Source organism: Odocoileus virginianus, chromosome 30 (genome assembly GCF_023699985.2).
Source record: "Odocoileus virginianus isolate 20LAN1187 ecotype Illinois chromosome 30, Ovbor_1.2, whole genome shotgun sequence".
Taxonomy (NCBI): domain Eukaryota; kingdom Metazoa; phylum Chordata; class Mammalia; order Artiodactyla; family Cervidae; genus Odocoileus; species Odocoileus virginianus.
In genome coordinates this window covers 38890400-38943386 of record NC_069703.1, presented here as the reverse complement: position 1 = coordinate 38943386, position 52987 = coordinate 38890400, and the positions used below count along the sequence as shown (strand labels likewise).

The window sequence follows — 52987 nt, the reverse complement described above, 5'->3', positions numbered from 1 at the left end:
TATTGAATTTTTCCTTAAATGTACACATTACTATGCCTTAAAAATAACAACAAAATAAGATTTTTGTAAAAGAAAAAGTTAGGATCTCAGAAGGGGATGACAGAGGATGAGATGATTGGATGGCATCACCGACTCAATGGATATGAGTTTGAGTAAGCTCCAGGAGTTGGTGATGGACAGCGAGCCTGGCCTGCTGCAGTCTATGGGTCGCAAAGAGTTGGACACGACTGAGCGACTGAACTGAACTGAACTGAAGATCTCAGAAAGTTTTGGGGACCACTGAAAACCAGTTCCACCTAACAGTTTAAACTTCCCACCGGGCGGAATGACTTCACCTTAGTTTCAGATCCTGAGATCTTTTCTTTCACATACTGTGAAAGGCTCCCCAAACCTGGTAGTCCTTTATGGGCTGAGAACCAAGTCCAATTAGTTGGCAAAGAATTTACTGGGCCAATCAGAGAACAATATGCGAATAAATGAAGACTCTAAAACTTCCTCACCCTTGCTTTGGACATTGCAGAATTGAGGCTGTGGATGTTGCTTCCCCCTGCCGGCCACATCTCGCAACAGCAGGTTCATGGAAATAACTCACAGGATCCCACTTCAATTAAGACCTCGGTGAGGCTCTGGATTAGAGAAATGGGACTAAAAATAAATTTTACTCTTTGCTGGTCAGACCACTATTATGCCACAAACATAAGCTGGTAATTATTGTTGTTCAGTCACTAAATCTTGTCCGACTTTTTGCGACCCACTGGCATGCCAGGCTTCCTTGTCCTTTTTCACTGTCTCCCAGAGTTTTCTAAAACTCATGTCCATTGAGTTGGTGATGCCATCCAATTGTCTCATCCTCTGTTGTCCCATTCTCCTGCTTCCCTCAATCTTTCAAAGTATCAGGGTCTTTTCCAATGAGTCAGCTCTTCTCATCAGGTGGCCAAATTTATAGGAGCTTCAGCTTCAGCATCAGTCCTTCCAATGAATATTCAGGGTTGATTTCCTTTAGGACTGACTGGTTTGATCTCCCTACTGTCCATTATATCTACTACTGTGGGCAAGAATCCATTAGAAGAAATGGAGTAGCCCTCATAGTCAACAAAAGCATCTGAAATGTAGTACTTGGGTGCAATCTCAAAGATGACAGAATGATCTCGGTTCGTTTCCAAGGCAAACCATTCAATATCTCAGTAACCGAAGTCTATGCCCCAATCACTAATGTTGAAGAAGTTGAAGTTGAAAGATTCTATGAAGACCTACAAGATCCTTAGGAACTAACACCAAAAATAAAGATGTCCTTTTCATCACAGGGGACTGGAATGCAAAAATAGGAAGTTAAGAGCTACCTGGAGTAACAGGCAAGTTTGACCTTGGAGTACAAAATGAAGCAGGGCAAAGACTAACAAGAGTTTTGCCAAGAGAATGCACTGGTCATAGAAAACACTCTCTTCCAACAACACAAGAGACGACTCTACATATGGACATCCCCAGATGGTCAATACCAAAATCAGATTGATTATATTCTTTGCAGCCAAAGAGAGAGAAGCTCTATACAATCAGCAAAAACAAGACCAGGAGCTGACTGTGGCTCAGATCATAAACTCCTTATTGCCATATCAGACTTATATTGAAGAAAGTAGGGAAAACAACTAGACCATTCAGGTATGACCTAAATCAAATCCCTTATGATTATACAGTGGGAGTGAGAAATAGATTCAAGGGATTAGATCTGATAGACATAGTACCTGAAGAACTCTGGAGGTTTGTAACATTGTTCAGGAGGTGGTGATCAAAACCATCCCCAAAGAAAAGAAATGCAAAAGGCAAAAGGGTTGTCTGAGGAGGCCTTAAAATAGCTGAGAAAAGAAGACAAGCTAAAGGTAAAGGAAAAAAGGAAAGATATACCCATCTGAGTGCAGAGTTCCAAAGAATAGCAAGGAGAGATGAGAAAGCCTTCCTCAGTGATTAATGCAAAGAAATAGAGGAAAACAACAGAATGGGCAAGACTAGAGATCTCTTCAAGAAAATCAGAGATACCAAGGGAACATTTCATGCAAAGATAGGCACAATAAAGGACAGAAATGGTATGGACCTAACAGAAGCAGAAGATCTTAAGAAGAGGTGGCAAGAATACACAGAAGAACTATACAAAAAAGATCTTCATGACCCAGATAACAATGATGGTGTTATTGTTATTGTCACCTAGAGCCAGAAATCTGAATTCTTGGAGTGTGAAGTCAAATGGGCCTTAGCAAGCATAACTGCAAGCAAAGCTAGGGGAGGTGATGGAGTTCCAGCTGAGCTATTTCAAATCCCAAGCGATGATGCTGTTAAAGTGCTGCACTCAATATGCCAGCAAATTTGAAAAACTCAGCAGTGGCCGCAGGACTGGAAAATGTCAGTTTTCATTCCAATCCCAAAGAATGTTGAAACTGTCACACAGTTGCACTCATTTCACATGCTAAGTAATGCTCAAAATTCTCAAAGCTGGGCTTCAACATTATGTGAACTGAGAACTTCCAGATGTTCAACCTGGATTTAGAAAAAGCAGAGGAACCAGAGATCAAATTGCTAACATCTGTTGGATCATTGAGAAAGCAAGAGAATTCCAGAAAAACATCTACTTCTTTTTTATTGACTACACTAACATCTTTGACTGTGTGAATCACAACAAACTGTGGAAAATTCTTAAAGAGATGGGAATACCAGACCACCTGATCTGCCTCCTGAGAAACCTGTATGCAGGTCAGGAAGCAGCAGTTAGAACTGGATGTGGAACAACAGGTTGGTTCAAAATTGGGAAAGGAGTACGTCAAGGCTGTATATTGTCACCTTGCTTATTTAACTTAGATTCGGAGTACCTCATGTGAAATGCCAGGCTGTATGAAGCACAGGCTGGAATCAAGATTGCTAGGAGAAGTATCAATAACCTCAGATATGCAGATGATACCACTCTTATGGCAGAAAGTGAAGAGGAACTAAGGAGCCTCTTGATGAAAGTGAAAGAGGAGAGTGAAAAAGCTGGCTTAAAACTCAGCAGTCAAAGAACGAAGATCATGGCATCCATTCACATCACTTTGTGGCAAATAGATTGGAGAACAATGGAAACAGTGAGAGACTTTCTTTTCTTGGGCTCCAAAATCACTGTAGATGGTGACTGCAGCCATGAAATTAAAAGACGCTTGCTCCTTGGAAGAAAAGCTATGACCAACCTAAACAGTATTAAAAAGTGGAGACATTTCTTTGCCGACAAAGGTCCATCTAGTCAGAACTATCATTTTTCCAGTAGTCATGTATGGATGTGAGAGTTGAACCATAAAGAAGGCTGAGCATCGAAGAATTGATGCTTTTGAACTGTGGTGTTGGAGAAGACTCTTGAGAGTCCTTTGGACAGCAAGGAGATCAAACCTGTCAATCTAAAGGAAATCAACCCTGAATATTCATTGGAAGGACTGATGCTGAAACTGAAGCTCCAATACTTTGGCCACCTGATGCAAAGAGCCGCCTCATGAGAAAAGACCCTGATGCTGGGAAAGATTGAAGGCGGGAGGAGAAGGGGATGACAGAGGATGAGATGGTTGGATGGCATCACTGACTCAATGGACATGAGATTGAGCAAGCTCTGGGAAATGGTGGAGGACAGGGAAGCCTGGCGTGCTGCAGACCATGGGACTGCAAAGAGTCGGACACGACTGGGCAACTGAACAACAACAACAAAGCACAATGCCTGGCACATAGCACGCAGATCTGTTAGGCAGATCTTCAGGCTTCCCACATGGTATTAGTGGTAAAGAACATGCCCGCCAATGCACAAGACACCAGAAACCAGGGTTCGATCCCTTGGTCAGGAAGATCCTGTGGAGGAGGGCATGGCGAGCCCACTCCAGTATGCTTGCCTGGAGAACCCCATTGACAGAGGAGCCTGGCAGGTACAGTCCAGGGATCACAGAGAGTCAGACATGACTGAAGCATCCAAGCACACATGCAGGCCAGCCTTCGGAAGCCTCTCCTGTTCTAAACTGACAAATCATCTTGGACACACAGCAGTGCAGGGAAAAGACTTCTAACACTTGGCTCCGCCGCTTATGATCTTGAGCAAAAGTATCTTAACCTCTCTGAACTCTTATTGATCTCACAGGTGGTTTCGGATGTTACATGACATCATCTATGCAAAGCACCAACCACAGTGCCTGGCATGCAGTGAACACTTAATAAACAGAGTGGTAATTAACACAGGAAGAGTTACCAAGTACAGCCGAAGGTTGAACAGCTCTTGTTGCAAACAGGCAGATCACAGGCAGTCACTATCCTGTATATATTTGGGGCTGGCCCTCAGTGTTTTACAATTTTTAAGTTACTTGCCAGCATTAGAGACAGAAATTTCACATATAAGTCCAGATTCTTCTATTTTTTAATGTGAAGCTCTGACTAGGTGTCACACCAGATCTATAAGGAAGATGGCATGTAGCAGTTGTTGTTTGGTCGTTCAGTCATGTTCGACTCTTTGCGACCCCATGGACTGCAGCGCACCAGTCTTCTCTGTCCTTCAGCATCTCCATATAGCATATAGCAGAGAAACCTAATTTCTTGCAAAGGAGCCAAGTCATCCCTGAAGCAAGTGTTAGTTGCTCAGCTTTGTCTGACTCTCTGCGACCCCATGGACTGTAGCCCACCAGGCTCCTCTGTCCATGGAAACCCTGAAGAAGTGATGTTCAAGCTGAGACATGAAAGTTGAGTAGGGGTTAACCTGATAAAGAGGGTGGAGATGATGTTCCCAGCAAAGGCACTGGCAGGTCTAAAGACCCTGATTCAGGGACACTAGTGCCCCCAGGACACTTCAGGGAAGCCTAGCTGAAGCACAGAGGAGGGGAAGGTGGGAAGATGAGACTCCAGTTGACACCTTATGGATTTTGGACTTTATTCTGGGGTTGAGTGTAGTTCAAGGCTGGAAGCTGGCCGGTAGATAACTGGTGTAACAAATTGATGGGGCTAGACAGGGTCAGAATGGATTAGGGTCAAGGGTCAAGACTGAGCAGATGAGAAAGCAGAGCAGTATGAGGAGCCCCATCTAGAAACTCTGGGCAGACACAGGATAGCCTGTCAGTGCGGTCTTGCAAAGGGCAGACTTTACAGGGATCAAGCTAAGCTGGACACCAGGGGAAATTTATGTTCATTTTCAAAGTGAAAAAAATGAGGAAAATAAAGATTTGGACAAGGACATATATAACAAACGAGATATAGAACTAGATACACAACACCCGCCTTTAACTTGCTGCTTATCCCGCTGTATTAATTTTCTCAAGGTGGATAATCTCAGTACCAATACTGTGTTGTTGATAATAATATAGGTCCTTTATCAAGAGCTTGCTAAATGGTAGGCTCTGTGTTTATGTGCATTATCATTCTCATTATTTCATTTAGTTAACAGCTATAGTCCACCCAAAATAGTATGTACCAGGGGAATGTTGGGCACTGGAGACACAGGAATGAGTGAGACAGACACATCCCTATCCTGTGGGAGTTCACCATCCGGAAAGGAGGTGAGTAGTTGAGGTCATTACAAAGGGTAATTGGCAGGCATTGTAGGGAGAGTGTAACAGTGAACCCGTTCTACCACTGGCAGCTGGGAAGGCTTTCTGGAAAAAGTGACAGGTGAGCTGAAAAGGCAGGAGTGAAACTCAGAGGAAGATTGTTCCAGGAAAAGAGAACAGCACATGGAAGTCACTATTCTCACCATAACCTGATGAGACAAGTGCTGTGGTTATCCCCTTTTCACAGATGAAGAAGCTGTGGTTAGAACTGAGGTTCTAAGAGAGATGAAGTAACTGACCCACTAGATGGTGCTGGAGCCAGGGTATAAGCCTGGATCTGCCTGGACCAAGACTCATTCTCTTCGCTGCTGAACTGGATAATTCTCTTAGTCGGTCTGTTCCTTCTAAGGGTCATGTGAGTGACGTGGAATATTAACTGAGGTGCCTGCGATGCAAGAAGTTGAAATCATGGCTTACAAACTATGCAAGCATGTCTGTGTCAGGGTTGGCTGTCTGTTTGGGAATGACAGCTATTCCGTGACACAGCTCCTGTGCTAACATCTGAATGGATGTTCAGTTCAGCTGAATATGATTCAACAGTCATTTATTGAGTGCCGACTGTGTGCTAGGCAGGGTGCCAGGCATTGTCAGAGTTGCAGAGATGATGAGAAAAGTGCCCAGGTACTAGGCTAAAGATCATGTTTGATGGTTAGTTGCTAAGTCATGTCCTACTCTTTTTTTTTTTTTTTCATATGCACGGTTAGTGTTTTATTCTCTGAAGAATGGTTCTGAAACATCACACTAAACCAGGTTGGAAGGAAAAGTTTAAATAGTTTTATAAGAATATAACATATGTACTGACTGTTCACTCTACAAAATCTTGATCATAGAGCTTATGATACACCTAGTTAGCAGTAGCACCCAGGTTTTCCAGATAGTCATTATTTTTCTCTTTTTTTGCATAGACTTCTTCTCATTGGCTGCCTTCTGCTTTTGTTGCATGATCTCAGAGTCCTGCTGCTTCCTCTGAGAGGTAGTCAGGCTATCCTCTTTTCTTTTCCCTTACTAATTTCCTGGGATTTCTTCATGTTTTTCTGGCGGGCAAGTTCTCGTTGATTTCCATGGGCCATGATAACGACCGGACCGAGCCTGGAGGAGAGCGACTCGGAAAAGCAACGACCACCTGGCACGCTCAGCCGCGGTCCCCACGCGTTGATCTGGAAGACTGAGCTCCCGCTGGCCCCCGCCGGGAAACGCTTGTGCTCTCGTGTCCTACTCTTTTATGATCCCATGTTAATCACTAACAAATTTAAAAAGTTAAACAACAAAGCCATAAATAACCCTGGCAGTTAGAAACCATAGATAACATCATAATAGCTACCAAGTTTTGAGACCTTAATGAAAATAAAACTGATCATGAAAATCATAGCTAAAAACTAAAAGCCCATTCTGTGAGATTAGGTTGAGGGGTGTGCATGTATTATCTCCTTTAATCCATGTTCATTCTATAAAGCTAATATCATAGTGTCAATGGTACTAATATGGCCCATTTTATAGATGAAGAAACTGAGCTTCAGAGGTTTTTGCCTGAGATTGCAGGGCTTCCCAGATGGTGCACTGATAAAGACTCTGCCTGCTAATGCAAGAGACACAAGAGATAAGAGTTCAACCCCTGGGTCAGGAAGATCCCCTGGAGAAGGAAATGACAACCCACGCCAGTAATCTTGCCTGGAAAATTACATGAACAGAGGAGCATGGCAGACTACAGTCCATGGTGTTACAAAGAGCTAGTAAATAGAAGAACTATAATTCAAACCCAGGTCTGCCTGACTCCAAAACTTGGACTCTAGATCATTGCACCACACCATCTTTGCAGGAAGAGTCAGGTTGTGAAAACCCAGGGGAATGTATGATCTGCATTTAGCCAGGCACACATCCAGACAGAAGAAATAAATATCAGTACTTTAAAAACCCTCCAGGGGAGTAAAGAAATGGGGGGAAAAAATAAAACAAGATGTCTAATCATTTAAACACTAGTTAATCCCTAAATGGAGAAGGCAATGGCAACCCACTCCAGTATTCTTGCCTGGAGAATCCCAGGGACGTAGGAGCCTGGTGGGCTGCAGTCTCTGGGGTAGCAAAGAGTCAGACACGACTGAAGCGACTTAGTAGCAGCAGCAGTAATCTCCATATGGAGAGCCCACCTCAAATATTTATACTATTCTTTTTATCACTTAATTCTACTTAAACTGGCCTTTAGAAGTAGCTTTCAATTTAATTAGTAGCTAAAGCTTAGAATTTTTGGTATCAAGATATACCTCTTTGAATTTTTTTAAAAATTAATTATTTAATTAATTAATTTGTCTCTGCCTGGTCATAGTTGTGGCTCTCAAGATCTTCTATCTTCTTTGTCGCATGAGGAGTCTAGTTCCCTAACCGAATCAGGGATCAAACCCAGGCCCCTTGCACTGGGAGCTTGGAGTCTCAGCCAATGGACCACTAGGGAAGTCCCACCTCCTTTAATTCTTGTTTCACATCTATATGGGAAAGAAAAGAAACTATTTCCTAAAAATCAGTATCAAGCAAATAAGAGAACCTTATTAATGGCGAGCTGGATGACTCAGAATCTGGAATCAAGATTGCCAGGAGAAATGTCAACAACCTCAGATATGCAGATAATAACTCCTAATGGCAGAAAGTGAAGAGGGACTGAAGAGCCTCTTGATGAAGAGTGAGTGTTAATCACTCAGGCATGTCCAACTCTTTTGAGTCCCCATGGATTGTAGCCCACCAGGCTCCTCTGTCCATGGAATTCTCCAGGCAAGAATTCCGGAGTGGATTGCCATTCCCTTCTCCAGCAGATCTTCCTGACCCATGGATCAAACCTGTCTCTCCTGCATTGCAGGCAGATTCTTTGCTGTCTGAGCTGAAGAGGAAAAGAGGTGAATGCAAAAGATGGCTTAAAACTCAACATTGAAAAAATGAAGATCATGGCATTCAGTTCCATCACTTCATGGCAAATAGGGAAACAATGGAAACAGTGACAGATTTTATTTTCTTGGGCTCCAAAATCACTGTGAACAGTGAATTCAGCTACAAAATTAGAAGATGCTTGCTCCTTGAAAGAAAAGCTCTAACAAATCTAGACAGCGTATTAAAAAGCAAAGACATCACTTTGCCAACAAAGGTCCATCTATTCAAAGCTATGGTTTTTCCAGTAGTCATGTACAGATGTGAAAGTTGGACCGTAAAGAAGGCTGAGCACCAAAGAATTGATGCTTTCAAACTGTGGTGCCTGAGAAGACTCTTGAGAGTCTCTTAAACCAGTCAATCCTAAAGGAAATCAACCCTGAATATTCATTGGAAGGACTGATGCTAAAGCTGAAGATCCAATACTTTGGCCACCTGGTATGAAGGGCTGACTCATTGGAAAAGACCCCGATGCTGGGAAAGATTGAAGGCAGGAGGAGAAGGGGCCAACAGAGGATGAGATGGATGGATGGCATCATCAATTCAATGGGCATGAGTTTGAGCAAACTCCAGGAGATGGTGAAGGACAGGGAAGCCTGGCATGCTGCAGTCCGTGATATTGCAGGGTTGTACATGACTGAACAACGACAACAGTGGTTAAGGATGTAGGTACAAACTGTGCTATGCTTTGCAAACTAGGGAAAGAATATCCCTTGCAGTAGGCAGCCATCAGCCGTGGGACATGCACATCCTGTCTCTGTGATTATTTGTGGCTGTGGACAGGGAGGTATGCAGCCTCATTCCAGATGTTCAGATACAGCCAGAAGTGAAATCTATGTAGCTAGGGAAGTGCCCCTAATTGCCTCTGTGACACATGGATCAGGAAGATCATTGTTGTGTTCAAACATATGGATGCTTGCATTTCCATCTGCTTATTTACCCTTTGTCCTGACATAAAAAATGCGTGAAATAAAACTAATGCTTACTTTATACCACTTTGAATATGCTATGTTATTGTCTCTTAACAAGTTCATTTGATACTGTAAAGTGAGTTCAAAGAGGTAGAACACACAACAGCTTCTATCACAGCAACTGTAACAAGTTACTTATTACAACTATCGTATTAGTAGAAAAGTATAATGATAGCTTCCATTTATGGAGTGCACGCTATGTGCCAGTCTCTGTAGAGAGCCCTTCTCATACATTATTATCTTTTCTCAAGCATAAAGTGTTTTTATTTGATTTTATATATTAGTTGAAGTATAGCTGATTTACAATGTTGTGTTCGTTTCTGCTGTACATCAAAGTGAATCATATATATATATTTATATCAACACTTTTTTTAGATTCTTTCCCCATATATAGATAGGTCATTATAGAGTATCAAATAGAGTTCCCTGTGCTATACAGTAGGTCCTTATTTGTTATCTGTTTTATATATAGTAGTATGTATATGTCATTCCCAATTTCCCAGCTTATCCCTCCCCTTCCCTTACCCTCTGGTATCTATAAGCTTTTTTACATCTGCAACTATTTCTGTTTTGTATTTAAGTTCATTTGTACCCTCTTTTAGATTTCATGTATAAGTGGTATTATATGGTATTTGTCTTTCTCTGACTTAACTTCACTCAGTCTGAGAATTTCTAAGTTCATCCATGTTGCTGCAAATGGCATTATTTTGTTCTTTTTTATGGCTAAGTAATATTCCATTGTATATTTTATCCATTGTCTTCTTTATCCATTCATCTGTCAATGGACATTTAGGTTGCTTCCATGTCTTGGCTATTGTAAATAGTGCTGCTATGAACACTGGGGTGCTAGTATCTTTTCCAGTTATGGTTTTCTCTGGATATATGTTCAGGATTGGGATTGCTGGATCATTGTGTGTGTGTGTGTGTGTGTGTGTGTGTTAGTCACTCAATCATGACCAACTCTTTGCAGCTCCCTGGACTGTAACCCACCAGGCTCCTCTATCCATGGAATTCTCCAGGCAAGAATACTGGAGCATGTAGTCATTTCTTCTCCAGGAGATCTTCCCCACCCAGGGATAGAACCTGAGTTTCCCGCATTGAGGGCAGATTCTTTACTGTCTGAGCCACCAGGGAAACCCTTGCTGGATCATATTGTAGCTCTGTTTTTAGTTTTTTAAGGAACCTCCATACTGTTCTCCATAGTGGGTGCATCAATTTACATTCCCAGCAGAAGTGTAAGAGTTCTCTTTTCTCCATACCCTCTCCAGCATTTATTGTTTGTAGATATTTTTATAATGGACATTTACACCAGTGTGAGGTGATACTTCATTGTAGTTTTGATTTCCATTTCTCTAAAAATTAGTGAAGCTATGACAGACCTAGACAGTGTATTAAAAAGCAGAGACATTACTTTGCTAATGAAGGTCCATCTAGTCAAAGCTATGGTTTTTCCAATAGTCATCTATGGATGTGAGAGTTGGACCATAAAGAAAGCTGAGTGTTGAAGAATTGATGCTTTTGAACTGTGGTGTTGGAGAAGACTCTTGAGAGTCCCTTGGACTGCAAGGAGATCAAACCTGTCAATCCTAAAGGAAATCAACCCTGAATATTCATTGGCAGGACCGATGCTGAAGTTGAAACTCCAATACTTTGGCTACCTGATACGAAGAGCCAATTTATTGGAAAAGATCCGGATGCTGGGAAAAACTGACGGCAGGAGGAGAAGGGGATGACAGAGGATGAGATGGTTGGATGGCGTCACTGACTCAATGGACATGAGTTTGAGCCAGCTCTGGGAGATGATGAAGGACAGGGAAGCCTGGCATGCTGCGAACCACTGGGTTCTCAGAGTCAGAAATGATTGAGTGACTGAACAACAGTAATTAGTGATGTTGAGCATCTTTTCATGTGTCTCTTGGCCATCTGTATGTCTTCTTTGGAAAAATATATATTTAGATCAATTGCCCGTTTTTTTGATTGGGTTGTTTGCTTTTGTAATTTTGAGTTGCATGAAATGTTTGTATATTTGTGTATTTTGGAGATTAACCAATCCCTAGCTGGTTGCTTTTTTTGCAAATGTTTTATCCCATTCTGAGAGCTGTCTTTTTGTTTTGCTTATGGTTTCTTTGCTATGCAAAAGCTTTTAAGTTTAATTAGGCCCCAGTTATTTATTTTTGTTCTTATTTTCATTACTTTATGAGGTGGATCAAAAAAGATCTTGTTGCCATTTATGTCAAAGAATGTTCTGCCTATGTTTTCCTCTAAGAGTTTTATAATATCTGGCCTTACATTTAGGTCTTTGATCTCATACATTATTTCATGTGATCTTCAGAACAACCCTATGGGCTAAGGACTATCACCTATTTCACAGAAAAAGAAACAGACATTGAGGAAGTTAAGCAGTTTCCCAAGGTCACACAGAGAACAAGTAGCATCTGAGGCAGATGTCCTCAAGGCTCTCTGAGAGCCTAACACCAAGTATAGACATCAGGCTTGTCTTCCCCAGGCAAGTTTTTCTCTTTTTCCTCAGCGATACAGACACCTGATTCCCCTCCCCAGTTGTGGTTGCTGTTCAGTCATTAAGTCCTGTCTGACTCTTTGAGACCCCATGGACTGCAGCAAGCCAGGCTTCCCTGTCTCACTCTCTCCTGGAGCTTGCTCAAACTCATGTCCATTGAATCGATGATGCCATCCAACCATCTCATCCTCTGTCACCCCCTTCTTCTCCTGCCCTCAATCCTTCCCAGCATTAGGGTCTTTTCCAGTGAGTCGGCTCTTCGCATCAGGTGGCCAAAGTATTGGAGCTTCAGCTTCAGCATCAGTCCTTCCAGTGAACATTCAGGGTTGATTTCCTTTAAGACTGACAGGTTTGATCTCCTGGCTGTCCAAGCAGTAAGAGAAGTACCTCATAACAATTGAGCCTTGAGAGGATATGTCTGCAGTCAGGCAGCCTAGGCTAAAATCCATTTCTACCTCTCACAGCTGTGACCTTGGCTGTATTTCTCCGTGAGCCCCAGTTTCCTTATCAGTAAAGCAAGGATAATAATGTCTATCTCAGAAGATTGTTGAAGTGTTTAAGATGTGACAGTTTTTTATTTTTTACTTTTTAAAAAATATTTTTAAAATTTATTTCTGTATTTATTTTTAAATATTTTGGGCTGTTCTGAGACTTCATTGCTGCCCACAAGCTTTCTCTAGCTGTTGTGCAAAGGGGCTACTCTCTAGTTGCAGCGTTTGGGCTTCCCATTGTGCTGACTTCTCTTGTCACAGAGGGAAGGCTCAGTAGTTGTGGCCCATGGGCTTGGTTGCTCTGCGGCATATGGAATCTTCACGGATCAGAGATGGAGCCGGTGTTCCCTGCATTGCAAGGCAGACTCCTAACCACTGGAGACTACCAGGGAAGCCCCTTTCAAAAATATTTATTTATTTGGCTGCATTAGGTCTTAGTTGTCTTATGTGGGATCTTTCATTGCTATGCACAGATTCTCTAATTGCTGGCTTATTTGCTTTGTGGTATGTGGGATCTTAGTTCCCTAGCCAGTGATAGAACCTGAGTTTCTTGCATTGCAAGGCAGATTCTTAACCACTGGATAACCAAGGAAGTCCTCTGTAGGTTTTTAGTACAGAGATCAGAACATAGTAATTGCTTAAAAAACAGTAACTCTGATTATTACCTGTCAGCCACCAACCTTATCAGGTACATCTAATAAGGACTGAATTTCAGGAGTGGACCCAACTTAAGGTCAGACTGGGGCCCAAAACAATATTATGCCTGATTCTTTAAAAACATAGCACACCTTATGTGTACAAAAGAATATTGTTAACTTCAAGTTGTCATCACCTTGGGGGCAGTGCATTTATTCCAGGGACACTTCCACTCTCCAAAACATTTTGGGGGTACCCAATTCAGAAATGGCTTTAGGATCTATGACACGTTCTTTTGAATATCCTTATCAATAGCAAATCTTTACCCTCTGTAAAGATAGATTCAATGTTTGAAATAATCAAAAGTTGGTGAATAAGTAGGGTACAGGGGAAGATGAAGTGAGACTAATTTTCTAATATGACTTTTACATGGATTTTGTCTTTTTATTTTATTTTTGGTCATGTGACTTGATGAGTCTTAGCTTTCCCACCAGAGACTGAACCCAAACCCTCAGCAGTGGAAATACAGAGTCCTAACCACTGGACCACCAAGGAATTCCCAAGGATTTTATCCATTTAAAATAAACTAGTTTTTCTTGTCCTTCAATTAAAAAATAATTAAAAAATAAAAAATAAGATAAACTAGTTTTTCAAAGATAAAAGCAAATGAAGACCAATTAAATTAAAACAAGAAAGAAAATCACCCATAGCTTACAACACATGCATGTTAAGTCCATTCAGTTGTGTCCAACTCTTTGCGACCCCACAGACTGTAGTCCACCAGGCTCCTCTGTTCATGGGATTCTCCAGGCAAGAATACTGGAGTGGGTTGCCATGCCCTCCTCCAGGGGATCTTCCTGACCCAGGACTGAACCCACATCTCTTAAGTCTCCTGCACTGGCAGGCAGATTCTTCACCACGAGTGCCACCTACCGCTGCTATCCTTTTGGTGCATTTTCCTTATCTTTCCTTAATACACAATTTAAAAAATAGAAATAATAGTGTATATACAATTTATAAAATGCTAACCTGATTTAAATTATGTCATAAGCATATTTTCATGTTGCTCTAGTCTTCATAATATTTTTAATGGCTGCATAATATTTCATCAAATAGATATGGCAGAATTTACTTAACCACTTCTCTTTTGTTGAACATTTAGGTTGTTTCAAATGTTTTATTATGAAATATATGTAACTTTCCCCCAATTTTTTCTTTCTTTTTTTTTTCGATTTTGATTTTTTTTTTCATTTATTTTTATTAGTTGGAGGCTAATTTCTTTACAATATTGTAGTGGGTTTTGTCATACATTGACATGAATCAGCCATGGATTTACATGTATTCCCCATCCCGGTCCCCCCTCCCACCTCCCTCTCCATCCGATCCCTCTGGGTCTTCCCAGTGCACCAGGCCCGAGCACTTGTCTCATGCATCCAACCTAGGCTGGTTATCTGTTTCACCCTAGATAATATACATGTCTCGATGCTGTTCTCTTGAAACAACCCACCCTCGCCTTCTCCCACAGAGTCCAAAAGTCTGTTCTGTACATCTGTGTCTCTTTTTCTGTTTTGCAATTTTTTCTTATTTCTTCAGCTTAGATTACTGGAAGAGGGATGTTGGATCAAAGGGTATGAGAATTTAATGATTCTTTTGTTTTTTTATTTATTTTTAATTGAAGGATAATTGCTTTACAATACTGTGTTGGTTTTTGCCATATATCAACATGAATCAGCCATAGGTATATATATGTCCCCTTCCTCTTGGCCTTCCCTCCCACCTCCCACCCCATGCCACCACTCTAAGCTGTCACAGAGCACCCATTTGAGTTCCCTGAGTCATAGAGCAAATTCCCCCGGGCTATCTGTTTTACATATGATGGTGTATATGTTTCCCGGTGGTTCTTGATATTTACTTCCAAATTGTTTTCCAGTAGGTTTTCACTGGGGCTTCCTCGGTGGCTCAGCCATAAAGAATCTGCCTGCAATGCAAGAGACATGGGTTTGATCCCTGGGTCAGGAAGAACCCCTGGAGGAGGGCATGGCAACCCACTCCAGTGTTCTTTCCTGAAGAATCCCATGGACAGAGGAGCCTGGTGGGCCTCACACAGTCCACAGGTTCACAAAGAGTTGGATGCTACTGAGCACACATACACATGGGTTTTCACTGATTTATAATGCCACTGGAAATATTAGAATGTCCATTTCACTGCATCTAAAACAAGCACTTGGTATCACAATTTTAGTAAATTAGGAACTAGAAAAATATTTCCTTGGGAACTAATTTTAAAGTTTAAATTTTAAATTGGGGGGCTTCCCTGGCAATCTAGCAGTTAAGACTCTCCACTCTCAATGCAGGGAGCATGGATTCGACCCCTGGTCAGGTAACTAAGTTCTCCTCATATGCTGCATGGTGTGGCCAAATAAATAAATAAAGTCAAATTGGTTTGACTTCTCTCCCTCCCCCCGAATCAAAAAATATATATATTTGAAAAAAATGTACAAAAACATGTAAATAAGTGTGGAGTTACTAAAAAATTAGTACTTTGAAAGGAATCACATATTTAGATGTTTGTCTTGATATTTTTGTTTTTTCAAAAAATTAATCTCATCACTTCACACTCACATCTCCAAAGAAAAACACAAGAGCAATTATAGTCAACTTGACAAAAACACCAGTATGATGACTCATATCCTGTCCACCTTGAGTTTGGTGCTGGTGCTATCCTGTTGGGCCCCACGCTGCTGGGAACCTGCCGTTGCCTAAAGGCTTCTGGGGGTGGGATCGTCTCTCCTTTGAAAGAGGAGGGATCACCTTTTAAAGTGAGTGGAGAAGACTGACTCCTTTACCCTCTTATACCAAACACATCAGCTAAAAGGGGCACAGACAGAGTGGAAAATTCCAGATACCTGTTACTCCCCTACTAAAGCAATGATCTTTTTTTTTGTTGTTTTTTAAAAATTATTATAACTTTTCAGTTACATAAGAAACCTACATTCATTGTAAATATATAAATAAGACAGGCAAAAACAATAAAAAGTGCAGCGTATTTCCCAATACCAAGCAAAAACCATGAAGATTTTGAAGGATTTACTCTCACACCATTTTCTCTATAGTACACATTTTATAAAAAATAAAACATGTGACTCTGTGCTCAGTCCCTCAGTCGAGTCCGACTCTTTGTGACCTCATGGACTGTAGCCTGCCAGTTTCCTCTGTCCATGGAATTTTCCAGGCAAGAATATTTGAGCAGGTTGCCATTTCCTTCTCCAGGGGATCTTCCCGACCCAGAGATCAAACCTGTGGCTCTTGCATCTCTTGCATTGGCAGGCAGGTTCTTTTTTTTTTTTTTTTTTTTTATTTTTTTATTTTTATTTTTTTAATTATTTTTTTTTCCATTTATTTTTATTAGTTGGAGGCTAATTACTTTACAACATTGCAGTGGTTTTTGTCATACATTGAAATGAATTAGCCATGGATTTACATGTATTCCCCATCCCGATCCCCCCTCCCACCTCCCTCTCCACCCGATCCCTCTGGGTCTTCCCAGTGCACCAGGCCCGAGCACTTGTCTCATGCATCCAACCTGGGCTGGTGATCTGTTTCACCCTAGATAATATACATGTTTCGCTGCTGTTCTCTTGAAACATCCCACCCTTGCCTTCTCCCACAGAGTCCAAAAGTCTGTTCTATACATCTGAGTCTCTTTTTCTGTTTTGCATATAGGGTTATCGTTACCATCTTTCTAAATTTCATATATATGTGTTAGTATACTGTAATGGTCTTTATCTTTCTGGCTTACTTCGCTCTGTATAATGGGCTCCAGTTTCATCCATCTCATTAGAACTGATTCAAGTGAATTCTTTTTAATGGCTGAGTAATATTCCATGGTGTATATGTACCACAGCTTCCTCATCCATTTGTCTGCTGATGGGCATCTAGGTTGCTTCCATGTCCTGGCTATTATAAACAGTGCTGCGATGAACATTGGGGTGCACGTGTCTCTTTCAGATCTGGTTTCCTCGGTGTGTATGCCCAGGAGTGGGATTGCTGGGTCATATGGTAGTTCTATTTCCAGCTTTTTAAGAAATCTCCACACTGTTTTCCATAGTGGCTGTACTAGTTTCCATTCCCACCAACAGTGTAAGAGGGTTCCCTTTTCTCCACACCCTCTCCAGCATTTATTGCTTGTAGACTTTTGGATAGCAGCCATCCTGACTGGCATCTAATGGTAACTCATTGTGGTTTTGATTTGCATTTCTCTGATAATGAGTGATGTTGAGCATCTTTTCATGTGTTTTTTTGCCATCTGTATGTCTTCCTTGGAGAAATGTCTGTTTAGTTCTTTGGCCCATTTTTTGATTGGGTCATTTATTTTTCTGGAGTTGAGCTGGAGGAGTTGCTTGTATATTTTTGAGATTAATCCTTTGTCTGTTGCTTCGTTTGCTATTATTTTCTCCCAATCTGAGGGCTGTCTTTTCACCTTGCTTATAGTTTCCTTTGTTGTGCAAAAGCTTTTAAGTTTCATTAGGTCCTATTTGTTTATTTTTGCTTTTGTTTCTAAAATTCTGGGATGTGGGTCATAGAGGATCCTGCTGTGATTTATGTCAGAGAGTGTTTTGCCTATGTTCTCCTCTAGGAGTTTTATAGTTTCTTGTCTTACATTTAGATTTTAATCCATTTTGAGTTTATTTTTGTGTATGGTGTTAGAAAGTGTTCTAGTTTCATTCTTTTACAGGTGGTTGACCAGTTTTCCCAGCACCACTTGTTAAAGAGGTTGTCTTTTTTCCATTGTATATCCTTGCCTCCTTTGTTGAAGATAAGGTGACCATAGGTTCGTGGATTTATCTCTGGGCTTTCTATTCTGTTCCATTGATCTATATTTCTGTCTTTGTGCCAGTACCATACTGTCTTGATGACTGTGGCTTTGTAGTATAGTCTGAAGTCAGGCAGGTTGATTCCTCCAGTTCCATTCTTCTTTCTCAAGGTTACTTTGGCTATTTGAGGTTTTTTTGTATTTCCATACAAATTGTGAAATTATTTGTTCTAGTTCTGTGAAAAATACCATTGGTAGTTTGATAGGGATTGCATTGAATCTATAGATTGCTTTGGGTAGTATAGGGCAGGCAGGTTCTTTATCTCTGAGCCACCTGGAAACTCAAGGAGACTGAGGCAGAGAAGTAATTTGCCTAAGGTCACAAAGTTTATAAGTTAACTAACTGGAATATTTTTTCCATGTTGTTAAGTTCATTTCCACACAATTTTTTGAATGGCTGCACTGTATCTCACTCTGTGGATGAAGTATTTAATTGCTCCACTTCCTTTTATGAGACATCTAGATCACTTCCATATTTCAGTGTTACACACATCACTAAGATACTTACTACGTGACCTTTGTGCACATCCTTGATTATTTCCTTTTAGGCTAAATGCCCTCAAGAAGAGTTGTGTTGATTTTTATTTCTCTCAAAGAGATGCTCCTTTCTCTGTCTTTAATGATCTTAAATGTTGTGAATTTTACCACTTTTGCCTACAGCAATATTTTAAAATTCATTTTACCAGTTCTGAGAAATGAATTCCAGTGCTAAAGGGTGAGTCATTTCTCTAAAGTAAAAGAGCCGGGGCCTCATATCGCCCTCCTTTCCATGCTCTCTTGCTTTTTACAAGTGCTGAACTTCATGGCTTATCCACTTGTTCATCGGAGAGGAATGAGGAGTGTTAACCTGGGACAAACCAATTTATGCAGGCAGGATTCTTTTGGTCTATGAGTCAGCATTCACTAATTCACTCATTCATTCATTCAATAAATATTTGAATGGTTACTTTATGAGTAGTAAGTAAAGGTTATGGGGTTCACAGAAAAAAATATTTAGAACATGCTAAACAAAATATTTAGCACATGACCTGGCACACAATAATTGCTCAAGAAATCAGTATTTATGCCAGGCACTGTGCCAATTGCCCAAGGAGTGTATTTTCTTCTTTAATTCCTACATCAACCTGAAGAATTGGGGTCTTTTTTTAAATATTTATTTTTATTTATTTATTTGGCTGCACGGGGTCTCAGTTGTGGCATGTGGGATTTAGTTCCCTGACTGGGGCTGAACCTGTGCCCCTTGCATTGGAAGTCATTCTTAACCACCGGACAGCCAGGAAAGTCCTGGAGGTCTTTTATTATTCTCATTTTGCAGATAAGGAAACTGAGGCCTAGAGAGGTTTACTCAGATTGAGCAACATATATGTGGTGTTCAGATTTGAACTGAAGACTCCAGAGTCTGTGCTGTTAACTTTGCAGTACGATGTACTACAAAACACAATTTCTCCTCTTAAGACACATGCAGTCTTAACAATGCTAAAACTGAAAACAGCTAACTTACGAACCAAGCACTCTGCTAGGCCTTTATGCATACCTATCATTTAATTGATATGACAACTGTATGAAATAGATACTATTGTAATTATACTTGTTTTATAGATGCGAAAATAGACATTCTGAGAGTTTAAAGAACTTGCATTTAAACTCTACAAATAACTACTAAATGGTAGCACTAGAAGCCAAGATGGACAAAAGAATTACTAGGGCTTCCTTAGTGGCTCAGTGGTAAAGAATCAGCCTGCTAATACAGGAGACACAGGTTCGATTCCTGGTCTAGGAGGATCCCATATGCTGTGGAGCAACTAAACCTGTGCACCACAACTATTGAGCCTGTGCTCTAGAGCCCAGGAACCACAAGAGTAGCCACCACATTGAAGAGTAACTAAAGCCCTGCTAACCAGAAAGCCCCTGCAGCAACAAAGACCCAGCACAGCCCCCCCCCCCCCAAAACCAACCCAGAGAATTACTGTATAGGGAATGTGATGAAATGTAAAACAGGTGATGCTACTGAGCTGTCATCAAATGTCAGAAGTCACAGGAAGGAAACTTCATGACCTTCTTGTGTTCCAGGAATGATCACAGAACGACAGAAAGGGAAAATCCTGGCTGCTTGTGAGGCCTGGTGTTGAAAGCCTTCACTCAGGTTATTTCATTATATCCTCTACGTGATGAAGATGTCAAATTTCCTCACTTTGACAGATGGGGAAATGGATTCTCTAGAAAGTGATGCAATATGTCCAAGGTCACACAGCTGGTAAATGGCAGGGCTAGAACTGGAACCTATTTTGTCTCTCAAGCCTGAGCCCTTAACCACTATGTTACCTGCTTTCTATTATTTGATCTTGCTTTTTGGTTGTGTGGGAGTCAGATAGCCAGAGATGAATGGAAAAGTCAAAGGTAAATGGATATTAAGGAAGATAATGTATAAGCAAGAGTATTCAAGTACATTCAAGCAAAAGGAAGCAGGTCTGCTTGGTCAGTGCTAAAGATTCACTTGTTTTGGGAAGGAGCCCCTTGTATGCATACCTTTGATGACTACATGAACTGTACAAATGTCTGTTTCTGCCATTGTAATGGGAGCTATCAAAGACAGGAACTGTATCTTAGACACTAAGCCAGTGTCTAGCATTGTTGTTGCTTATTTGCTAAGTCCTGTTCGACTCTTTTGTGACCTGATGGAATGTAGCCCACCAGGCTCCTCTGTCCATGGGACATGCCAGGCAAGAGTACTGGAGTGGGTTGCCATTTCCTTCTAAAGGGGATTTTCCCAGCCCAGGGATCAAACCCACGTCTCCGGTGTCTCCTGCATTGGCAGGCAGATTTGTTAGCACTGTGCCACCCGGGAAGCCCGCTGGAATGGCAGGCAAACTTCCCTTGCCACAAGGCAAAGCCTAAGGAGTTTATCAAGAAAAACACTAAGCGCTATTCAAGGACATAAGAAGACTTGGTTCAATGTCATGATCCGGATAACCTCAGTTGTGTAAAGATTTCATTCATTTAGCAAATATTCAGAGAGACTATCACAGGCCAGGCATTGTTCTGGGTCCTAGGGGTACAGCAGAGAACAAAACAGAGCACCTAGCCTCATGAATCTTACATTTTTAGTAGAGAAGCAGTGATTAGATAATCTGAAGTTGGATAGTAATAAATGCTATGGAAACGATTAAATAAAAGAAAGAAAGGGTAATGGGTAGTGAGTGTGCTACTTAATTTAGGATGGTTGGGGGTGCTTATCAACATTTTAGCAGAGACCTGAAAGAGATGAAGGAAGTCTGCCACATTGAATCTGCCGAGGGAGCACTCCATGCAAATGTCAGTTCTGCATGAGAGAGAAAAATGTCTATGAAAGCTAAGTCTATTTTCAGAGGGAAATAAAAGTAGGGAGACCTGCCCTACTGGTAGAACCTGCTCTACCATGAAGCCACAGCAATAAAAATATTGTGTTGACACTGAAGCAGAGAAAATGATCAATGGAATGGAATGGAGAGCCTAGAAATGGGAACTTAACATGTGATAAAAGTGACATCATGAAACACCTGAATGATTGTTTTTCCCTTGGTAGAAAAATGAATTCACTGTGTAGATAAAAAAGCTGAATTTTTCCCTAAGTGTGAAAGTTAAAACTATAAAGCAGACAGTACAGGAAAATCTCTGTTACCCACGTATAAATAAAGACTTCCAAAATAAGACTACAAATTCTAAGGTCAAAATTTAGGACATCTACTAAATTAATGACATAACACATTTGCATGAAGGTTGCAGACTGGGAGAAGGCATCTGCAGTGTTTAAACAAGGAGGGACTTCCCTGGTGGTCCAGTGGTTAAGACACCACCCTCTTGATGCAGGGGACCCAGGTTCAGTCCCTGGTCAGAGAACTAGATCCTGCATGTGGCTGCAAAGATCGAAAATCCAGTGTGAGGCAGCTAAGACCCAGAGCAGCCAATTAAATAAATAAATGTTAATAAACAAGGAATAATGTCTAGAATATACAATTGCGACAAATCAACAAGACAAGAAGTCAAATAGAAAAACAAGCAAAGGATATATGAATACCTTAGTTTCACATACTAAGCATACAGAAAAATGCAAGTGTCAACTTTAATTATAATCAGAGAAATGCAAATCAAAACAACTGAGAATTCCCGCTTTACCGCTACCAGACTAGCAAAAATCAATAGCATTTGTGGTTTTTTTTTGTTGTTGTTTAATCTGTGGACAAAGACAGGTGAGAAAAGAAATCCTCTTTTGCAGCCCAGAACTCATTGTTTAGTATGAGTTTTGAGACAGATAAGAAGGATCATGATACCTGAAAGAGATTCAAGTGGTGGAGGTATTGATAAACACAAAGGTTGCTTCCAGGACTATAGATTTGATCATTTAAAAGCTTAAGATATGAAGGAAATTACCAACTACATTGCTTTAGTACTCTAATTTTAATGTTGACACGAAACGAAGATGGCTTCCTTTTTTAGGCTTATATTTTGAGGGTCTGAACTTTAAAAATGAATTACCATATCCCAATGATCTAAGAGTTGACTCATTGGAAAAGACCCTGATGCTGGGAGGGATTGGGGGCAGGAGGAGAAGGGGATGACAGAGGATGAGATGGCTGGATGGCATCACCGACTCGATGGACATGAGTTTGAGTAAACTCCGGGAGTTAGTGATGGACAGGGAGGCCTGGCGTGCTGCGATTCATGGGGTCGCAAAGAGTCAGACACGACAGAGCGACTGAACTAAACTGAACTGAACTGAATGATCTGTACTATTCTTATTTTTTTAATAGCTTTTTTTTTTTTAAAGAACTTTATTTATTTATTTATTTTTGGCTGTGCTGGGTCTTTAGTTGTGGAGAAAGGGGTTACTCGCTAGTTTCGGTGCCCGAGCATCTCATTGCAGTGGCTTCTCTTGTTGCAGAGTACAAGCTCTAGGGCTCCAGGGCTTCAGTAGTTGCGGCCCCCCGGCTCTAGGGCACAGGCTTAATAGTTGAGGCACATGGGCTTAGTTGCTCTGTGGCATGTGGGATCTTCCTGGATCAGGGATTGACCTTGTGTATCCTGCATTGGCAGGCAGATTCTTTACCACTGAGCCATCAAGGAAGCCCCACCTGTACTGTTCTGAGGTGTGATAGTTTAAGAGTAAATCTGGCTTGAACTTGATACATGTTTAGAGGATGTCTAAAATTCAGAGCCAGGCAGATCCATCTCCTCTGACCCTAAACATAGTCCAAAGCTAATTGCTTGAAGAAACTGAATCCCTAAGACCACAGCTGGGGAATTTTGAAGTGTGTCCCTATTCCACTAAATATCAAAGAAGCCCAACTGAAAAACTGTGGACTGAGCAAAAATTATTTTTGAAAGTGTTGAACAGTATGACTCAAATGGAGGAATTAAGGAGATTGGCAGTGAAAAGGCATCAGAATGTGAAATTACTTAAAAATTTATTGACAAATAATTTTGCTTTTACATATTAAAAAAGTCTTTACACTTAGATAAAATACTGGAAAAATTATAAAAATGGTAACACTGAAGATTAATGAGGATGTGGTTATTAAGGTTTCTTGTGTACTGTGATAGTAATGTAAATAGCACAGCTATTCTCAAGAGCAACCTGTTAATTTTTGGCAAAATTGAGCATTCCCAATTACATAGTGTAGGGGAATTATTCATGTCAATATACAAACTTGCTTAGTTTTGCAATTTTAATAGTAACAGAGTGTTGATGGCAATTTAGGTGTCTATCATCAAAAGAGTAAATGAGTACAAACATGGTAGATGGACAGTACTTATGTGCCTGGATTCTGAAGCTAGACTGTTCAAGTTCAAATGCAGGCTCCAACACTTACAGTGGAAGTAAAAATTTGAGTTATCTGTGCCTCATTCTTATCTACAAAATGGGAGTAAAAATGTCATAGGGTTGCTGGGAGAAGTATATGATTTAAAACAATTAAAGCACCTGAAAGAGAGTTAAGCATTGTTGTTGTTCATACGCTAAGTCATGTTAAACTCTACAACCCTGTGGACTGCAGCATGCCAGGCTTCCCTGTCCTTCACTGTCTCCCAGTTTGCTCAGATTCATGTCCATTGAGTCAGTGATGCTATCTAACCATCTCATCCTCTGATCCCCTTCTCCTCCTGCCTTCAATCTTTCCCAGCATCAGGGTCTTTTCCAATGAGTTGGCTCTTCGCATCAGGTGGCCAAAATGTTGGAAACTTCAGCTTCATCATCAATCCTTCCAGTGAATATCCAGGGTTGATTTCCTTTAAGATTGACTGGTTTGATCTCCTTGCAGTCCAAGGGACTCTCAAAGAGTCTTCTCCAGCACCAGAATTTGAAGGCATCAATGCTTCAGTGCTCAACCTTCTTTATGGTCCAACTCTCACATGCATACATGACTACTAGAAAAACCATAGCTTTGACTATATGGACCTTTGTTGGCAAAGTTAAGCATTATTTAAGTACTAATATTACTGGTAATATGAAAGCCTATGCAAGTTCAAAGTTGTAAGTTGTAGGTTTACATTTAGCAACAAGAGAATATCACAAAAGCAATAATAACTTTAAAAAGAAGAACATTTATTGCACATCACTTATGCAAATATGCTTACATAACTCTACATAGTTTATAAGACAAGCATCAGAGACATACATTGAACATATATATGGGTGCCTATAATAAAGAGTCGAAAAAAAAAAAAAAAAGAGTCGAGTTTAGGAATAAAGTGGAAGACTACAAAATAAGAAAGGGGCCTGTTTGAATTATCTTGCTAATATGTTATGAAAGGAGGAGCAAGATTTACTCATGCAACTGAAGCAACAGTTAGAACCGGACATGGAACACGGACTGGTTTCAAATGGGGAAAAGGGTACATCAAGGCTGTATATTGTCACCCTGCTTATTTAACTTATGGAACTTCCCCGGTGGCTCAGAGGTTAAAGTGTACTGCCTGCAATGCAGAACTCAGGAGACCTGAGTTCGATCCTTGGGTCGGGAAGATCCCCTGGAGAAGGAAATGGCAACCCACTCCAGTATTCTTGCCTGGAGAATCCCATGGATGGAGGAGCCTGGTGGGCTACAGTTCATGGGACTGCAAAGAGTCGGACACGACTGAGTGACTTCACTTATTTAACTTATATGCAGAGTACATCATGTGGAATGCCAGGCTGGATGAAGCACAAGCTGGAATCAAGATTGCCGGGAAAAACATCAACAACCTCAGATATGCAGATGACACCACTCCATGGCAGAAAGTGAAGAGGAACTGAAGAGCCTCTTGATGAAAGTGAAAGAGGAGAGTGATAAAGTTGGCTTAAAACTCAACATTCAGAAAACTGAGACCATGACATCGGGTCCCATCACTTCATGGCAGATAGATGGACAAACAATGGAAACAGTGAGACTTTCTTGTTTTGAGCTCCAAAATCACTGCAGATGGTGACTGCAGCCATGAAATTACAAGATGCTTGCTCCTTGGAAGAAAAGCTATGACAAACCTAGACAGCATATTAAAAAGGAGAGACATTACTTTGCCAACAAAGGTCCGTCCAGTCAAACCTATGGTTTTTCCAGTAGTCATGTATGCATGTGAGAGTTGGACCATAAAGAAAGCTGAGGGCCAAAGAGTTGATGCTTTTAAACTGTGGCTTTGGAGAAGACTCTTTAGAGTCCCTTGGACTGCAAGGAGATCAAACCAGTCAATCCTAAAGGAAATCAGTTCTGAATACTCATTGGAAGGACTGATGCTGAAGCTGAAGCTCCAATACTTTGGCCACCTGATGGAAAGAACTGACTCATTAGAAAAGACCCTGATGCTGGGAAAGATTGAAAGCAGGAGGAGAAGGGGACAACAGGGGATGAGATAGTTGGATGGCATCACCGGCTTGATGAACATGAGTTTGAGAAAGCTCCGGGAGTTGGTGAAGGACAGGAAAGCTTGGTGTGCTGCAGTCCCTGGGGTCGCAAAGAGTCAGACACAACTGAGCAACTAAAGCCAGTAAAAGCTATGCTGAAAATATGCAAGGTTAAGTCAAGAAAAGGATCCCAGAACCAGAGAAATAACCACCTAACCAACTTGGAAGCTATCCTATCCTTGATTTTACCCTTAATCTGGTAATATCATCCTTACCATTTAAGTCAACTTTGGATAGGTTTTCTTAACAGAGTATTCGTATAATCTTGTGAGTGGCAAACTGTGGTCCAACGAGAATTATCATTTGTCAAATGTTGGTCAACTGGGGTGTTAGATAACAAGTGGAAGGTTCCAGAAGAAAATGAAAATTTTGAGTGACCTACAATTTTTAGCAAGCCAAACTGTCTCCAGTGTATTAAAAACTCTACAGGTATTAAAATGACCCACATTTATCTCACTCAGAACTGTTTTAAAAAATTCATTAAGTCAAATGACAAATGGGAAATTATATAAAAGCTCTTTACAAATAAAGATAAGATGAACAATGAAGAAAAAGAAATTCATGTAAGGAAAAAAATGTCCAATAAACATAAAAATTTAAATATCACTGATCATGTTTGTTTTTTTTTAAATTAAAACCAGTCACCATTTATCATCAAATGGGAAAAATGTGTTATCATGGTCACACCCAGTTTTGGCAACTGTGTTGGAAACCTCATTTACAATTGGTAGGAGTGAAAACTGGAACATTTCTGGAAGGCATTTGGCAATACATGGCAGAAGACTTAAAATAGTGCATACTTTCTGACTCAGCAGTTACCTAGAATTTATCCTAAACAATGATCACACATGACAAAAAATATCTAATTAAAAGTTCTAGCAAAAAATAAAAAAAAAGTACTAGCAACACCAGATAGTTTATAAAAGCAAAAATATGGGATCTAACTAAAAATCCCAAAGTAGAGTAAATAATTAAATTTTGGAAAACCCTAATGATAGGATACAAATAATAATTATCAATATTTAACTATAAGCTCTGCTCATTTGTAGCTGTATCGCTCAGGGAAAGCTAATTACTGTCTCTGCACCTCAGTTTCCCTGTAAAATATGGGTCTGTTGTGAGGGTTAAATTAATAAACCTACCTAAAGCACTTAGGATAACACTGACACATAATAAGAACTCAATAAAAACTTTTTTTTTAAGCAGAACCTTGTAGCCTAATATCCTGGAAAAATGTTACTGATTAAAAAAATTGATTACAAACCAGTATGTACAAAATGTTTTTCTAAAATGTATCTCATATACATACATTTCTAAAAATAAAACCTAGAAGGATATAAAACAAAATAGAAACTATACATCTCAGGACTTCCCTGGTAGTCCAGTGGTTAAGAAACTGCTTCCACTACAGGGGGCATGGGTTTGATCTCCGGTTGGGGAACTAAGTTCCTGCATGCCACGCATGAGGCACACCAAAAAAAAAAAAAAAAAAACACCAAAACCAGCACATCTCTTTAAATAATAGGATTATACGTTATTTTTCTTTTTTTATCTTTCTTACTTTTGTATTTAATTTTTTTCAACAACAAACACGTGCTACTCGTACAAAAGGTAAAAGCTATCTATCATCTACCAAATTTAAACAAAACACTGTCATATATTTGCTCCAGTTGGTAATAAGTCCACCCCAAATTAGTAGGGTAGTACGGTAAAAAATCAGAATGATAGGCATTTCTCCTTACAGCTTTTATTACTGCACAATACAAACTTGGTCTCTATTTTACAAACCTTATACACAAAAAGTTTTCTTCCCGAAAACTACTTTATTCCAGTTTCCCCTCTTCCTGCAGAAGGATGATCTAGATTCTCTATGTTATTCTTAGCGTTTAAGTTCGAAAGGCTGTCACAAAAGTGAACTGGCCATATGAGGAAACCAGAGCAAAGAACGAACTGAGTTCTCACTGTCTTCCATCCTGAGGGAAGAATACATAGCTGGCAGTGGTAAAATGGGGCAATTATAACATCTTTTCTTGTAACAGCTGAGAACCAGCCCCAGTGGTGGACAGACTGTCTCAGTCACATGAGCCTTTTGGGGTCTATTTTCTCTAGGTGAACCAGAGGTTTCAGCTGCTCCGCAAAGTTCCTCATGTCATCAGAGACCACGTCCTGCCCAGCTGGTGCAACAACACTTAGTTCCACGAGATAGGACAGGGACAAGGCCTCAGTGTTTTCCGTGTTGCCTGGCACCAGGATGCGGAAGACCTTGTACACCACGATCTTCATGATGCCTTTCCGGAACAAGTGTCCCCTGGCAACAAACTCGTGGTCCATGCGAAAGCCCATCTCCATGAGGAAGTCAGTGAGGTTCTCAGATGTTGCAATGTCCACGCAGTTACGCACCAGGGCATGGCGGTTCTTGTCTCCCATCTCTGGCTGCCCCAGGTAGCGAAGATGCCAGGGTGCCCCTGTCCTATCCAGAGAGCGTCGGGCCCTTAGAACAAATGGACTGGCCTGCTGGCCCTTAAGGAGGAATACCATCTCGTGGTCAACAAAAGTCTCGGGTTCCATGTTGTCACATAAACCACGAAGGCGGTGGATGAGGCTTTCCAAGCTGTGATCTAAAACACTTCCTGAAGAAGGAAAAAAGCACTATTGAATTCCATCTTTCATTTTGCGTAATGGAATTAGTGAAAGATTGAAAAAAAAAAAGAAAAACCAAAATAATGTAGTGCAGTGTTTTGTAAACCAGAGGTCCAATATATGAGATTTTAGAGGGGTTACCCTGCCAAGATCTTATATAACAAGTTAATCTCTTTTCAATTTTTTGCACTGTCTTATTTGGTACTAGAAGTTAGGCCTTGTTTAGTAACGCTAATCTCTAGCAGACTTTGGGGTTTAACAGGCAACAGTATCTACCTAGAATAATTATTTTATTCTATTCTAAAATAATATATATATTATTTTACATAAGACAAAAAATAACAAATAAAACAATGTGTGTGTTAGTTGCTCAGTTGTGTCTGACTCTGCAACCCCACGGACTGTAGCCTGCCAGGCTCCTCTGTCCATGGGATTTTCTAGGCAAGAATGCTTGAGTGGGTGGCCATTTCCTTCTCCAATAAAACAGAGTATTTCCCTCCAATCTCTTTTCACTTTCTCGGTTTATTTTTCTTTAGCTTAGCACCTTAATTCTTTAGTCATCTTTCAACGTATCAATTACGTATTGACTTTTTAATCATCTTTCTTTCTCTACTGCTGATACTCCAATGCTAGGAACATATTCCTTTATTGACTAAATCTGTTAAAGTAAATAAAAATATATTACTGTAACTACAGTAAATATTGACAGTGGCACCCAAATGACTAAATTTTTGGAGAAGCAAGAGTGGGTCCCAGTTATCATAGGACAGATCATGGGAGTAGAGAGTGGGTCCTACATTCAGAACAGTGTCAAAAAAAAAAAAAAGAACAGTGTCAGACATGTTTTTTTATTCTTCAAACATTTAAGGAGCTTTGTAAATGCTAGTTCACATACTTACACTTAATGAATGGCACCATGCTAAGAAGTAGGGGCCTAGTCTGCCCAGAGATTATAGTTTAGTGGGGGAAACAAAAGTAAATAAATAAGTAAACCAATAAAGAAGCGATAAACGGGATATGGAATAGAGAGCAACTGGTAGGGGTGGAGAAGAGGAGACCTCTTTGAGGGCTTGGAGTAGTCAGAGAAGGTCTTCACAGGAATGACAACTGAGCTGAGGCCTGAGGGATAAAAATGAGATGGCTATTTGAAGGGCTGGAACAAACTACAGAGGCTGGGTGATCAGAGGTAGGAAAGAGAGGTAGGGAACACAAAGAAATGAAAGGATCTCAGTGCGGCTGAAGTATGGCAAGCAAGATGGAAGATGATCATGAAATGAGTATTTGGGATGGGCCAAAGCATGCAGGCCTTATTTGCCGCCTGTGCTAAAGGCTGTATTTTATTGTAAGGCCACTGGGCAGTTATTAGCTCCACACTTTATTCTCCATGCAACAAGGAAAGATATGACTGGATTTACATTTTAAAAAGATCATTCCAGGAAAACTGGTATGGATGCTTCAACCAGACAGGGTCATGTGAAAAAAAGTTAGAGTGAGGGGAGTTAAAAGAGGCTTAAGAGACACAGTTTTCATATGTAATGCATGAGACGATATTATGTCCTGGGTCAAAACAGAAGATGGAGGAAACTTTTGAATATGAATTAGACATTAGATGATATTAAAAATATACTATGAATTTTTCAGGTAATAATGATAGTATTGGGGTTATTAAGGAAAATACTCTTGCTTTTTTAGAGACGTATACTGAAAGTGTTTGGGGGTAAAATGTTACATGATCTGAAACCGTCTTAAAAAACAGCAAAAGGAAAAAGATAAAGCAAATATGGCAAAAGGACAGGAACTGAAATCTAGATGACTCGATCTAGAAATCTAAGTTGACTGTTCACAGGAATTCCCTGGTCATCCAGTGGTTAGGACTTGGTGCTCCCAATGCAGGGGACCCAGGTTTCATCCCTGGTCCAGGAACTAAGATCCTGCATGCCATGAGGAATGACCAAATTAAAAAAATAAATAATAATAGAAATGGAGTGTTAACTATACTAGTCTCTATTTTCTTTTCTCTGAGATTGATTCCTGAATGCATGGCTTAAGCAACTGATGACTGACAGTGGCACTGAGATGGGAAAGACTGAAGGAGAGGCAGCTTGAGGAGTGAAATTAACAATCCTACTTTGTTGATGTAAAGTAATTAGCCTCCAACTAATAAAAATAAATGGGAAAAAAAAATAAAAAAAAAAAATAACCCCCCCCCCCCCCCCAAAAAACAATCCTACTTTGTTCACAGTAAGTTACTAAATGGATGATCTGAATTAAAGTCTAAAGTCTTCCACTAAAGATTAAATGACCTCCTGAAAATCATAACCCTCTCTGGGTTTTGAGTTTTCTCATCTGGGAAAGTTACTTCACTTCTATTTCTTGATCTATAATTTGGAACTAATAACAGTATCATAACACTACCATATGATCTGTTAATCTCACTTCTGGGCATTCACTCTTAAAGAATTCAAAGCCGGATCTTGAAGATGTATGTGCATACTCATGTTCACTGAACATTATCTATGATAACCATTTAGGTAGAAGCAATCCAAATGTCTGGCAGAGAAATAGATAAAGAAAATGTGGTACATACAGAAAATGGAACATTATTCAGATTTTTAAAAAGAGATTCTCTCACATGCTAAAGGGTTAATATTGAGGACATTATACTAAGTGAAATAAACCAGTCATAAAAAGATAAACACTGAATGCTTCCACTCCTATGAGGTTATCTAAAGTTGTTAAAATTAGAAACATAAAGTAGAAAGGTTGTCGCCAAGGTCTGGGGCGAGGGGAAAGGAGGAATTACTGTTTAACAGGAATAGCATTTCAATTCTGCAAGATGAAAAAGTTCTAGAGATTAGCTATACAACAATGTGAAATATTTAACACTACTGAACTGTATGCTTAAAAATGTTTGATATGGTAAACTTAATGTTACGTATTTGTGACCATAATTAAAAATAAATTGGGAAATAAAAGGGTGCCAGAAATTATGCAGGTAGCCTTTATATAACAGCCTCTCATCTCCAGGAAAGCAGAACAGAAAAGAGGAAAACAGGTAATTCAAGCTCCCTAGCTCACTTACCCTGCAGCAGGTACTCCATCATGTTAATGGTGCCCCCAGTGACAGGCATCATGGTGACTGGAGGTGCCTCCATGTTTATCTGTTTAAGTTGAAAACGACAGAAGTAGATTTGGAGTCCCCAGTCAGGTAAAGCACAGGATACACCTGGAGAAGAGTTATACTTGTTAATACATGGGAGAGGCAGAGAGACACCAGATTTGCTTGGGTCATTGGCCTGGACATGAAGATTCATTCATCCACACATTCAAAACTTTTTTAGTAACTGCTATAGGTCAGTTTCAGGTGATCCAGAAATACACAAAGGAGGCTTGATCATGGAGTTATAGCATAATCTTCCAGTCTCAAGGTCTGAAACCTTTCAATGGTTTTCTGTGCACCCTGGGACTCAATGTCTTTCTTCTAAAATGAGGCCACAATATTAACCCGCAAGGCTTTGTGGCTCAGATGACATAATGGACCTGCAATTAAAGACTGAAAGGTGACTTAAGGACACTTGTATGCCCTTCAATTTATAGATGAGGATATTGAGGCTTGGGGAGGAGCCTAAGGACACACAATAGGTCGGTGGCAGAACCTAGGCCAGACTAAAATCTAGGCGTTCCACCTCTCTGAAAACCTTTAAAGAGATTGAAGCGAAAGCGCGAAGTTCTTTCCACTGATGCTTTGTGTTAGTCGTTCAGTCATGTCCGACTCTTTGTGACCCCATGGACTTAGCCCGCTAGGCATCTCTGTCCATGAGACTTTCCAGGCAAGGATACTGGAGTGGGTTGCCATTTCCTTCTCCAGGGGATCTTCCAAATACAGGGATCAAACCCGGGTCTCCTGCATTGCAGGCGGATGCTTTATCGTCTGAGTTTACTAGGGAAGCCCCTAGTGATGCTTTAGGGCTCCTAAAGCCAGCATCAAAACGTGCCCACTTACGCCAAAAACACACCTCCGAGAGCGTTCCAGCCTCTTCCAGCAAAGCGGGGGACCGTATTCACCTGAGCGCCTCCGAGCTTTTGAGCAACAATCACCACCCGCAGCCCTAAACTTGAAAACCCCTGTACAGTGAAACACCTCTCTCGCCTCTTCCCACTTCTGGCAAAAATCTTTCGTCGCGCAAACCTCGACACCGCCACTCTGCGACGTAAGGGTGCCGAGAGGACGTAAAAGTCACTGCGGCTGTACGGCAGGCAGGAGCGCATGCGCAAACAGCGATGCTGCGCGGAAGATGGCGGCCTCCTTAGGAGCGGTCCTTTGGGAGATTCAAGAGGCATTGACGTCATAGGCCGTCCTCTAGAAAAATATTTTTTTTCAACGGTGAAGACCTGGACGTGTTTTTGTCCAAGAAATCTCTTGGACCTGAAAGGACAAAGAGACCCTGGGGAAGAGAGTTTCAGAAAAAGAGGAGAGATTGTTGTAAAACAGAAACTTATTTGGGTTGGTTATCTGAAGATAGAATTTCCCCGGTGGCTCAGCGGTAAAGAATCTGCCTGCAGGAGGCACAGAAGCCTCCGGTTGGATCCCTGGGTCGGGAAGATGCCCTGGAGGAGGGCATGGCAACCCACTCCAGTATTCTTGCCTGCAGAATCCCGTGGACAGAGTGGCTGGCTACAGTCCATAGGGTCAAATAGTCCGCGGGACTGAAGCGACTGAGTACGCACGCAAACTGCTCGGAACCGTGAGGGAGCTCAGCAATACATTTAATATTTGTTCACTCTTCTCTGTTTCACTTCAATACAAAAATATTGGGAGATAAATAAATTCTATGAGGATTTACCTAACACTGTTTATGTGGCCAGGACATAAAGTACAGGGAAAGAGTGAGCTGGAATAACGTGATTGAAGCCCTCTCTTGGAGCGAAAAATTTAAAAGGCACCAAAACACTCAGTAATAAATTTTTAAAAGTTTAATGCAGAGTGTGAGAGCCAAGTAAGCGACGCAGACGCACCCCCGACTGCCCAGCAGGACTCCTCCTCTGAGGCGCAGGGGGTTCACTCAGAGCAGCTCCCGCTCCTAAAGAAGAGCTGCGCGTGGAGAGTTTTGGTCCTCATCTGGCCCCTCCCCCCGGCCGGCGGGGCGGGGCGGGGTCCACCTGCGCCTCCTGGGGGGCGTGCAGCCCGCCGCAGTGGGACTCAGTCTAACCACGGCCGCCGCCACCCCTTACATCACTTTGGCTTCTGATGTTTTCATTTCCCTTGCTGAGGTGCTGCTTCTGCGTTAAAGTCATCTTATTGCCTGTCCATTTGTAGACAGGACAAGGTCACTCGAATAGATAAGGAGTCGAGCTCAGAGTGGGCTTCCCTGGTGGCTCAGACGGTAAAGCGTCTGATCCCCTGGAGAAGGAAATGGCAACCCACTCCAGTACTCTTGCCTGGAAAATTCCATGGATAGAGGAGCCTGGTAGGCTACAGTCTATGGGATCGCAAAGAGTTGGACACTACTGAGCAACTTCACTCACTCGCGCTCAGAGTATGTCAAAGGTACACACATGTTGGGAGCGGGGATCAAAACAGAAGGAGGGTTGCCAAGTACAGCCAGGGCTAGGTGTTCACTGTGTATACTTAATAAAGGCCAGAATCTCATCTGTCTCTGGTGGGCGGGTCTGTTGGTTTCACTGGATCTAATTCAACCGGATCCAAACCAGTTTCATGAAATAAAACACTCTGGACTTCGGTGACCACTGTTCCCATCAAGAAAGGATGGTCCCGTTTGGAAGTAAACATGCTGGAGAGCTGTAAACACCACAAACCTAAATACAGGTCACAAGGCTGAAACTGGGCCTAATTAGACCTGAAACCAAAGAAAAGAATTTGGCTTCTCCAGCTGGCTCTCCTATGGACTTTTGATGGTTTATTGCAGCTGGATTACAGGCACTTCCGAAGGTACTGAGAGTCCTGTGGTGAGTCTTCCAGGAAGTTCTGGATAAGAAGCACTTTCCAGACTTCAAGACGGCAGAAGAGAAGTGCAAGAGTCAACTCTGAGTCAAGCTCAAAGGTAGTAGATTGAGGGACTGACTGATTAACTTACTAAAAGTGACAAGACCAGTGGGAAAAACTAGCTGTTCTGCCCCAAGGGTGAGGAAAAATGTCTCAAATTGCAAACACTTATGTCTATGATGTCCCAACAGACTTCATTGATTTTCAATCAAATCATGACAAAGACACCGAAGACATAGATTCTTCATTTGAGAAGCCCAGTTGGAGGATAAGGTGTGGAGAACTGTGGAAAAACACCCTTTATCCTTTGATTCTCTGCACAAAGAACACCAGTTACAGGAAGAAGAGAGAAGAACTGCAGACAGGTGAGGTGCCCTTCAGGTTCAAGGTGCACCCATTGCCTTAATTTGTCATTCTTAATCTGCTAGAGAAGAAGGTGAAGGATACAACCAAGCCTGAGCCTTTCTGCCTGAAGACAGAAGAGGGGCCCTGAAGGCCCAGATTCAGAATTACGAGCTGGAGGAAGAACTAAGATGGCAGAAAGCGGCAGCTTGCTTCGAGGCTAGTCCAAACACCACCATCTACCTCAAGCCCTTTTGTAGGGAAAGAGCAAATTAGCCAAGATGGCGTGGTCAGGCCCTTTCTCTCTTGCCCCACATTTTGTAAATAATAATTATGTAACATCTGAGCTCATTTATAGCACTGTGCATGCGCATCAGGAGGTACTTGCTTGGTCAAGGGCTACTGTTTTTCTTTAAGCATATATGAGCTTTACCTGGAAAGCCCTGGCTGGCTATGTTATGGTTATGTGAAGTTATGGCTATTGCTATGGTTGCTGCGTCAGCCAGGAGAGAGACTACATTATGTTACATTATGGCTGTGTTATGGCTTCCGCAGGTTATGTGATGTTATTTATGGCTGCTGCTACAGCTGCTTTGTCAGCCAGGAGAGAATTAAAGGAGTCTGCAGTTCCTACTGCTCCTTGCATCTTCTTCCAGCCTCTTAGCTCGTGTCTTGCCTACCCTGGATTCAAAGAATAGTTTGGCACAGTGAGACACAGGCTGTAGCTCACCAGGCTCCTCTATCCATGGAATTTTCCAGGCAAGAATACTGGAGGGGGTTGCCATTTCCTACTCTAGGGGATCTTTCCGACCCAGGAATTGAGCTTGTGTCTCCTGTGTCTTCTGCACTGGCAGGTGGATTCTTTACCACTGAGCCCACCTGAGAAGTGCCTGCTAACCAGTGGACTGCCAGGGAATTCCCTTTTTAAACTTTTTTTTAATGACATTTACTCAAATTTTAGCTGGCATTTCAAAAGTGGCATTAAAAAAAGAATGAGTAAAACATGGGTGAACAATATGGTAAAACTTGGACAAAGGCTCAGGAGTTATAGGGGTGGGTTTCTGTAAAGATGTGAGGCCTGGCGCTTGGAGTGGAGCTTGCGTCTGTCTGTTGTCGCTACCCAGCTGTGCAACCTTGGGCAATTCACTTCCCCTCTCTGAGCCTCAGCTTCCTTTTTTATAAAATAGAGTTAAAAATAGTACTTTCTTAAGCGGGGGAGGTTGTAAAAATAAAATGAGATGTTTATGAAACACAGCATAGAGCCTGGCTTATTGTAAGCAATCAATAAATGATAGCTATTATTATTACACTTTATATCTCTCATTTGAGCAAACACATTCTATCTTAATGAATATATTTTGTGCATGTCTGATCCCCCAAAGTAGATTATAAACATCTTGAAGGGAGGAATCATGCATTTCCTTTTATATATTTGTGTCTTAGACAGCTCAGGCTGCTGTAACAAAATATAAACAAAATGGCTTATGAACAACAGAAATTTATTTTACATAGTTCCGGAGGGTGGAAATCTGAACTTAGGGTTCCAACATGGTTGGGTTCTGATGAGCGCCCTCTTAAGGTTGCAGCTTGCCAACCTCTCCTTGTAACCTCACAAGGTGAAGAACAGAGAAAACTCCCTCTGGACTCCCATTAAGAGCACTAATCCCTTTCACGAGGTCCCTTCCTCTTGACCTCATCTAACCCTAGCCATTTCTCAAAGGCCCTTCCTCCTAATACTGTCACATTGGGTAGTAGGGTTTCACCATAAGGATTTGGTGAGGGGGGACACAAAAATCTGTCTACAACAATGTACTTTATAGGTGGGTGTTCAAAAATGTTGAACACATCAAAATGACTACCAATTATTGAACAGTTGCTATACATAACTTTATACTGTATGTGTGTAAATATGTCAAATACCTCCCAAAGGTAACTATTACCATCTCCATTTTACAGAGGAGGAAAAAAAAAAGAGGTTCAGAGAGGTGAAGTGACTTGCCCAAGGCTGAATCGCCAGCAAAGGGCAGGACTCAGATTCAAACTCAGTTCTTTCACTTATAAACCTGTCTCTTTACCATGTCTCCCTCTGAATTCATGGGCTCTTTCTCCACAGTGAATTTCCTCAATTATTACAATTAATGGCACCAAAGAAGGAGAAAACGTCTTACATTAATGCTTCCTAGCCCATCACTAGACTGGGCTCCGAGGAGTAAGCCTAGTTCTTGGCCAGTCTTCATCAGAACAGCAGACCGTCAACATGGATTGCAGGGCACACTTACCCATACACAATTCCTGCATCAATTTTCTCAAATAGTCTGATATAAATCGACAGACCTGTCTTTCTGTTATCTGCAATGCTAGGATATCAACCTTAGTTTACAAACGAGTTAATTTCCCTAGGAAAAGCTGCTTCCTGTGTGCATAGCCCTCAGGAAAATGTATAACTGTTCTTTTCAATCTAGTTGTGTCCAGCATCCTTATAAGTTCATGCCACTCCTCAGAGTAAAAACCAAAGTTCTCACTATGCCTACACAATCTGCCCTCATCACCTGTTACCTCTCTGACCATTTCCATCTGTGTGTGTCCCCGCCCCATCCTCTCAGCTCCAATCACACTATTCTCATTGGTCTTACTTGATCATGTCAAGGAGGCTCCTGTCTTAATTGTGGTACAGTCAATCCAGAGCGCTCCTTTTCTACTGAACTGCAGGATTCACTCCCTTGTTTCCTTTTGGTCTCTTCTCACATCTTTACTAGGCATGCCTTCCCTGATCACCTATTTCAAACTGTAATCCACTATCCACCCTGTATTCCCTCACACCCTGTTGTATTTTTCTTCACAGGACATTTGACTAGGTGATATACTGCCTATTTACCAATTTATTTGTTTATTTTCTCCTCTCCCCATTAAAATCACAAGTTCCATGAAAGCAGGGTTTTATTTACTGCAGTATTCCCAGCTCCCAGACTGATGCCTGGCATAATGCATACACTTAATAAATACTACTTTTATTGAGAGAATGAGTTGAAGAGAAGAGAGGTTACCAGAGGGGTTATTAAATGCTTTTCTTGGTCTCCTAGGTTTAGTCCACCCTGAATTCAGCAGGAGAACCTAAGTCCTTAAATTCCAAACTAGGAACACTGCATCTTTCTTCTAGATATGTGTTGTCTAATATGACAGCAGTAAACCACATGTGGTTATTAACCACTTGAAAAGTGCCTAATTCAAATTGATTTAAGCTCTCAGTGTAAGATACACATTGGATTTTGAAGACTTACTATGAACAATATCGATAATTTTATATATTGATTACATGTTGAGATGATATTCTGGATACTTAGAGTTTAATAAAATATATGATTAAATTTAATTTCACTTGTTTCTCATTATTTTTTACAATGAGGCTAGAATATTAAAAATTGCACATGTGACTCACATTCTATTCCTATTGGACAGCACTGCTGTAGGATCTAGATTTGAAGATATGGATTTAAAGCCTGACTGATCTAGGTTTGAATCTTGACTACTGTTTACATGGCCTTAGGCATGTTATTTACATTCCTAGGCCTTCAGCAGTGCTTGGCACATACTGTGTATTGTAGGTATGCAATGAATCAGAGCTATCATTAGGAGAATGGTTTAGGAACTGCAGAATGTTTAATTTGGAAAAGACTTGAGAGGAAATAACATCTGTCCTCAAGCACATAAAATTATAACAAAGCCAGCAAGCAAAGAGTATAGAGGAAGAGGAGGGAAATAGCTTACTTTTATTGAGCATCAGGTGTCGTATACTTTATACTCATATATCTAATTTAAACCTCACAAGAATGCTACTTTAAACCACTTAATAAACAAGGGTACAGAAACTAAGTTATTTGCTAATAACTGGTAGAGTCAGGATTACAACCCAGATCTGTCTGCCTCCAGAGATTTTGTCCTGAGCTTATTGTCCTGAGCTGCTCTGGATCCTAAGAAAAATTTATTTTGTGTAGTTCCAGAGGACAGGATTAGAAATGATGGGGAAAAATTATAGACAGATTTTGGCGCTATGTAAGGAACAATTGGTCACAGTGATGATGTTTAGTAATGAAAAGGTCTGCTTGGATAAGTAAATTCCTTTCCAGTGGAAATATTGAAGCTGAGATTATGGTAGAAAGAATTCTTGCCTGGAGTGGCAGATTGAACTCTTATATTGCTTTGATTCTTGGACAATAGCCACTGTTAAGCCACAGCATTTACTTAAAAACAGTTTTAAGCAGTTGAGAAACACCTCCATATACAAGCACATATGTCTGACAAATATAGACACAAAGTACATCTTAGAGTTGAAAAAATAAGATAGTTGAAACTTATGATTCATAATTTATAGAGAACACCTAGCTTTAGTAATTCTTCCCCTCTGGATTTTTTTTTCTATTATGAAAACACCGACATCATTATTAATAGTAACCATCATGAGCAAAACACCCAATGACAAATAATAAATAATACAATTCTGGCTCTAAAGGTGTTTGGTTTGCAGAGAGACAGATAAAACGCCCCAGGTTATTTTGTGCCTAGTATTCTTCTTTGGCTGCTGACTCAAGAGTTCACCTTCTTACCCCACCCTCGTATGACAGGCAGCATCAGCCAATTTAACCTCTTAAATCTTAAGGCGGGGACCTAAGAAAGTCTGTTGCAGAAGAGTAATTGGCCTATTTACTTGCTGCTTTCCACTTAACCCGGCCAACCCAACCCCAGCCTCTGGTTGACCAGGTGTCAAGGTGCCTCAAGGGGATAGGCTATAATAGTTAATGTATTACACATATCCATAAAAGATTAAAGATTAGCTCTGTTTTAGCTGAACTGTAACTGTCTGTTTGGGTTTCTCCCCTCTCAGGTCTGTGTGGGGAAGTCAGTGTTGTTTTCTGTCTGAGGATAATTAACCCACTGGGTCTCAGATTTCCTAGACGAGGCCCCTTTAGTGTGGGCTTACTGTGTAGTGTACCAGACTCTGGGGTAAGCACTTTCAGTGAATCCGGATCACTCATTTACTCCCCACACCTGCCTTCTGAAGCAGGTGGTGTTCTTCCAGTCTCATAGCTGCAAGAATTGTGAGTCTGCCATGTGGTATCTTTGGAAGTAAGAGTTTCAGATCCCCTAAGATTTCGTCATTAACCCCTTCTTTGAGTTAGAGGATTATACACTATCAACTCAAACCGTTCTTGTAGGGCACTCTGCATATAGCCCAGAGGAGCTAAAGAAGCCCAAGGGTGCTCCATGGAGAAGAAGGAGGGCCAGGGTCAACACACTAGTGCTTAGCACACAGGATGGACCCTGGAGTCAAGCTACTTGGGTTAAAATTCTATCACTGTCTAGCCATATAAGCTTGGGCAACTGGTTTTACCTCTGTGAAGCTCACGTTCTCATCTCTCCAGTGGGGACACGCTAATACTTCCCTTTAAGGTTGTTGTGAGGATTGGCTGATACATTTGGCACATAGTAAGTATCAATAATAATTTTAACTATTCTCATTTTAATTTCAGGAGTTGGATTCTATTAAACGTGGGTTAAAAACAAACATGGGTCATATTTGGATCCAGTTGCACACTGGTGTGTGGCCTTGAACTGGTCACTTAATTTCTCTGAGTTTGTTTCTCTACCTGTAAAACAGGGAAATAATCCACTTGACAGGATTGCTATGAAGAGTACCAATGGCACATACATTGTGTTGAGCATGTAACTGGTGTTTGCAGACAGTGCCTTCAAGTAGCTTGCTTGTGGAGGCAGGGCAAAAACATTAAAAAGAGAACAAATAAAAATAAAATTTTAAGGAGATCATATACGAATGCATATATGTGGAATCTGAGAAAAAGTGGTATAGAGGATCTTATTTACAAAGCAGAAATAGAGACACAGATGTAGAGAACGATCGATGGATACCACGGGCGGAAAGGGATGCGATGAACTGGGAGATTGGGATTGACTTGTATACACTATTCATACCATGTATAAAATAGATAACTAATGAAAACCTATGGAATAACGCAAGGAATTCAGCTCAGTGCTCTGTGGTGACCTAAATGAGAAGGAAATCCAAAAAAGAGAGGATATATATGTACGTATGGCTGATTCACTTTGCTGTTCGGTAGAAACTAACACAACGTTGTAAAGCAACTATGCTGTAATAAAAATTTGTTTTAAAAGTTTAAAAAAATTTAAGGAGAATGACATGTCCTTATACAAGCACAGCAAGGCAAGTTGTGGCATAAAGTTTAGCCAATATTAATTGTGCGCCTGCTTCAGGCCAAGCATTGTACTGGGCTCTTAAAATACAAGAATAAGCAAGACCAGCAGAAACTAACACAACATTGTAAAGCAACTATACTCCAATAAAAATTTTAAAGAAAGAGCAAGACAACCTAAATCCCTCCCCTGACAGGCCTACATTTTAGAGATCAAACATTACATGCCATTAAAAACAGTTACAAAGGAAATAATGTGAAAAATGCATATGATGTCAAGTTTAAAAAGCCAGTTACAAAATCCTATGTATGGTGTGATTTTAGCTATATAGCCTCCAAAGCATCTCTGCACAGAGGGGAAAAATCTGTAATGTCAACAATAACTGATTTTGGTTAATGAAGATGGAGATTATTTTTCTTCTATTTGTCTCTGTTTTCCAAATTTTTTTCCCCAAATTTTTGATGAACATGTGTTACCTAAAACGCTTAAAGCAAGTCACATGTCCATCAACAGGTCAGTGGATAAACAAGATGGGATATATTCATCCAACACAATAGTATTCAGCAATAAAAAGAAGAACAAAGTACCGATAAATGCAACAAGATAGATGACTGTAAAAACACTAAGTGAAAGAAGCCAAACATGAAAAAATATATAGTGTGTGATTCTATGTACAAGATATTCTGAAACATACAAACTAATCTATAGTGAAATAAATGTGATCTCTGCTTGCCTGGAGTAAGGAATGAGAAGAATTAATTGCAAAGAGACACAAGGGAACTTTTTGGGAAGATGGGAATATTCTCTCTTTTGATTGTGGTGGTGGTTACTAAGGTGTGTATATTTGTCAGAACTGATCAGGCTGTACCTTTAAATGGGCGTATTTGAATTGTATGTAAAAGTCTTGCAATAAAATTGATTAAAATAATGAAAAATTTTCCAGTTTTTTTCTGGTTACAAGAGCATTTCATGCTTATTGTAATAAATTCTGATATTTTATTTTTTAAGATTTTAATTTATTTTTAAATTAATTGAATTATTTTAATTGGAGGGTAATTACTTTATAATATTGAGGTGGTTTCTGCCATACCTTGACATGAATCAGCCACGGGTGCACAGTTGTCCTTCCGTCCTGAACCCCCTCTCACCTCCTTCCCCATCGCATCCCTCTGGGTTGTCCCAGAGCACCAGCGTTGAGTGTCCTGCTGAATGCATCGAACTTGCACTGGTCATCTATTTTACATATGGTAATATACATGTTTCAATGCTATTCTTTCAAATCATGATTTTTTTTTGAAGTCTTTGTTGAATTTGTTACAGTCTTGCTTCTGTTTTGATTTTTTGGCTATGAGACAGGTGCGATCTTAGCTCCACAACCAGGGATCAAATTTGTACCTCCTTGCATTGGAAGGTGAAGTCTTAACCCCTAGACCACCAAGAAAGTCCCAGAAATTCTAATATGTTAGAAAAAGTTCAAATATTTAGGCAAAGTTTACAGTCTCCATCTTGAGAAATTGGAAAGTCACTGCAAATCTAAGCACAGGGTTTGGTACACGATAAATGCTGATTTAAAAAACAAACAAACAGAGTAAAGAGAATTAACGCCATGAGGAAGCTAGGAGAATGAATAGAATGTTATACCGAGTAAGAACTATAGAAATCCAGGAGAAGCCCTGTGGAGAATAACGTCCTCAGGGATGGCAGGACAGGTATGTGACCTTTCTGAGATCCCCACAGGTGGGAAGGAAGTGAGACTGGAGATCAGAAGAGGTGAACTGATAAGGAATTGTATTTCACTGGCATTTCTAGTTGCTCTTAGGGCTCTGGCTTCCCATTCCCTTGGGGGAAAGAGTGAGACTGTGGCAATGACAAAAATCATGATGGCAGAGAAAAGCTGAAAACAAATGAAAGAGGAAGTTGGCACAGGGTTCTCGATATGACCAAGTCAACCAGGGAGCTAATTCCCAACATCCTTGTCCTTCCTGTGACTGGCCAGTATTTTTGATTGACTGATTGTCCTTTGTGAATAGAATGGTATCAGTCAGCAATTACACACCAAGAACCCAAAGAAAGTCCCACCTTGGCATTATTTGGGGATGCAAAGTGGTGTAAGACCCAGGCCCCCGCTCCCACCACAGTGGGAATAAGATGACTAGTAATGACTCCTAACGTGAAGTTCACCAAGTGCTTTTCATTCGCTTCAGTCCATTCTCCCACCATCAGGGATAAGAGGTAAGAGGAGATGTTTGGCAGAGGACAAAGAGACAGACACACCTCACCCATGCTGAGATGCCAACTCCACCTCCTGTAAGCCGGCTCATCTCAGGCGGTGACATCCTCTGCCATGGCCACTGTGAAGATGAAAGGACACGTGTATGACACACCTAGCACAGTGGCACGTAACCCAGTAACTGCTGGTACTGCGGTCATCCCAATTTTACGGATAAGGACATGGCTCAATGGAAGTCATAAGAAAAACAAACGTAAGAAAGAGCTGAGGCTTCCTGAGAAATCTCCAGGTTGGAAGACTCATTCACTACTGTTGTCTGCTCTTCCCCTAGAATGGGCTGTTTAGGAAACAGAGACCATGCCCAAGGGGTGACTTAGGGAAAGACCTGCTGACATGAAAGCACAGGATCACAGACTTAAAGATTGTCAACTCTGGGAATTCCCTGGCTGCCCAGTGGTTAGGATTCGATGCGTTCACTGCCAGGGCCCAGGTTCAACCCCTGGTTGGGGAACTATTATCCTTCCTACAAGCCACCCAGTAGATGTGATCAACTCCCTCTCCACCACTCCACAGAACAGACAGGGAACCCAAGGCCCAGCAAGCAGAAGGGACTTGCCTAAATCACTCAGCATAGAATAGCAAGCCCTGAACCGTGGCCAGATTTTACTCTTGCTCCTTCCTTCTGAACCCAAGTTCTCTAGTCATACAGACTTGGGTTCAATTCTTGACCCTGAGTAAGCTGGAGAAGGAAATGGCAACCCACTCCAGTATCATTGCCTGGAAAATCTCATGGACAGAGAAGCCTGGTGAGCTGCAGTTCGTAGGGTTGCAAAGAGTTGGGCACAACTGAGTGACTAACACTAACTAACTAAACTAGCTATGGGATGTAACATCTCTGACGCTCACTGTCTACATTGGTAAAATTAAATTAAACATCTCACTGGTTTACTATAAATATTAAATTATATGGTGCATGTGGAGTGTGCAACAATTTAAACATGTGTACATTTCCCATTTTACAGAGGAGGAAACGAGCCTTGTTCAAACTTCCCTTGGCTCAGGATTGTACCCATGGTCAAAGAGTGGGCCTAGAAGACACTGAAGAAATTTCTGGATGAGGACTGGATGGGCACGGGGTGAGACAAGCTCTCTTGGCCCTGTCAGTGGGAACCACCTTTCTTCCCAGGAACTCAAGATGCTGGCCATCCATAGTGATCTTCCCTGCCTCTGTGGCCTGCGTGCATAAACAGGTTGTGAAACAACCTGGGCGGTGACTCAGCCTGGGGCCTGTTCTGCTGGTCAGTGCAGGCAGGCTGGGGTGTTTGGCTGAGCTCTGAAAGGACATCGTGTCTGACAAACATGTTGCTTGTCAAAGCCTTGACGGGAGTGTCAAGCACAGACTGTGAACTCTGGTCCCTGAGGCATCACAGATGACTGAACTGGGCTTCTTGAGATGTAGACAACATCTCCGGGTTGTTATTCTGGTCTAACAACCACCCAGGGCCGATGTCATGAAGATGGGAACATGTTAGAAGCTGGGGAGCCTCCATTTCTCAACAGGCAGCTTGATGTAGTGGCTAGGGTCTGAGCTTTTGGTGTCCTCATACGGAACTGAGTTCAGATTCTGATCCTGTTTGCTATTGTCCTTCTGACCCTGGGCAGGTGGCTTACCCATGCTAGGTTTCAATGTCCATATTCTGTATAAAGCCCACCTTGCAAAGTTGTCTTTTCAAGATAAAAGATGTAAGTTTCCTGAAGCATAGAAAACTTTCTGTACATTGTTATTATAATCCTGTACCCAAATCTGCCTCTTTCTCCACTCTGGACTGGAATTGCCTCCCCACCCCCTCAGCTAAGGGTTTACATTATGGTGGCCCTTTCCCACTCAGCCAGAAGTGGTGAAAAAGCAATCGGTATCACTGTCACAGATACATACCCAAGGGCAGTTATACCATTACCTCTGTATTGATTAACTACACAAAATTAAAAGATGCTTGCTCCTTGGAAGAAAAACTATGACAAACCTCAATAGCATATTAAGAAGCCAAGACATCACTTTGCTGACAAAGGTCCATCTAGTCAAAGCTATGGTTTTTCCAGTAGTCATGTACATATGTGAGAGTTCAACCATAAAGTGGGCTGAGCACTGAAGAATGGGTGCTTTTGAATTGTGGTGCTAAAGAAGACTCTTGAGAGTCCCTTGGACAGCAAGGAGATCAAACCAGTCAATCCTAAAGGAAATCAACCCTGAATAGTCATTGGAAGGACTGATGCTGAAGCTAAAGCTCCAATACTTTGGCCACCTGATAGGAAGGGCCAACTCATTGGAAAAGACCCTGATGCTGGGGAAGACTGGGGGCAGGAGGAGAAGGGGGTGACAGAGGATGAGATGGTTGGATGGCATTCCTAACTCAATGGATATGAGTGTGAGCAAATTCCGGGAGATAGTGAAGGATAGGGAAGCCTGGCGTGCTGCAGTTCATTGAGTTGCAAAGAGTCAGATATGACTTAGCAACTGAACAACAATTGATTAGTGGATTTATTTCCTAATATTAGAAGAGAAAGAGACATTTTTAACCAAGGGATGTGGTGGGCTGAAAACTGTCCCCCAAAGCATCCAGATCCTGATCTCTGGAACCTGTGAAGGTTACCTCATATGGCCAGAGACTTTGTAGATGTAATTAAGTTAAGGATATTGAGATGGAGAGATTACCCAGGTATGCCTTAAATGTAATCACAGGTATCCTTGGAAGAGGGAGATAGAGGAATATTTGACTGCAGAAGAGGAGTAGGCAATGTGATGACAAAAGCAGATAGGAGTAATGTGATAGCAAGTCAAAGAACGCAAGCTGCCACCAGAAGCTGGAAGAGGCAAGGAATGAATTCTTCCCTGTAGCCTCCAGGAGAAATCAGCTCTGTCAAACCTTGATTTTAGCCCCAAGCATGCGTGTGTGCTCAGTTGATTCAGTCATGTCTGATTCTTTGCGAACCATGGACTATAGCCCACCAGGCTCCTCTGTCCATGGGATTCTCCAGGCAAGAATACTGGACTGGGTTGCCATGCCCTCCTCCAGGGGATTTTCCTGACCCAGGGATCAAACATGCATCTCTTGTGTCTCCTGCATTGGCAGGCGTGTTTACCACTACTGCCACCTGGAAGGCCCCTTTAGCCCCATAAGATTCATCATTTCTGCTTTCTGCTCCCCCCCCGTCCTCCCACCCCCAGAACTGTACGAGTATATTTCTCTTGTTTTAAGGTACTAAGTTTCAGATCACTTGTTACAAAAGAAATAGAAAACTGATCCAAGGTTGTGATTGTCTTACTAATTATAAAAATCAATACCTGTGGCACTTCAATCTGCCTGCCAATGCAGGAGACACAGGTTTGATTCCTGATCCGGGAAGATCCCACATGCCCTGGGATCTAAGTCCATGCTCCTAGGTCCATTCTCCGCAACTACTGAGGCTGTGCTCTAGAGCCTGGGAATGCAACTACAGAAGCTCTTGTGCCCTAGAACCCATGCTCTGCAACAAGAGAAGTCACCACAATGAGATGCCTGAGCGCAGCTACTAGAGTAAAGCCCAAGCCCATGCAGCAACAAATATCTGAAAAATAAATAAAATATTTATAATATTTTATAATTATATAAATAAATAAAATAAAATATATAAATATATTAAAATAAATAAGTAAATTTTTATTAAAAATAAAGATATTTTTAAAAATAATAAAAAGGAAGAAAATATTGTCACATGCTACAATGTGAATCAACCTTGAAAACATGCTGAGTGAAGGAAGCTGATCACAAAAGGACTATATATTGTATGGTTCCATTTATATGAAATCAAAATAGACACATCTAGAAGGACAAAAAGTACATCAGTGGTTGCCTAGGACTGGCAGGATATGAGGGTTGAGGGGTGATGGCTAAGAGATGATGCAGTGATTTTTTGGGGGGAGGGAGGAATGAAAATATTCTAAAATCTATTGTGATGATGATTACACATCTGTGAACATGCTAAAAACTTTTGAATTGTACACTCATAGGGTATGTGAATTGTGTCTCAATAAAGTTGTTCAAAATAATGCTAAGAGGGGACTTCCCTGGTGGTCCAGTAATTGAGAATCTGCCTTCCAATGCAGGGAATGTGGATTTGAGCCCTGGTTGGAGAACTAAGATCCCACATGCCGTGGGGGGAGAGCCCAAGTTCCACAACAAAGATCCAGCACAGTCAAAATTAAAAAGAAAAATGCTAAGAGCTAACACTGAACTCTTGCCAGACACTGTGCTATAGTTTAAGAGCCTTCTCACTTAATACTGGAATAATAATATAGTAAATAACCTTAGCACTGGCTACATCCCAGGCACTATTTTTAAAGCATTTTATAGAGATAAATTCCTTCAATCCTCGTATAAACTCAATAAGGTAGATTATCCCATTCTGAGATAAGAAGACTGAGGTACTGAGAGGTTGAGTAATTTGCCCAAGGTCAAACAGCTTGTAAGTGGTAGAACCAGGATTTCATCCCAAGTCACAGACTCCCTTGCTGGAGATCTTAAAGATTTTGTTTGCCTGCAGTCATGCTTGCACGAGGGGACTGGTCCCTAGACTGGCTGATTGGATCTAAGGAACTTTCTATTTCCTAGCACTAGTCCTTTGCACTGATCAGCTATACTTCCTGTATCTTCATAACTGAGTTCCCATTTTAGTTTAAAACTTAACAGATTTGTTACTTACGCTTGAAAGGACCCTGATTCAGAAAATGGCAAATCCCACCCACACCGGGGCAGAAGAGGGGCTTCCTGTGACCTTGTAACCCCAGAGCATGTTCTACAGACCCTGGCACCTGGGGGCCCCCAGAGACCACATGCTGGAGAAGACTAGTCTATGTGTTCCAATGTGTAAAAGTCCTGTGAATATTGCTTTTAATTAAAAATAAATTATACTGTGGGTTTTTTTAAAAAAATAGTGTACTATTACTAAAATTCATTCACAGACAATAGAATAAGTATTTTACTAAAATCCTGGCCTCCGAACTCTGGAAAAGAGTTTGCCAGTTTCTTAAAAACTAAGCACGTAACTATCATACAACCCAGCCATTGAAAACTTTTGTTTTTATCCCAGAAAATCAAAGACTTGTGTTAAGACAAAGCCCTGTAGGTGAATATTTGGAGCAGCTTTATTAAGTGAGTGAAAGTTACTCAGTCGTGTCTGACTCTGCTACCCCATGGTACAGAATACATGGCCAGAATACTGGAGTGGGTAGCCTTTCCCTTCTCCAGGGGATCTTCCCAACCCAGGGATCGAACCCAGGTCTCCCACATTGCAGGTGGATTCTTTACCAGCTGAGCTACCAGGAAAGCCCTCCAGTTTTATTGGTAGTAGCTAAAAACTGGAAACAATTCAGATGTCCTTAAATAGTTAAACTATGTTGTATCTATGGAATACCACTCAGTTTAGAGAACTACTCAACAGTGAAAGGAAAAGAAGATACTGATACACGCAATGACCTTGATGGAATTTCAGAGAATTATGCTAAGCAGGGAAAAACTGATCTCAGGAGGTTACACTTGGTACAATTCATTTGTATAACATTCTTGAAATGGCAAATTATAGAAATGGACAGACTTTGATGGTGGTCCAGTGTTTGAGACTCCAAGCTCCCAATGAGGGCATGGATTCAGTCACTGGTTGGGGAACTAAGTAAGATCCTGTGTGGGTGGCCAAAAAAAAGTATAGAAATTAAGATCAGGTTAAGGCCAGGGGTTAAGAAGGGGATGGAGGCAGGAGGGAACTGGATGTGGCTATAAAAGGGCAATGTGAGGAATCCTTGTGGTGACAGAATATTCTGTGTCTTGACTGTATCAGCGTAGTGATAGTGTGCTATAGTTTTGCAAGATGTTACTATTGTGAGAAACTGGGTAAAGGGTACATAGAATCTCTTTGCATAGCTTAAAACTGCATGTCTATAGCTGTCTGAAAATTAAAAGTTTAATTTGATCTGGCTTTTAAAAATATTTTTATTTATTTATTTGGCTTAGTTGTGGCATGTGGGATCTAGTTTTCTGACCAGGGATTGAACCTGGGCACCCTGCATGGGGAGCGTAGAGTCTTAGCCGATAGTCTACCAGGGAAGTCCCTGTTTTGTTTTAAGAAAAGTTTTAATTAAAAAAATCCTGGGCGTTATAGTCAAATCATGCCTCCACGCTTTATCAACTCTGTCTTAGAGTACGTTACTCTTCCTCTCTCACCTCAGTATTTATTCATTTTATAGATTTTTTCTGGGTGAGAAATAAATGATATTGTGCATGTAAAATGTTAAATACAGTATCTGATACACTATAAGAGCTTAAATTATTCCACTACTCTCAACGTTTGGCTCAATTTCTGTTTTTAGCTGCAAGCGAATTTCTGTTTTTAGCAACATCAAGGGAGTATCATTTCAAATATACCAGAATGGTTGTAATCAAATAAATAAATGAAAGCAAAAACAAAAACAAAAAGGGGGAGAAATAACAAGTGTTGGTGAGAATGTGGAGAAATGGGAAATCCTCATACATTGCTGGTGGGACTGCAATACAGTTCAGCCTCTGTGAGAAATAACCTGGCATTTCCTTAAAAAGTGAAACATAGAATTACCACATGACCCTGAATTTCCACTCTTAGATATATACCCCAAATAATTGAAAACAGACATTCTAACAAGTACATGTAGACATATGTTCATAGCAACATTCACAATAGCCAAAAGTGGGAACAGTCCAAATATTCATCAGTGAGTAACTGGATAAACAAATTATCATACATATGTGCAATAAAATGTTATTCAGCTGTAAAAAGGGATGAAGTAGCAATACATGCTACAACATGAATGAATCTCAAAAAGCATTATGCTACATGACAGATGGTCATATATTGACCAGACCCCAAATAAAATATTGTTATGATTCCATTTATAGGAAACTCTCAGAATAGATAAATCCACTGAGACAGAAAACAGATTGGTGCCTCCCAGGGGCTGAAGGAAGGAGGGAGGGTGGATGAAACTGTTTATAGAGTGGAAGGTGTTTTACTCTGGAGTGATTAGTATATTTTGACGTTGAAGGTGGTGGTTGTATAACACTGTACTAAATGTACTAAATGCCACTAAACAATGGCATGTAATGTGATTGAATTCAAGGAGTTAATTGTGTGTTATGTGAATTTCATCTCAAAAATTATCTTAAAAAATTCATGGGATGGCTTAAGAAAAATTGCTCTCTCGTTTGATGAAGTCCTGAGGTAGTGAAGCTCTAGAATTATTTAGTTCAGTGGTTCGAAGACTTCATCATAGACCCCAGTTCTTTCCACCTCTCAGTGTTTCCATTCTTAGCCTGTTGGCATTTTCTCTTTCATGGTTGAAGTACGGTTGCCACAGTTCCAAGCACTGTGTCTAGACACAATTGTTGTTGTTGTACAGTCACTCAGTCGTGTCCGGCTCTTTGTGACCTCATGGACTGCAGCAGGCCAGGCTTCCCTGTCCATCACCAACTCCTGGAGCTTGCTCAAACTCTTGTCGATTGAGCCAATGATGCCGTCCAACCATCTCATCCTCTGTTGTCCGTCCTCCTCCTGCCTTCTATCTTTCCCAGCATCAGGGTCTTTTCTGATGAGTCAGCTCTTCAGGTGGCCAAAGTATCGCAGCTTCAGCTTTAGCATCAGTCCTTCCAATGAATATTCAGGGTTGATTTTCTTTAGGATTGGCTGGTTTGATCTCCTTATAGTCCAAGGGACTCTCAAGAGTCTCCTTCAACCACAGTTCAAAAGCATCAGTTCTTTTGCGTTCAGCCTTCTTTATGGTCCAACTCTCACATCCATACATGACTAGTGTAAAAACCATATCTTTGCCTATATAGACCTTTGTTGGCAAAGTAATGTCTCTGCTTTTTAATATGCAGTCTATGTTATAATACATGGTTTATTTTATAATTTTATAAGTATAATGTTAGCTGCAATAATAATTTTGTAATTGAAAAAATAATTTTATAATTTATAAATTTATAATTGTCCATTTGTTTCTTATTATTATTTGGTTGCACTGTGTCTTTGCTGCTTTGCACGGGCTTTCTCTAGTTGTAGCAGGAGGCCTACTCTGTTGTGGTGCTTGGGTTTCCCATTGGGAGGGCTTCTCTTGTTGCAGAGCATAGGCTCCATGAGCAGGGGCTTCGATGCTTGCAGCACATGGGCTCGATACTTGTGGCATAAGGGCTTAGTTGCTCCATAGCATGTGGGATCTTCCTGGACCCAGGGATCTAACCAGCATCCTTTGCACTGCAAGGCAGATTCTTAACCCTTTAATCACTAGGTAAGCCCATAACATGATTTTAATGACTGAATGACATTTTAAGTTCTGCAACCTAATGAAGCCTTTCTAGTTTGTTTTGGCATGCTTAAAATCAGATTCACAGAAGGACGTAAGTGCTGACCCAGAGAGAAAGCAATGGAAGATGGCAGACTGATTTCTCGGAGTCTCTGTCTCCTTAACTCAAGGCGAGAACTCGGATGTCCTCTTTCGGTGAGAAGAGGGGTCTGGTAGGTACTCCCTTTCCTTTCCTGCACTTTGAGGCTCTTCAGCCCTGTGGAGCTTCCTTCAGTGATTGTCTCATTGCCTTCCTTTACTGTCTTGCTGGTTGTTTTCTCCTCCCTTTCATAACTCTCTCGAGTCTATGTAGAATTCCTTAGAATATTTGAGACTTCTTATAATTGTATCAATTAGAATTCTTCTAGTTGCAAGGGACCAAAAAACCAGCCCCCTGTAACTGAAGAGGATAGGTGAAGACATCAGACATATCTGCATTTAGAGACTCAAAAACAAACCTAAAGAATTTCTCAGCACTTCCCTGGCGGTCCAGTGGTTAAGATTTCACCTTCCAATCCCTGGTTGGGGAGCTAAGATCCCACATGACTTACCAAAAAACCAAAACATAAACAGAAGCAGCAGTGTAACAAATTCGATAAAGAATTTAGAAATGGTCCATCAGAAAAAACTTAAAAAAAAAAAAGAATTTCTCTCTCTCTCCCTCCCTCTATTACTCTATCTCTGTATCTGTCTCTCTTCAATCTCTAAAATTTTATTTTCCTTTCTCCTGGGTTTCCTGGTGAAACACAGCTCCTTTTCCCCCAAAAGTTCCAACAGATGTGCTGGAGAGAATTCTCATTGGCCCAGCTTGGGTTATATGTCCATCTTTGTACCAGTCACTGTTGTGCTCTAATTGGTTAGATAGACCAGACTCCATTGTGTGCCCTCATCTAGAGAAATAAAGATGGAGTTGAGCCCACCAGAGCTTTACAGAATGAAAGTAGGATAAGTGGATCTCTAAAGTACAAGAGCATGCAGTTTCCAAAAGATGGAAAGGAGGCTGGGTGGGTAAATGCCCACATCCTTTCCAGGATATTCAGCGCGGTACTCAGTTTGTCCCCAACAATGTGTCCGTGGGGGTTGTTTACAACTCATTATCCATTCTGATCAGCTGATGCCTGTGCCCTTCCAGGTTTTAACTTTTTGAACATCTCCTCTGCCCATTCCCATCAAACAGTCTTACCGCAATTTATTAATGTTCTCAGCCAGGTCATCTGTTTCTGCCCCATCAGCACACATCCTATGGCTC

General features: G+C 41.0%; 1 protein-coding gene and 2 pseudogenes across 2 annotated transcripts; 1 reads left to right on the top strand and 2 right to left on the bottom strand.

The window, feature by feature from the left end:
* Positions 1 to 6344: 6344 nt before the first annotated feature.
* On the bottom strand, positions 6345 to 6655 carry LOC110147642 (small EDRK-rich factor 1 pseudogene; annotated as a pseudogene).
* A 15522-nt stretch (positions 6656 to 22177) lies between these two features.
* Positions 22178 to 22287, top strand: LOC139032269 (small nucleolar RNA SNORA40; annotated as a pseudogene).
* A 5340-nt stretch (positions 22288 to 27627) lies between these two features.
* On the bottom strand, positions 27628 to 32755 carry MED18 (mediator complex subunit 18). Of its 2 annotated transcripts, none has more exons than XM_020909302.2 (3): positions 32540 to 32755; positions 31619 to 31762; positions 27628 to 28526 (listed from the first exon to the last, which is right to left on the bottom strand). In XM_020909302.2, exons 2-3 carry the CDS (start codon positions 31689 to 31691, stop codon positions 27973 to 27975), a joined length of 627 nt encoding a protein of 208 aa, XP_020764961.1. In that variant the 5' UTR covers positions 31692 to 31762; positions 32540 to 32755; the 3' UTR covers positions 27628 to 27972. The 2 variants fall into 2 exon arrangements, with proteins under 2 accessions (XP_020764961.1, XP_020764960.1); XM_020909301.2 differs by having other exon boundaries at positions 32553 to 32755.
* Between the last annotated feature and the right edge of the window lie 20232 nt (positions 32756 to 52987).

Coding starts and splice junctions, on each gene's coding strand:
- MED18 (XM_020909302.2), bottom strand. CDS start 31,691: ATGGAGGCACCTCCAGTCACCATGATGCCTGTCACTGGGGGCACCATT. Junction 28,527..31,618: donor GATGGAGTACCTGCTGCAGG/GTAAGTGAGCTA, acceptor TTCCTTCTTCAG/GAAGTGTTTTAGATCACAGC.